The 72,089-nt window shown below is 46.3% G+C and overlaps 1 protein-coding gene and 1 long non-coding RNA gene across 2 annotated transcripts in view; one reads left to right on the top strand and one right to left on the bottom strand.

Moving 5' to 3' along the window:
• The window catches only part of LOC125521213 (lactoylglutathione lyase-like), a 3,726-nt gene extending 298 nt beyond the window's left edge, over nt 1-3,428 (bottom strand). Inside the window, exons 1-8 of the mRNA XM_048686273.1 lie at nt 3,276-3,428; nt 2,423-2,553; nt 2,202-2,326; nt 1,793-1,857; nt 1,497-1,712; nt 1,335-1,382; nt 1,147-1,254; nt 915-1,067 (exon numbers count right to left, since the gene is read on the bottom strand). Of these exons, the coding sequence (XP_048542230.1) occupies nt 915-1,067; nt 1,147-1,254; nt 1,335-1,382; nt 1,497-1,712; nt 1,793-1,857; nt 2,202-2,326; nt 2,423-2,541 (834 nt within the window). The 5' untranslated portion in view covers nt 2,542-2,553; nt 3,276-3,428. The remainder of the gene's footprint in view (nt 1-914; nt 1,068-1,146; nt 1,255-1,334; nt 1,383-1,496; nt 1,713-1,792; nt 1,858-2,201; nt 2,327-2,422; nt 2,554-3,275) is intronic.
• A 10,097-nt stretch (nt 3,429-13,525) lies between these two features.
• LOC125522712 lies at nt 13,526-59,895 on the top strand. The gene is made up of 3 exons (XR_007289938.1): nt 13,526-13,657; nt 13,775-14,349; nt 59,759-59,895. It is a non-coding gene; the product is annotated as an uncharacterized LOC125522712 (long non-coding RNA).
• The last annotated feature ends 12,194 nt before the right edge of the window (nt 59,896-72,089 follow it).

Here is a 72,089-nt window from a genome sequence, read left to right as displayed (position 1 = left end):
GGTTAGCAATCACTACATCAGTTTGTAATCAATCATGCGTGCAAGCCAGTTCACATACTACCTTTAAGGAATCATGTTCAGTATTGACAACCATGCTGCAGCGAATTTTAAGGTGAAGTTCCATCTCACTTTATTAATTTGCTTTGTGACGCTTAGGATGCTTTCTGCTAATTAAGTGGGTGACGCCTCAAATCTACTACTACCTCCGTCCCCTAATATAAGAGGGTTCTTCACACTAGTGTAGTTAGTGTCAAGAACGCTCTTATATTATGGGATGGAGGGAGTAAAGTTTATCTTCCATTATCTAGACAATGGATGACGGTGAGAGACACAACTAGAGGAAATACAGCTCGGACTATCAATATAAACCAACTTAAGATGATGCTGTTTTCCAAGTTTCTATTTTACAGAGTAACAGCTTGGCCTTGAAGGTGCCAATAAATTAGTAGACTTTGAAACTATGTACTCCCTCCGTCTCTGAAAAGAAGGCCTATAAATTTTTTTCCCTGAAGTCAAGCGGTGCAAAGTCTGACCAAGTTCGTAGTTAAAACTATGAAGAACCACAGTCCACAGTACCAAGTTAATACTCAGTATATTTATTAGATACACAGTAAAATGTATTTGCATAGTATATATTTATTAAGAATCGTAGTTGTTGATAGTTTTTCTTAGAAACATGGTCAGACAATGTACGTTTTGGCTTCAGACGAAATTTCAAATTTATAGGCCTTCTTCTCAGAGACGGGCGGAATATGTACTAACTGGCAATAATTACGTTGACTACAGTACGCTCTTCAGATTTTATAAACCAAGCATTGACTACAGCAAGCTCATCTTGCATTCATCATTAACTGTTAATGACCCCTTCGATTCAAATAAAGCAGTGTTATGCATAAGACATCCAGAAAACATACCACTTTCCAGCCATCTGGGTCAAGGAAAGAGGTGATTTTGGTGTTCAGCCCTGGCAGTGGCCCTGGCTGCCTTAGAATCTTCCCACCTAGTTCTTTGGTAACCAGCTCAACTGCTTCGGCGCTCTTGTACACATCGTCAGTGCCAATAGCAACCTGCAGTTAGGCAACACAAGCATTAAGAAATGCCAAAACTTAAAAGAGGAAATAAGCGCAGAAGAAAACTTGTCAATACCTGAGCATATGCATTGCCCTTGTTATATTCCGTGACACCATAGTTGTATGTCAACTCCAGAACAGTGGTCTTGTCCTCCTCAGCATAGCCCATCATGGCAATAGTGTACTGCACAAATCATAAACATGCTCAGTATATCAAAATTTAGAGGACAAATGGCACGAAAAGACAATTGTCATGTGATGTACCTTATACTGAGGCACATCCTTCTTCCTCAGAAGCTTCATCCCAAGGGCCTGCATAAAAGTCAAATGTTAGAATATCCCACATATAACTATTGTTCTAGAGAATATACAGAAAGGATATTGTCTCCAACATTTCAAACAACCTCCCATTTTACAATACAATACCTTCTCGTAGAACATGATAGCCCGATCAAGGTCACCAACACGAAGCATAACTTGACAGAGAGGCTCAGGCGTCGGACCCCTCTGGATAAGCTCAAACATGTAACCATCTGGGTCTTGTGCAAAGGCAATCACAGTGGACCCTCCCTTGACAGGACCAGGTTCACGAGTGATCTTACAACAATCAGATGATTTAATTGTCTCAGACAGCTTGTACACCTGCATTGCATCCACGACATCAAACAAGCCCAAGGGTCTGTAACATGAAGGGTAAGATGTTGCAGGTAAACGATACATACATCCTCATTTGCGATGGCAAAATGTCCAAAGCCCGCTCCAATGTCATACTTGTCAACACCATAATCTATCAAACGAGAAAGAGCATATTAGCACAACAGAAGGTGGAAAAGAATGACACTATAGTCCCACAAAATAGTTTATCGGTTCATACTCCCTCCATCCCAAAATTCTTGTCTTAGATTTGTCTAAATACAGATGTATCAAGTCACATTTTAGTATTAGATACATCCATATCTAGACGAATCTAAGACAAGAATTTTGGGACGGAGGGAGTATTTAGAGAGAATAATATGACCCCATTAGTTTGCCAATCTTCCCACTGAGGTGTATACACACGTTGCCCAAACATTAACAAGAATATCAAACTGGTTGCATTAGAAACAATTGTGAGTGGACCGATGAACATACTGTAAGTCAGCTCAAGTGCAAAATTAGTATCCTCAGGTCCATATCCAAGAAACGCATTGGTGTACTTCTCTTCTGGGACATCTCTTTTCCTCAGCAGCTTCATCCCAAAGCATTCTGTGTAACACCTATGAGAATTAAATCACTGGCATTAGCACAAACATACTAGTAATCATGTTGCAAATATCACCATCTAACAAACTCCAAAAGTATGGCTAACATACTTAATTGTGCGGTCGAGATCTCCCACACGGTAAACAGCATGCAGCATCCTCTTTTTGTCCTGCTTAGGCCATTCCAACACTGCCTCAGCAGACTTTCCAGCTTCGCTACCGGTAGCCATCCCTGCTGTCACCTGTAAGAGTTGTTATGCATTCAATTATTAGAGCAAGGAAAGAGGTAAGAGCATCTCTGGCAGCTTGTGTGTATATCTATATAGACAATGGTCCAAAAAGATTCCCTTTCAAAATTTTCTAGTTTTCCTGCAGATTGCCTATATCCTATCTCCTAGATCATATAAAACCACAAAAAGATAAAATAGGAACAGCACTCCTCTATCTAAATTATCCTAACTATATAAATAAGTAACAGCAGCACCACTGGATAAATTAGTAGCAGCAACTAGCAGCAGCAGATAAGTAGCAGCTCCAGCCCCCAAATCCCTGCGCCACGGCGGCAGGATCCCAACCCCTCCATGAACACCTCCCCGCAGCCCAGTCGCTACCACGGCAGCGAGAGGTTCTGCTAAATCAAAGTAAAAAAAACTCCAACAAACCTCACACATAGTTGGATTGGATTGGGGGTGGTTCTAAAAAAAATTGGATCGGGGGATTTCCCCCCATGATTCTACTCTATTTGCCAAAAATCCTGCCCAGCCGCAGTGCTTGAAACAAATCAAATTATATACAGATACGAATCCCAAGAAGAAAAGAAGGAGGCCATCTAACTTGTACTACTCCAGAAACCTAAGAAATCTAAGCAGGCAGAAAAGAACGGGGAACCGGAAAACTGTGCACCGGCGCGTATAGGAAGCAAGCGGGGGGCGGGAATGAAGGAGATGGATTTGGGGATGCTCACCCTCGAAATACGATCGGGTAGAGATCCGTCCCACGCTGATGAGGAGCTCAGTCTAGAGGCTTCCCAGGAGAAGAGAGGGGGGCACCGACGGTAGTACTCACGAGTATGATGGAGTTTCTTTATATTTTATAGACAGAATTGTAATAATTGAGTTGATGGCGACGTGCTGCCTCACGGGCTGTAAAAGCGCGCCCCTCCCAAAGCTGGTCAGATTTTTTTAGTCTAAACACTCTTACTTTATTAATTAATAATGTTCATCGGAATACAAATCAAGTCTGGGGTCTAACAGTCACACATGGCGCTCCGGATCCAGACAAAAACGTGTTTAGCGAGGCTATGTGCCTTAACATTTGAATCTCTTCTTTCAAAGATGAAAGAACATTGCTGGAAACTTGACGCTCTTGCGTTAGTTTCCTTGATGACCGTAGCATATGAACCATCTGTCCGACGACTTTGAATATTTCGAACCATAGTTTGACAATCAGATACAACGAGAATCCTCTCCAGGTGCAAGTCCGTTGCTAGTGCCAGAGCCTCACGGCATGCGAGGGCCTCCAAAGTGGCTGGCTCAGCTATTCCACTATATTTCATGCAGGATGCCTCTAGGAAAACTCCATCTGACGACCTGCATATAGCACTGATGGATCCCTCGCCTTGATTCCTTGAGACCGCTCCATTTACCTGTATGTTGGCCACCCCCGGCTCCGGGGGGATCCAGCCAGTTCGAGGAACAAGCCCTTCTACCCGTGGCTTTTGCTTAGGTTTACAATCCTGCAACTCCCGAATGTACCGCATGATGAAGATATGGGTAGACATGGGACTCTGAAAGATACTTTCATGGATGGCCTGCCTTCTTGCAAACCAGATAGCCCATAGTGTCACCAACACTTGTGTGAATTCTGCAGACGAAAGCATCTCCATGATAGCAAAGATCCATCTCTTGGCATCCGGCTCCCTTGCATTGTTCAAGACTTCATAAATGTCAGGGTCTTGCAGGGCCCATACGCATCTTGCGACGCTGCAATGAAGAAGAGAATGTTGCCAAGAATCCTCAGCCCCACACAACTTGCAGTTTGTGGTCGTCGACATGTTCATGTTGTGTAAAATGTCCGCCGTGGGCATGGAGTTATGTGCTAGGCGCCATAAGAAGATCTTAACCTTTGATGGAACGTCCACCTTCCAAAGCTTTGACCACGCTCGCTGCTCACCCTCGGCATTGGAGGCGTCAGACCGGCCCTCAAGCCAGGCTTCCCTCCTCATTTTCGTACTGATGAGCATGCGGTAGGCTGACCTCACCGAGAAAACCCCATTCTTTTCATGGACCCAACTCCAGAAATCATCCATATGTAACGTGCACAGTGGAATCTCATATATAGCTCTAGCATCCGATGGCAGGAAGACCTCGTTGATCAATGGTCTGTTCCATTCTGCTCCCGGTAAAGTCAGCTCGGCTACCACCAAAGGTTGGTGTTGTGTTCTACAAACTATCGGCCTCATGTTATAGGGGCGCGGAAGCCAATTGTGTCTCCATACATAAGTCGAACTCCCATCACCAATCCTTCTGATAAGCCCTTGAACTAGCACATCCCGTCCTTCCAGAATAGATCTCCAAATTTGTGAGGGGGTTGTGCCCAACTCAGCTGATAGAAAATCGGTGTTGCTGAAATACTTAGCCTTCAAAACCCATGCACTCAGAGAGCTAGGTTCCGTGAGTACTCGCCAAGCCTGTCTAGCAAGTAAGGCAAGATTGAACAACTCAATGTCCCTGAAACCTAGACCTCCACAGAACTTGGGTTTTGTCATGGTGCTCCAGGAGACCCAGTTAGGTTTCCGTTGCCCTTCCTTACTACCCCACCAAAACTTCTGAATCAGTGTGTTAATATGTTCACATAGTCCTCTTGGAAGCTTGAAACAGGACATAGAATACACCGGTACCGCTTGGGCCACCGATTTAATAAGCACCTCCTTGCCTCCTGAAGATATGAGTTTTTCCAACCATCCTTTTATCTTGCTCCACACTCTATCCTTTAGGAACTTGAAGGCACCATTTTTGCTATTACCTACATCAGTGGGCATCCCCAGATATCTATCTGAGAGTGATTCATTTGCAATATTAAGAGAAATCATCACCTCTGCCCGCAAGGTATTAGGACACCCTTTGCTGAAAAACACTGATGATTTTGCCAAGTTAATTCTTTGGCCAGACGCTTGGCAGTAGGTCTCCATCAAGGAGGACAACTCATTCGCTCCATTTGAACTGGCTTTGACAAACAGCAGGCTATCATCTGCGAAGAGCAAGTGGCTGACTGGCGGAGCCGATGGAGCCACTCGTATTCCACTGAGGTGCGATGATTCATCTTGTGTTTTTAAGAGGCACGTAAGGCCCTCCGCTGCAAGCAAAAACAGATATGGAGAAATTGGGTGCCCCTGACGGATCCCTCTCGATAGTATAAACTCTTCTAACTTGGAACCACTAAAAAGAACAGAGAATGAAACTGTGCTCACCATCCTCATTACCAAGGCCACCCAAGACGGTGCAAAGCCAAGCTTGATCATAATAGCCTCAAGATAACTCCATTCAACGCGATCATAGGCTTTCATCATGTCAAGTTTCATGGCACAAAACCTATCCCTCTTTGCTTTATTTCTCTTCATGAAGTGCAGGCATTCATAGGCTGTTATGATATTGTCAGTGATCAAACGCCCCGGGACAAAGGCAGATTGCTCCTCTGAAATAATCTCTGGCAAGATCTGTTTCAGTCTGTTCGCTAAAACCTTCGAAGCAATTTTATATAGCACGTTGCATAGGCTTATAGGACAAAATTGTGACAGCTGATCCGGATCCTTGACCTTAGGGATAGGTACTAACAAGGTTTTGTTAATTACCTTCAAACTTTCCTCCCCTCTAAGGATTCGGAGGACCACATTAGTAACCTCTCCTCCACAAAGCTCCCAGTGCCGCTGAAAAAAATGTGTTGGATATCCATCAGGGCCCGGAGCTTTCGTCGGGTACATATGAAAGAGAGCCGTTTTAACTTCCTCTTGGGTAAAAGGTTTAGTTAAATCTCTATTCATCTCCGCTGTCACTTTAACCGGTACAACATCCAGTACAGTATCCATGCCAGTTGTACCTTCAGAATGGAATAGATCATTGTAAAACTCATGTGTGAGAGCCGCCATCTCAGCTGGATCTTGCGTCAATGAGCCGTCCTGCTTCTGGAGATTTTTGATCATGTTTTTCCTTCGGCGCATGCTAGCTCTACGCTGAAAAATTTTGTATTCTTATCGCCCTCCGTAAGCCATCCTACCCTCAACCTCTGTCGTTGCATTATCTCTTCCATATGATACGATTCCACTAGATGATCAATAATTTTTGTTTCTGCATGTGAAGGTGACAAGCGTTGAGGGTCGTTTTGCAAAACTGCTAGTTCTTTCTTCAACTTCTTTATCTTTCTCGATACACATCCGATGTTGGCCCCACTCCATTGTTGCAGTGACACCGACATGTCGTCGAGTTTCTTGGAGAGCTGCTCCGCAGACTGGCTCCCCGGGTTCCCGCTCCACATGTTCTCTAGCGATTCGCTGAACGTGCCATGTGGCATGTGTCGGCATGGCTGGGCCTGGCCAGGCACGGTTGGTTACAAATGGGTCATACCGGCACTCGGAAATGGCACATTTTTTTTGAGCAACAGAGAAACGACACGTTTTCCCATCCATTGGATCAGGGGCGGCATGTCTAACTTGTCGAACCCCATGGCACATTTTATATCCCACGCCATATGAAATTTGATCAATAAAGTTTGGTTTTAACCCCTCAAAAATCTATATATTACCTACTAATAAAAAGATTATTGCTTCTTACCATCGTAATTTTGTTTGTTTTTTGTCTGTCCGTGGTCCGTTTGTTGGGGAACGTAGCAGAATTTTAAAATTTTCTACGCATCACCAAGATCAATCTATGGAGTCATCTAGCAACGAGGGAGAGGGGAGTGCATCTACATACCCTTGTAGATCGCGCGCGGAAGCGTTCAAGAGAACGGGGTTGATGGAGTCGTACTCGTCGTGATCCAAATCACCGATGACCTAGTGCCGAACGGATGGCACCTCCGCGTTCAACGTACGTACGGTTGGGAAGACGTCTCCTCCAACTTGATCCAGCAAGGGGGAAGGAGAGGTTGATGGAGATCCAGCAGCACGACGGCGTGGTGGTGGAAACTACGGCGATCTCGGCAGGGCTTCGCCGATTACTGCGAGAAGGAGAGGTGTCACGGGAGGGAGAGGGAGGCACCAGGGGTTAGGGTGCGGCTGCCCTCCCTCCCCCCACTATTTATAGGACCCCTAGGGGGGGCGCCGGCCCTAGGAGATGCCATTTCCAAGGGGGCGGCGGCCAAGGGGGGTGGAGTGCCCCCCAAGCCAAGTGGGGCGCCCCCACCCCTAGGGTTTCCAACCCTAGGCGCAGGGGAGGCCCATGGGGGGGCGCACCAGACCATCTGGGGCTGGTTCCCCTCCCACCTCAGCCCATGGGGCCCTTCGGGATAGGTGGACCCACCCGGTGGACCCCCGGGACCCTTCCGGTGGTCCCGGTACAATACCGATTACCCCGAAAACCTTCCCGATGGCCAAAACTTGACTTCCTATATATAAATCTTCACCTCCGGACCATTCCGAAACTCCTCGTGACGTCCGGGATCTCATCCGAGACTCCGAACAACTTTCGGGTTACCGTATACTAATATCTTAACAACCCTAGCGTCACCGAACCTTAAGTGTGTAGACCCTACGGGTTCGGGAGACATGCAGACATGACCGAGACGACTCTCCGGTCAATAACCAACAGCGGGGTCTGGATACCCATGTTGGATCCCACATGCTCCTCGATGGTCTCATCGGATGAACCACGATGTCGAGGATTCGATCAATCCCGTATACAATTCTCTTTGTCAATCGGTACGTTACTTGCCCGAGACTCGATCGTCGGTATCCCAATACCTCGTTCAATCTCGTTACCGGCAAGTCACTTTACTCGTACCGTAATGCATGATCCCGTGAACAACCACTTGGTCACATTGAGCTCATTATGATGATGCATTACCGAGTGGGCCCAGAGATACCTCTCCGTCATACGGAGTGACAAATCCCACTCTCGATTCGTGCCAACATAACAGACACTTTCGGAGATACCCGTAGTGTACCTTTATAGTCACCCAGTTACGTTGTGACGTTTGGAACACCCAAAGCACTCCTACGGTATCCGGGAGTTGCACAATCTCATGGTCTAAGGAAATGATACTTGACATTAGGAAAAGCTATAGCAAACGAACTACACGATCTTTGAGCTATGCTTAGGATTGGGTCTTGTCCATCACATCATTCTCCTAATGATGTGATCCCGTTATCAATGACATCCAATGCCCATAGTCAGGAAACCATGACTATCTTTTGATCAACGAGCTAGTCAACTAGAGGATCACTAGGGACGTGTTGTGGTCTATGTATTCACACATGTATTATGATTTCCGGATAACACAATTATAGCATGAATAATAGACAATTATGATGAACAAAGAAATATAATAATAATCATTTTATTATTGCCTCTAGGGCATATTTCCAACACCGTCCACTTATTATTTGCTACATGTGAGGTGGTACTAATCTATACCTACGCGATACTAATCTACATGGTGTATCTGGTCGACACGGTCTTCCACTTGATCGAGGAAGCTGAACTATGACATGGGTTCGTGCCAGACTCCTGATACATGTAACAAATCAAAGGAACTGAGAGAGAGATCCTGATAGAATGGGTGGATGCATGGGATCATGCCACACTCCGAGTGAAGCTATTTTAAACCTTGAATTCATCCAGCTTGTCGAAATTGAACCCTAACCTCTCAATCCCTGAAGTCTATACCATGTACTCATCTATCCCGGTCAATCTCGACCTCACACCTGTTTGGCACACCAGGAAAAGATTGATCCGTCGGGAATCAAAGTCTTCTATCACTGGCTACACTGGCCCACGTGTCATATTCATCTTCATCCTCTGTTTCCAATCCCCTCCTCTCTCGTGAAATCTGCACTTGTCCGACGGCCTCTACCTTATGCACCTCCTTCTCAACTGCCTTGCAGCTCCCGTGCCTGTGCCTGGATGCCTTGACGCTCGAGCACATCACGTCGTTAGGGACGGGTGTGACCCGGCCAGTGTAGGGCGCAGTTCTTGCCGCACGCGACATCCAGTCCGGCCGAGGTCGCCGTCGCATCGGTACTTCTCTCCAAATTTCAGATCTTGAAGGCTCCCGCCCAGCTCCCAGCAGAGAGCGCGCTATAGTTTGTGCCTGTTCAGTTATAAGCATGCATCCGCGTCCGCGCAGCTCCTCCACTCCTAAGGACTAAAGCGCTACCGCAGATGATGGAGTATATCTCAGTGCTAGCACTACTGCACTAGCTTCCGAGTCCTCTACTCGGTGCACACCTCCTCCTCTACTAGCTCGCAAGCCATTGCTCAATTTATTTGTTGTAATTTTTTCCGGCGAGAACTGATCTGGCAGCCATGAGGGTGAGCAGTGCATGAGGGTGTAGGATGCTTCCTCAAAGGATAGGATGTCGGAGCTCACGGTTGGATGCGGAGGGTGTGTCCCCAGTGCTCATGTCCTCTGCTGGGAGTGACGCGACATGATGTGCGGGGGACCGCCGGCCGCCGCGCTTGTGGCCGCGCACACCACCTACTCCCGACTGCTCCTGCATGTGGCAGACACACGATGCTACCTCCCTGAAATTCGCGTGCTTGGGAGTTGGATGCGGCCTGGGCGAACTAGAGGCAGCAGGCGCTGACGACGGGATGAAGCCAAGAGAGAGATAGAGAGGATTATAGATAGATGAAGAAGATGAATATGACATGTGGGGTCGTGATGTCGGTGAGAGAAGCAGGCTATCCCGACGGGGATTCTACTTACAAACAAGTCTCGGGTCGATTACCGGGATTAAGGACTACAGGGTGTCAATTTCAGGGATTGGAAGGTCCATGTTTAATTCAGACATCCTTTATCTCTATTCCTAATGGAGCAGTTGGTAGTCTCCGCCGTTCAATTTTCGTTCCATCAGAGACGATTTTTTTCGTCCTCGATCCCACCTCCCGCATCCCATCGATTCCCCCCTCCGCCCTCGAACCAGGAAAGAAAAAACGGTATGCCCCCACGATGTCCAGTGCTAAACCCTTCGGTTGATAAAAAAACTCGTTCTAAAAATAATCTACAAAAATAAACCTACGAAAATTAGCCAGACACTCGCACCCGAATCCTCGTGCCCTCGATGCACTTGCCCACCGCCGCTCTCCTCTGCCCCAACCCCAACCCCGCCGCCGCCTCAATCCCACCGTTGCCAGCCTCCTCCTCCTCTAGCGCCGCCGCTCCAGCCCCTCACCTTCTCAACCTGGATCCACGCGACAAGGTGTGGGGCTATGGGAGAGAAGGCTCCATATCACACGACAAGGTGAGGGGGCGCCCAGATCCACAGCGGCACCACCGCACCCTCGTCCACCTGGCCCTCGAGGTCGGCCATGGAGGTTCGGCCTGACTAATGGATGGATGGGGATGAAACCCTAGCCCAACACCCACCCATGGATGGATGGGGATGGGGCGACGACGGCGGTGGTGGCGGCCTTCTCTCGGTGCTTGCTGATGTGGTGGATATCGACGTCGGTGACGGGTTGCAGCACGTAGACATCAAAGGTACCGACGCCCTCCATACTCCTCCCCTCGCCTCCCCTCCCCTCACCTCATCTTCTTCTTCTGGATTTTTTGATTTGATTCGTGCGGTTGGTTTCTGCAGGCTGCGGGTGTGACAGAGGAGCACCATGGCGGGTGTGCAGGCCATGGCTCGCTATGGAAGGCCCTTCCCTTCCCTCTCTCTGTTCGGGCCATGCTCAGGCAGTCTTTTATCTTCTCTTCCCGCAAAAAAGTCTTTTCTCTTCATGATCTGAACATGCTGGAGGCCATTATTTCTCCTCTGCCATAGTTTGCTACTGCTACCATGTTAACTGAGAGTTGGTAGCCAATATCAAGTGATTTGGATTTTTTGTTGATCTGAACCATAAATGTGATGATTTATCACAATTGTCATATGATCGCAATTTTGTTGATCACATTACATCTATGCTTTATTTGTTTGTTTGTTTGTTTAAATCCGTGCTTCCGCTTTGAGGTTGAACAACAGGTTAAGGGAGCATTCCTCATTTTTTGGGGGGTTCAACGGAACAGCAGGAGTGTGGAGAATTAAGGCACTCGAGGTCTCTGGAATATGGATGGAGAGAATGACTGTTGACGACATGGATATTGCTGTCCAAGCACATATAAAGGGATGGAAGTTTCTGTTATGGTTTATGACTTTTCTGTATGCTACACGAATTTCCATTCAGTGTCAGTGTGAATTGCTGGAGTCATACGAAGCATACAAAAAACAACAATATAGATGACATTCTGGTCCAGTGCAGTTGTTTAGACTCTGCTTTCGGGACATCATCAAATCAAAGGTATTAATGTAGGCATATTTTGATAGATGAATTTTATTTTTTGGGGAAAAAGATGAGTTGAAGTGCATTATATTGAGCACGACATTCCAGATTTAGTTCCATTGTAAGTATACTCGGTTTAAGTTTGTCATTTTCTTGGAGTTGACAAGATTTTACCTACACTCAATTGGATAATTAAGTACAGTTTGATTAGTATGACAAGTCATGTCAGCAGGATGAATATTTACAAGGTTGATTATCTCCCAGGAAGACAAGTAGGAAGTATGCTTGCAAGTTTTCATGACTAAATTATACAATTATATAAACTATGTTCTGCTTGAAGTTTGTCAGTTAAAATCATGTTGACTCGCCTACTGTTTAATGGTTCTATTTTGATCATATAATTAGGTTTACATCTTGACTTGCTTGATTTGATAAATTCCATTCTTACCAAGGGTCATCATTTGTATATTTCCTCTTCGGAGGGTGATCTCGTCGCCCACAGAGAAGCAATCCAAGGAGAAGAGAGTAGGTTCTGCGCCCAACCTCGGCTCCCTATCAAATGAGGGGAAGTGGCTGCGAGCATGCCATCAGCGTTGGGTCGATGGTGTTGTGCCTCGGCAGCTGGTATCATGCAAGGCAGATGGGAAGCAGCAGTGCCGCCTCTCCCCCCGAGCTCCAGATACATGATAGCAGCATCGAGGTGAGCAGTGGCAAAGGTTCCCACCTGAACATATCAAGCTGTGACACCAGTACGGCCACAACCTCCCATTCTACTACGACGGATGGCTATCCTCTAACTGTGAGTGTTATGCAAATTTGCGTAATTTAACTCCAGTGACGTGGATCTCATTATGTGGTAATTTTGTTTATGTAGAAATTGGTGCGCTGGAATTAGTAAATCTGTTATCTTGTTTACAAGTGTGGTGATGCCGATTGTAGAAATTGGGCAATGTGGGATCCCCTATCCTCGTGCTGGTTTGATTTCACTTTGTTCATCTGACTCAAGAATCATGAGGCTATTCATGTCCAACTGAACACAAGACTTTTTAAATACTTTTTTAATATATGCTACTTATGCTTATCTATGCTGAAACTGCATCTGCAAGGCACTGTTTGTCCTGCGTTCCAGATTGATGCCGCCTTATTCATGGGTTGGGTTGCCAGTTTCAAGCCACTTAATTTCTGGGTTGTGATTGTTGTCAGTGTTGTTGAGTAGTACAAATCAATGATTCTGCGTCTGTAGGTTCTGACCTGGTAGTATCATGTATGTACACAACAAAACGTGAATTGTCTGCCATGGTAGTATTATGATTCCTCGCTACCATGGTAGTATTATCTCTAGTGTTGGCCAGCATGTTTATTTCACAGTTTTACAAATATATATTTTCTTCGTTTTGTGTTGGGAAGTTAAGCATGAACCATTTAGAGAATATGACTCATTCACATCTCCAGGTCAATGCTAGGAGGAGAAAAACTGCATTCAGAGGTTATAGAATGGCAATGGGTGGGTTACCTCCCAGGAGCAGATGACTGGCATGGTTAGTGATCACTAGGCCATGAATCTCATGGATCCCATGATATAGGTACATCAAGGAAATTGTAATAAGTTCATGGCACAACATATAATTTAACGTTAGCTTTCTACATTAAATATCAGGAAAAATTTCTTGCAGTTCATTTACATGATGGTCGGGAAATTCCTGTTAAAGGAACCTTAACAATAAAGACACAGTCGTCTACATTTAGTTTGCTTTTCTATTGCTGGGTAATCTTCTTATGCCATCATTTTCTTAGTATTTTTATGGTGCAGGTATCTGGTCTAGATCCGACGGAGACAAGCAAAATTTTGCTGCTTCTTCTTCTTTCGATTGTAAGTGAATCCTTTGATGACAGTGCTATTTTTTGTTGTATTAATACTGCATCTGATTCACACACTTCATCTATCCTTGTTTGAGAAATTGTGCATGTTTTTGCTTCATTGGTCCAGGAAAATCCAGGTGAAAACTTTCAGGAACTCAGGACGACACACATTGATTATATTTCATTGTGATGGCCGTTGCCGACACAGCTACTATGGGTACAAGCAACTTCTATTTCGCTCGTCATAGGAAACCACCGCCCAGATCCATCTCTTCTCAACCATGCCGACGTGGTGGTTAGGGGCGCTTACAACTTGTGAGGGCCTGCGTTCTCGTTGTTGATCCGTGATGGCATGGCCTCCCCGCGCCCTAGCCGCGTTCTAGCTGATGGTTTGGGTCTGCCAGCAGAGGGAGAGGGGGACGACCTCTGTCGCTCCTTCTCTCTAGCCTCTTCATCTTGATGAAGCCGTAGGAGTAGAGGGGCACACGTGTGATGGATCTGCTCCAAGCACCTCAAGCGACGCATCTTCAAGGTGATCACTTCATCCACATTCAATCTCAGTTCCCGCGTTTACTCCGAGGAGAGTTCAAAAGCAGCAGGAGCATTTGTTCTACTGCTGGTCGGAGGGAGAGCTTGGCAAGGGAGATAGAGGGAGCTCTACAACCACGATCTTGGCATACAACCCGATGGCATCATGCCCACGTAAGCTTCTTCCATGTTCCAATTCTTTCACTTGATGGTCTTTTACTGTTAGAGCTTACGAAATCTTAGATGTTGCTGACAAAAGACCGAGATACACTATTTTGATTGCAGACTATATATTATTCAGCAAGTACGTTCGCAAATTTTTTTGGTCTCAGCAGGTTGGTGTTCATGTACATGTTGCCATATGAGAATATACTGCGTATTCGTCAAATCTCAGAACAAATGGCCCATTCCTATCATAACTATTCGAAAAGCATTGATAGGATTTTTAAGCATCAAGATATCTGAATATTGATCTCAGCAGTGTCCAAAATCCAAATGGTTATGTTTGTTCAGATTTTCCTCATTTTTATGTTCTTTGAATTAAAGTAGTGCTCGAGGTTAATAATAAATGATTGTTGGTAACTTAACCAGCTCCTGAGAATAATTTGTGATATAGCTTGCTCCTATATGTTGGAAATATGCCCTAGAGGCAATAATAAAATGGTTATTATTATATTTCTTTGTTTATGATAATTGTCTATTGTTCATGCTATAATTGTGTTATCTGGAAATCGTAATACATGTGTGAATACATAGACCACAACACGTCCCTAGTGAGCCTCTAGTTGACTAGCTCGTTGATCAAAAGATAGTCATGGTTTCCTGACTATGGACATTGGATGTCATTGATAATGGGATCACATCATTAGGAGAATGATGTGATGGACAAGACCCAATCCTAAGCTTAGCTCAAAGATCGTGTAGTTCGTTTGCTGTAGCTTTTCTGAATGTCAAGTATCATTTCCTTAGAACATGAGATTGTGCAACTCCCGGATACCATAGGAGTGCCTTGGGTGTGCCAAACGTCACAACGTAACTGGGTGACTATAAAGGTACATTACAGGTATCTCCAAAAGTGTCTGTTGGGTTGGCACGAATCGAGACTAGGATTTGTCACTCCGTATGACGGAGAGGTATCTCTGGGCCCGCTCGGTAATGCATCATCATAATGAGCTCAATGTGACCAAGTGGTTGATCACAGGATCATGCATTACGGCATGAGTAAAGTGACTTGCCGGTGACGAGATTGAACTAGGTATTGGGATACCGACGATCGAGTCTCAGGCAAGTAACGTACCGATTGACAAAGGGAATTGTATACAGATTGATTGAATCCTCGACATCGTGGTTCATCCGATGAGATCATCGTGGTGCATGTGGGAGCCAACATGGGTATCCAGATCCCACTGTTGGTTATTGACCGGAGAGGCGTCTCGGTCATGTCTGCATGTCTCCCGAACCTGTAGGGTCTACACACTTAAGGTTCGGTGACGCTAGGGTTGTAGAGATATTAGCATACGGTAACCCGAAAGTTATTCGGAGTCCCGGATGAGATCCCAGACGTCACGAGGAGTTCCGGAATGGTCTGGAGGTGAAGATTTATATATAGGAAGTCAAGTTTCGTCCATCGGGAAAGTTTCAGGGGTAATCGGTATTGTACCGGGACCACCGGAAGGGTCCCGGGGGTCCACCTATCCCGGAGGGCCCCATGGGCTGAAGTGGGAGGGGAACCAGCCCCTAATGGGCTGGTGTTGGGGAACGTTGCAGAAAACAAAAAATTTCCTATGTTTTCACCAAGATCCATCTATGAGTTCATCTAGCAACGAGTGATCGGATGCATCTACATACCTTTGTAGATCGCGAGCAGAAGCGTTCAAAGAACGGGGATGAGGGAGTCGTACTTGTCGTGATCCAAATCACCGGAGATCCTAGCGCCGAACGGACGGCACCTCCGCGTTCAACACACGTACGGTCGGCGTGACGTCTCCTCCTTCTTGATCCAGCAAGGGGGAAGGAGAGGTTGATGAAGATCCAGCAGCACGACGGCGTGGTGGTGGATGCAGCAGTCACCGCAGCAGGGCTTCGCCGAGCTTCTGCGAGAGGGAGAGGTGTAGCAGGGGAGAGGGAGGCGCCAAGGCTTGAGGTGGTGCTGCCCTCCCTCCCCCCTTCTTTATATAGGCCCCCTAGGGGGGTGCACCGGCCCTAGGAGATGGGATCTCCCAGGGGGGTGGCGGCCAAGGGGGTGGAGTAGCCCCCAAGGCAAGTGGGGGCGCCCCTCCCCTAGGGTTCGCAACCCTAGGCGCATGGGGGGCCCAAGGGGGGCGGGGCGCACCAACCCACTATGGGCTGGTTCCCCTCCCCACTTCAGCCCATGGGGCCCTCTGGGATGGGTGGCCCCACCCGGTGGACCCCCGGGACCCATCCGGTGGTCCCGGTACAATACCGGTGACCCCGAAACTTTCCCGATGGCCGAAACTGCACTTCCTATATATAATTATTCACCTCCGGACCATTCCGGAACTCCTCGTGACGTCCGGGATCTCATCCGGGACTCCGAACAACTTTCAGGTTACTGCATACTCATATCTCTACAACCCTAGCGTCACCGAACCTTAAGAGTGTAGACCCTACGGGTTCGGGAGACATGTAGACATGACCGAGACGACTCTCCGGTCAATAACCAACAGCGGGATCTGGATACCCATGTTGGCTCCCACATGCTCCTCGATGATCTCATCGGATGAACCACGATGTCGAGGATTCAAGCAACCCCGTATACAATTCCCTTTGTCAATCGGTGTGTTACTTGCCCGAGATTCGATCGTCGGTATCCCAATACCTCGTTCAATCTCGTTACCGGAAAGTCACTTTACTCGTACCGTAATGCATGATCACGTGACCAGACACTTGGTCCCTTTGAGCTCATTATGATGATGCATTACCGAGTGGGCCCAGAGATACCTCTCCGTCATATGGAGTGACAAATCCCAGTCTTGATCCGTGTCAACCCAACAGACACTTTCGGAGATACCCGTAGTATACCTTTATAGTCACCCGGTTACGTTGTGACGTTTGGTACACCCAAAGCACTCCTACGGTATCCGGGAGTTACACGATCTCATTGAAGGAAATATGCCCTAGAGGCAATAATAAAGTTATTATTTATTTCCTTATATTCATGATAAATGTTTATTATTCATGCTAGAATTGTATTAACCGGAAACATAATACATGTGTGAATACATAGACAAACAAAGTGTCACTAGTATGCCTCTACTTGACTAGCTCGTTAATCAAAGATGGTTATGTTTCCTGACCATGAACAAAGAGTTGTTATTTGATTAACGAGGTCACATCATTAGTTGAATGATCTGATTGACATGACCCATTCCATTAGCTTAGCACCCAATCGTTTAGTATGTTGCTATTGCTTTCTTCATGACTTATACATGTTCCTATGACTATGAGATTATGCAACTCCCGTTTTCCGGAGGAACACTTTGGGTGCTACCAAACGCCACAACGTAACTGGGTGATTATAAAGGAGCATTACAGGTGTCTCCAAAGGTAGATATTGGGTTGGCGTATTTTGAGATTAGGATTTGTCACTCCGATTGTCGGAGAGGTATCTCTGGGCCCTCTCGGTAATGCACATCACATAAGCCTTGCAAGCACTGCAACTAATATGTTAGTTGTGAGATGATGTATTACGGAACGAGTAAAGAGACTTGCCGGTAACGAGATTGAACTAGGTATTGGATACCGACGATCGAATCTCGGGCAAGTAACATACCGATGACAAAGGGAACAACGTATGTTGTTATGCGGTCTGACCGATAAAGATCTTCGTAGAATATGTAGGAGCCAATATGGGCATCCAGGTCCCGCTGTTGGTTATTGACCGGAGACGTGTCTCGGTCATGTCTACATTGTTCTCGAACCCGTAGGGTCCGCACGCTTAAGGTTACGATGACAGTTATATTATGAGTTTATGCATTTTGATGTACCGAAGGTTGTTCGGAGTCCCGGATGTGATCACGGACATGACGAGGAGTCTCGAAATGGTCGAGACGTAAAGATTGATATATTGGAAGCCTATGTTTGGACATCGGAAGTGTTCCGGGTGAAATCGGGATTTTACCGGGTTACCGGGAGGGTTACCGGAACCCCCCGGGAGCCATATGGGCCTTCATGGGCCTTAGTGGAAAGGAGAAAAGGGCAGCCCAAGGGGGCTGCGCACCTTCCCCCTCCCCTAGTCCTATTAGGACTAGGAGAGGTGGCCGGCCACCCTTCTCCCTCTTTCCCCCTTTGGGGAATCCTAGTTGGAATAGGATTGGAGGAGAGTCCTACTCCCGGAAGGAGTAGGACTCCTCCTGCGCCACCTCTCCCTGGCCGGCGCCCCCTCCCCCCTTGGCTCCTTTATATACTGAGGTAGAGGCACCCCAAAAGGCACAAGTTGATCCACGTGATCTATTCCTTAGCCGTGTGCAGTGCCCCCTGCCACCATATTCCTCGATAATACTGTAGCGGAGTTTAGGCGAAGCCCTGCTGCTGTAGTTCATCAAGATCATCACCACGCCGTCGTGCTGACGAAACTCTTCCCCGACACTTTGCTGGATCGGAGTCCGGGGAACGTCACCGAGCTGAACGTGTGCTCGAACTCGGAGGTGCCGTAGTTTCGGTGCTTGATCGGTTGGGTCGTGAAGACGTACGACTACTTCCTCTACGTCGTGTCAGCGCTTCCGCAGTCGGTCTGCGTTGGGTACGTAGACAACACTCTCCCCCTCGTTGCTATGCATCACATGATCTTGCGTGTGCGTAGGAAATTTTTTGAAATTACTACGTTCCCCAACAGTGGCATCCGAGCCTAGGTTATTTATGTTGATGTTATATGCACGAGTAGAACACAAGTGAGTTGTGGACGATACAAGTCATACTGCCTACCAGCATGTCATACTGTGGTTCGGCGGTATTGTTGGACGAGACGACCCGGACCAACATTACGCGTACGCTTACGCGAGACCGGTTCCCTCGACGTGCTTTGCACAGAGATGGCTTGCGGGCGACTGTCTCTCCAACTTTAGTTGAACCAAGTATGGCTACGCCCGGTCCTTGTGAAGGTTAAAACGGAGTCTATTTGACAAACTATCGTTGTGGTTTTGATGCGTAGGTGAGATTGGTTCTTACTTAAGCCCGTAGCAGCCATGTAAAACATGCAACAACAAAGTAGAGGACGTCTAACTTGTTTTTGCAGGGCATGTTGTGATGTGATATGGTCAAGGCATGATGCTGAATTTTATTGTATGAGATGATCATGTTTTGTAACCGAGTTATTGGCAACTGGCAGGAGCCATATGGTTGTCGTTTTATTGTATGCAATGCAATCGCGATGTAATATTACTAAACGGTAGTGATAGTCGTGGAAGCATAAGATTGGCGAGACGACAACGATGCTACGATGGAGATCAAGGTGTCGCGCCGGTGACGATGGTGATCATGACGGTGCTTCGGAGATGGAGATCACAAGCACGAGATGATGATGGCCATATCATATCACTAATATTGATTGCATGTGATGTTTATCTTTTTTATGCATCTTATCTTGCTTTGATTGACGGTAGCATTATAAGATGATCTCTCACTAAATTATCAAGAAGTGTTCTCCCTGAGTATGCACCGTTGCCAAAGTTCGTCGTGCCCAGACACCACGTGATGATCGGGTGTGATAAGTTCTACGTCCATCTACAACGGGTGCAAGCCAGTTTTGCACACGCGGAATACTCAGGTTAAACTTGACGAGCCTAGCATATGCAGATATGGCCTCGGAACACGGAGACCGAAAGGTCGAGCGTGAATCATATAGTAGATATGATCAACATAAACGATGTTCACCATTGAAAACTACTCCATCTCACGTGATGATCGGTCATGGTTTAGTTGATTTGGATCACGTGATCACTTAGAAGATTAGAGGGATGTCTATCTAAGTGGGAGTTCTTAAGTAATATGATTAATTGAACTTAAATTTATCATGAACTTAGTCCCTGATAGTATCTTGCTTGTTTATGTTGATTGTAGATAGATGGCTCGTGCTGTTGTTCCGTTGAATTTTAATGCGTTCCTTGAGAAAGCAAAGTTGAAAGATGATGGTAGCAATTACACGAACTGGGTCCGTAACTTGAGGATTATCCTCATTGCTACTCAGAAGAATTACGTCCTGGAAGCACCGCTGGGTGCCAGGCCTGCTGCTGGAGCAACACCAGATGTTATGAACGTCTAGCAGAGCAAAGCTGATGACTACTCGATAGTTCAGTGTGCCATGCTTTACGGCTTAGAATCGGGACTTCAACGACGTTTTGAACGTCATGGAGCATATGAGATGTTCCAAGAGTTGAAGTTAATATTTCAAGCAAATGCCCGGATTGAGAGATATGAAGTCTCCAATAAGTTCTATAGCTGCAAGATGGAGGAGAACAGTTCTGTCAGTGAGCATATACTCAAAATGTCTGGGTATAATAATCACTTGATTCAATTGGGAGTTAATCTTCCAGATGATTGCTTCATTGACAGAATTCTCCAATCACTGCCACCAAGCTACAAGAGCTTCATGATGAACTATAATATGCAAGGGATGAACAAGACTATTCCCGAGCTCTTCGCAATGCTGAAAGCTGCGGAGGTAGAAATCAAGAAGGAGCATCAAGTGTTGATGGTTAACAAGACCACTAGTTTCAAGAAAAAGGGCAAAGGGAAGAAGAAGGGGAACTTCAAGAAGAACGGCAAGCAAGTTGCTGCTCAGGAGAAGAAACCCAAGTCTGGACCTAAGCCTGAAACTGAGTGCTTCTACTGCAAGCAGACTGGTCACTGGAAGCGGAACTGCCCCAATTATTTGGCGGATAAGAAGGATGGCAAGGTGAACAAAGGTATATGTGATATACATGTTATTGATGTGTACCTTACTAGAGCTCGCAGTAGCACCTGGGTATTTGATACCGGTTCTGTTGCTAATATTTGCAACTCGAAACAGGGACTACAGAATAAGCGGGCACTGGCAAAGGACGAGGTGACGATGCGCGTGGGAAACGGTTCCAAAGTCGATGTGATCGCGGTCGGCACGCTACCTCTACATCTACCTTCGGGATTAATATTAGACCTAAATAATTGTTATTTGGTGCCAGCGTTGAGCATGAACATTATATCTGGATCTTGTTTAATGCGAGACGGTTATTCATTTAAATCAGAGAATAATGGTTGTTCTATTTATATGAGTAATATCTTTTATGGTCATGCACCCTTGAAGAGTGGTCTATTTTTATTGAATCTTGATAGTAGTAATACACATATTCATAATGTTGAAGCCAAAAGATGCAGAGTTGATAATGAAAGTGCAACTTATTTGTGGCACTGTCGTTTAGGTCATATCGGTGTAAAGCGCATGAAGAAACTCCATACTGATGGACTTTTGGAACCACTTGATTATGAATCACTTGGTACTTGCGAACCGTGCCTCATGGGCAAGATGACTAAAACACCGTTCTCCGGTACTATGGAGAGAGCAACAGATTTGTTGGAAATCATACATACCGATGTATGTGGTCCGATGAATATTGAGGCTCGTGGCGGATATCGTTATTTTCTCACCTTCACAGATGATTTAAGCAGATATGGATATATCTACTTAATGAAACATAAGTCTGAAACATTTGAAAAGTTCAAAGAATTTCAGAGTGAAGTTGAAAATCATCGTAACAAGAAAATAAAGTTTCTACGATCTGATCATGGAGGAGAATATTTGAGTTACGAGTTTGGTGTACATTTGAAAAATTGTGGAATTGTTTCACAGCTCACGCCACCCGGAACACCACAGCGTAATGGTGTGTCCGAATGTCGTAATCTTACTTTACTAGATATGGTGCGATCTATGATGTCTCTTACTAATTTACCGCTATCGTTTTGGGGTTATGCTCTAGAGACGGCTGCATTCACGTTAAATAGGGCACCATCAAAATCCGTTGAGACGACGCCTTATGAACTGTGGTTTGGCAAGAAACCAAAGTTATCGTTTCTTAAACTTTGGGGCTGCGATGCTTATGTGAAAAAGCTTCAACCTGATAAGCTCGAACCCAAATCGGAGAAATGTGTCTTCATAGGATACCCAAAGGAAACTGTTGGGTACACCTTCTATCACAGATCCGAAGGCAAGACATTCGTTGCTAAGAATGGATCCTTTCTAGAGAAGGAGTTTCTCTCGAAAGAAGTGAGTGGGAGGAAAGTAGAACTTGACGAGGTAACTGTACCTGCTCCCTTACTGGAAAGTAGTTCATCACAGAAAACTGTTTCAGTGACACCTACACCAGTTAGTGAGGAAGCCAATGATAATGATCATGAAACTTCAGATCAAGATACTACTGAACCTCGTAGATCAACCAGAGTAAGATCCGCACCAGAGTGGTACGGTAATCCTGTTCTGGAAGTCATGCTACTAGATCATGACGAACCTACGAACTATGAAGAAGCGATGGTGAGCCCAGATTCCGCAAAGTGGCTTGAAGCCATGAATTCTGAGATGGGATCCATGTATGAGAACAAAGTATGGACTTTGGTTGACTTGCCCGATGATCGGCAAGCAATTGAGAATAAATGGATCTTTAAGAAGAAGACTGACGCTGATGGTAATGTTACTGTCTACAAAGCTCGACTTGTCGCAAAAGGTTTTCGGCAAGTTCAAGGGATTGACTACGATGAGACCTTCTCACCCGTAGCGATGCTTAAGTCCGTCCGAATCATGTTAGCAATTGCCGCATTTTATGATTATGAAATTTTGCAAATGGATGTCAAAACTGCATTCCTGAATGGATTTCTGGAAGAAGAGTTGTATATGATGCAACCGGAAGGTTTTGTCGATCCAAAGGGAGCTAACAAAGTGTGCAAGCTCCAGCGATCCATTTATGGACTGGTGCAAGCCTCTTGGAGTTGGAATAAACGTTTTGATAGTGTGATCAAAGCATTTGGTTTTATACAGACTTTTGGAGAAGCCTGTATTTACAAGAAAGTGAGTGGGAGCTCTGTAGCATTTCTGATATTATATGTGGATGACATATTGCTGATTGGAAATGATATAGAATTTCTGGATAGCATAAAGGGATACTTGAATAAAAGTTTTTCAATGAAAGACCTCGGTGAAGCTGCTTACATATTAGGCATTAAGATCTATAGAGATAGATCAACACGCTTAATTGGACTTTCACAAAGCACATACCTTGACAAAATTTTGAAGAAGTTCAAAATGGATCAAGCAAAGAAAGGGTTCTTGCCTGTGTTACAAGGTGTGAAGTTGAGTAAGACTCAATGCCCGACCACTACAGAAGGTAGAGAGAATATGAAAGATGTTCCCTATGCATCAGCCATAGGATCTATCATGTATGCAATGCTGTGTACCAGACCTGATGTGTGCCTTGCTATAAGTTTAGCAGGGAGGTACCAAAGTAATCCAGGAGTGGATCACTGGACAGCGGTCAAGAACATCCTGAAATACCTGAAAAGGACTAAGGATATGTTTCTCATATATGGAGGTGACAAAGAGCTCACCGTAAAAGGTTATGTTGATGCAAGCTTTGACACTGATCCGGACGATTCTAAATCGCAAACCGGATACGTGTTTACATTAAACGGTGGAGCTGTCAGTTGGTGCAGTTCTAAACAAAGCGTCGTAGCAGGATCTACATGTGAAGCAGAGTACATAGCTGCTTCAGAAGCAGCGAACGAAGGAGTCTGGATGAAGGAGTTCATATCCGATCTAGGTGTCATACCTAGTGCATCGGGTCCAATGAAAATCTTTTGTGACAATACTGGTGCAATTGCCTTGGCAAAGGAATCCAGATTTTACAAAAGGACCAAACACATCAAGAGACGCTTCAACTCCATCCGGGATCTAGTCCAGGTGGGAGACATAGAGATTTGCAAGATACATACGGATCTGAATGTTGCAGACCCGTTGACTAAGCCTCTTCCACGAGCAAAACATGATCAGCACCAAAGCTCCATGGGTGTTAGAATCATTACAGTGTAATCTAGATTATTGACTCTAGTGCAAGTGGGAGACTGAAGGAAATATGCCCTAGAGGCAATAATAAAGTTATTATTTATTTCCTTATATTCATGATAAATGTTTATTATTCATGCTAGAATTGTATTAACCGGAAACATAATACATGTGTGAATACATAGACAAACAAAGTGTCACTAGTATGCCTCTACTTGACTAGATCGTTAATCAAAGATGGTTATGTTTCCTGACCATGAACAAAGAGTTGTTATTTGATTAACGAGGTCACATCATTAGTTGAATGATCTGATTGACAAAATAGTTGTCACTAGTATTTGATTAATGGGAGGTCACATCATTAGTTGAATGATCTGATTGACATGACCCATTCCATTAGCTTAGCACCCGATCGTTTAGTATGTTGCTATTGCTTTCTTCATGACTTATACATGTTCCTATGACTATGAGATTATGCAACTCCCGTTTTCCGGAGGAACACTTTGGGTGCTACCAAACGTCACAACGTAACTGGGTGATTATAAAGGAGCATTACAGGTGTCTCCAAAGGTAGATGTTGGGTTGGCGTATTTTCGAGATTAGGATTTGTCACTCCGATTGTCGGAGAGGGTATCTCTGGGCCCTCTCGGTAATGCACATCACATAAGCCTTGCAAGCACTGCAACTAATATGTTAGTTGTGAGATGATGTATTACGGAACGAGTAAAGAGACTTGCCGGTAACGAGATTGAACTAGGTATTGGATACCGACGATCGAATCTCGGGCAAGTAACATACCGATGACAAAGGGAACAACGTATGTTGTTATGCGGTCTGACCGATAAAGATCTTCGTAGAATATGTAGGAGCCAATATGGGCATCCAGGTCCCGCTGTTGGTTATTGACCGGAGACGTGTCTCGGTCATGTCTACATTGTTCTCGAACCCGTAGGGTCCGCACGCTTAAGGTTACGATGACAGTTATATTATGAGTTTATGCATTTTGATGTACCGAAGGTTGTTCGGAGTCCCGGATGTGATCACGGACATGACGAGGAGTCTCGAAATGGTCGAGACGTAAAGATTGATATATTGGAAGCCTATGTTTGGACATCGGAAGTGTTCCGGGTGAAATCGGGATTTTACCGGGTTACCGGGAGGGTTACCGGAACCCCCCGGGAGCCATATGGGCCTTCATGGGCCTTAGTTGGAAAGGAGAAAAGGGCAGCCCAAGGGGGCTGCGCACCTTCCCCCTCCCCTAGTCCTATTAGGACTAGGAGAGGTGGCCGGCCACCCTTCTCCCTCTTTCCCCCTTTGGGGAATCCTAGTTGGAATAGGATTGGAGGAGAGTCCTACTCCCGGAAGGAGTAGGACTCCTCCTGCGCCACCTCTCCCTGGCCGGCGCACCCTCCCCCCTTGGCTCCTTTATATACTGAGGTAGAGGCACCCCAAAAGGCACAAGTTGATCCACGTGATCTATTCCTTAGCCGTGTGCGGTGCCCCCTGCCACCATATTCCTCGATAATACTGTAGCGGAGTTTAGGCGAAGCCCTGCTGCTGTAGTTCATCAAGATCGTCACCACGCCGTCGTGCTGACGAAACTCTTCCCCGACACTTTGCTGGATCGGAGTCCGGGGAACGTCATCGAGCTGAACGTGTGCTCGAACTCGGAGGTGCCGTAGTTTCGGTGCTTGATCGGTTGGATCGTGAAGACGTACGACTACTTCCTCTACGTCGTGTCAGCGCTTCCGCAGTCGGTCTGCGTTGGGTACGTAGACAACACTCTCCCCCTCGTTGCTATGCATCACATGATCTTGTGTGTGCGTAGGAAATTTTTTGAAATTACTACGTTCCCCAACACTCATGGTCTAAGGAAAAGATACTTGACATTGGAAAAACTCTAGCAAACGAACTATACGATCTTGTGCTATGTTTAGGATTGGGTCTTGTCCATCACATCATTCTCCTAATGATGTGATCTCGTCATCAATGACATCCAATGTCCATAGTCAGGAAACCATGACTATCTGTTGATCAACGAGCTAGTCAACTAGAGGCTTACTAGGGACATGTTGGTGTCTATGTATTCACACATGTATTACGATTTCCGGATAACACAATTATAGCATGAATAAAAGACAATCATCATGAACAAGGAAATATAATAATAATCCTTTTATTATTGCCTCTAGGGCATATTTCCAACAGTCTCCCACTTGCACTAGAGTCAATAATCTAGTTACATTGTGATGAATCGAACACCCATAGAGTTCTGGTGTTGATCATGTTTTGCCCTAGGGAGAGGTTTAGTCAACGGATTTGCGACATTCAGATCCGTATGTACTTTACAAATATCTATGTCTCCATATTGAACATTTTCACGAATGGAGTTGAAGCGACGCTTGATGTGCCTGGTCTTCTTGTGAAATCTGGGCTCCTTGGCCAGTGCAATAGCTCCAGTGCTGTCACAGAAGAGTTTGATCGGCCCTGACGCATTGGGTATGACTCCTAGGTCGGTGATGAACTCCTTCACCCAAATTGCTTCATGCGCTGCCTCCGAGGCTGCCATGTACTCCGCTTCACATGTAGCTCCCGCCATGACGCTCTGCTTGCAGCTGCACCAGCTTACTGCTCCACCATTCAACATATACACATATCCAGTTTGTGACTTAGAGTCATCCAAATCTGTGTCGAAGCTAGCGTCGATGTAACCCTTTACGACGAGCTCTTCGTCACCTCCATAAACGAGAAACATGTCCTTAGTCCTTTTCAGGTACTTCAGGATATTCTTGACCGCTGTCCAGTGTTCCTTGCCGGGATTACTTTGGTACCTTCCTACCAAACTTACGGCAAGGTTTACATCAGGTCTGGTACACAGCATGGCATACATAATAGACCCTATGGCTGAGGCATAGGGGATGACACTCATCTCTTCTATATCTTCTGCCGTGGTTGGACATTGAGCTGAGCTCAATTTCACACCTTGCAACACAGGCAAGAACCCCTTCTTAGACTGATCCATATTGAACTTCTTCAATATCTTATCAAGGTATGTGCTTTGTGAAAGACCTATGAGGCGTCTTGATCTATCTCTTTAGATCTTGATGCCTAATATATAAGCAGCTTCTCCAAGGTCCTTCATTGAAAAACTCTTATTCAAGTAGGCCTTAATGATGTCCAAAAGTTCTATATCATTTCCCATCAAAAGTATGTCACCTACATATAATATGAGAAATGCTACAAAGCTCCCACTCACTTTCTTGTAAACGCAAGCTTCTCCATAAGTCTGCATAAACCCAAACGCTTTGATCATCTCATCAAAGCGAATGTTCCAACTCCGAGATGCTTGCACCAGCCCATAAATCGAGCGTTGGAGCTTGCACACCTTGTCAGCATTCTTAGGATCGACAAAACCTTCCGGCTGCATCATATACAATTCTTCCTTAAGGAAACCATTAAGGAATGCCGTTTTGACGTCCATTTGCCATATCTCATAATCATAGAATGCGGCAATTGCTAACATGATTCGGACGGACTTCAGCTTCGCTACGGGTGAGAAAGTCTCATCGTAGTCAACCCCTTGAACTTGTCGATAACCCTTAGCGACAAGCCTAGCTTTATAGATGGTCACATTACCATCCGCGTCTGTCTTCTTCTTAAAGATCCATTTATTTTCTATGGCTCACCGATCATCGGGCAAGTCAGTCAAAGTCCATACTTCGTTTTCATACATGGATCCTATCTCGGATTTCATGGCTTCCAGCCATTTGTCGGAATCCGGGCCCGCCATCGCTTCTTCATAGTTCGAAGGTTCACCGTTGTCTAACAACATGATTTCCAAGATAGGGTTGCCGTACCACTCTGGTGCGGAGCGTGTCCTTGTGGACCTACGAAGTTCAGTAGCAACTTGATCTGAAGTTTCATGATCATCATCATTAACTTCCTCTCTAGTCGGTGCAGGCACCTCAGGAACATTCTCTTGAGTTGCGCCACTTTCCGGTTCAAGAGGTAATACTTCATCAAGTTCTACTTTCCTCCCACTTACTTCTTTCAAGAGAAACTCTTTCTCTAGAAAGGATCCATTCTTGGCAACAAAGATCTTGCCTTCGGATCTGAGGTAGAAGGTATACCCAATAGTTTCTTTAGGGTATCCTATGAAGACGCATTTTTCCGACTTGGGTTCGAGCTTTTCAGGTTGTAGTTTCTTGACATAAGCATCGCATCCCCAAACTTTTAGAAACGGCAGCTTAGGTTTCTTCCCAAACAATAATTCATACGGTGTTGTCTCAACGGATTTCGACGGAGCCCTATTTAAAGTGAATGCGGCAGTCTCTAAGCATAGCCCCAAAATTATAGCGGTAAATCGGTAAGAGACATCATAGATCGCACCATATCTAATAGAGTGCGATTACGACGTTCGGACACACCATTACGCTGAGGTGTTCCAGGCGGCATGAGTTGTGAAACTATTCCACATTTTCTTAAGTGTGTGCCAAATTCGTGACTCAAGTATTCTCCCCCACGATCTGATCGCAAGAACTTGATTTTTCTGTCACGTTGATTCTCAACCTCACTCTGAAATTCCTTGAACTTTTCAAAGGTCTCAGACTTATGTTTCATTAAGTAGACATACCCATATCTACTCAAGTCATCAGTGAGGGTGAGAACATAACGATAGCCACCGCGAGCCTCAACGCTCATTGGACCGAACACATCAATATGTATGATTTCCAATAAGTTGGTTGCTCGCTCCTTTGTTCCTGAGAACGAAGTCTTGGTCATTTTACCCATGAGGCATGGTTCGCACGTGTCAAATGATTCATAATCAAGAGACTCTAAAAGTCCATCTGCATGGAGCTTCTTCATGCATTTGGCACCTATGTGACCAAGGCGGCAGTGCCACAAGTATGTGGGACTATCATTATCAACCTTACATCTTTTGGTATTCACACTATGAACATGTGTAGCATTACGCTCGAGATTCATTAAGAATAAACCATTCACCATCGGAGCATGACCATAAAACATATCTCTCATATAAATAGAACAACCATTATTCTCGGATTTAAATGAGTAGCCATCTCGTATTAAACGAGATCCTGATACAATGTTCATGCTCAAAGCTGGCACTAAATAACAATTATTGAGGTTTAAAACTAATCCCGTAGGTAAATGTAGAGGTAGCGTGCCGACGGCGATCACATCGACCTTGGAACCATTCCTGACGCGCATCGTCACCTCGTCCTTCGCCAGTCTCCGCTTATTCCGCAGCTCCTGCTTTGAGTTACAAATGTGAGCAACCGCACCGGTATCAAATACCCAGGAGCTACTACGAGTACTGGTAAGGTACACATCAATTATATGTATATCACATATACCTTTCGTGATGCCGTCCTTCTTGTCCGCTAAGTATTTGGGGCAGTTCCGCTTCCAGTGACCACTTCCCTTGCAATAAAAACACTCAGTCTCAGGCTTGGGTCCATTCTTTGGCTTCTTCCCAGCAGCTTGCTTACCGGGCGCGGCAACTCCCTTATCGTCCTTCTTGAAGTTCTTCTTACCCTTGCCTTTCTTTAACTTAGTGGTTTTATTCACCATCAACACTTGATGTTCCTTTTTGACTTCTACCTCTGCTGATTTCAGCATTGCAAATACTTCAGGAATGGTCTTTTCCATCCCCTGCATATTGAAGTTCATCACAAAGCTCTTGTAGCTTGGTGGAAGCGACTGGAGGATTCTGTCAATGACCGCGTCATCCGGGAGATTAACTCCCAGCTGAGTCAAGCGGTTATGTAACCCAGACATTGTGAGTATGTGCTCACTGACAAAACTATTTTCCTCCATCTTACAGCTGAAGAACTTGTCGGAGACTTCATATCTCTCGACCCGGGCATGAGCTTGAAAAACCATTTTCAGCTCTTCGAACATCTCATATGCTCCGTGTCTCTCAAAACGCTTTTGGAGCCCCGGTTCTAAGCTGTAAAGCATGCCACACTGAACGAGGGAGTAATCATCAACACGTGTCTTCCAAGCGTTCATAACGTCTTGTTCTGCAGGGAGAGCAGGTGCTTCACCTAGTGGTGCTTGTAGGACATAATCTTTCTTGGCAGCTATGAGGATGATCCTCAGGTTCCGGACCCAGTCCGTATAGTTGCTGCCATCGTCTTCCAGCTTGGTTTTCTCTAGGAACGCGTTGAAGTTGAGGACAACGTTGGCCATTTGATCTACAAGACATGTTGTAAAGATTTTAGACTAAGTTCATGATAATTAAGTTCATCTAATCAAATTATTCACTGAACTCCCACTCAGATAGACATCCCTCCAGTCATCTAAGTATAACATGATCCGAGTTAACTAGGCCGTGTCCGATCATCACGTGAGATGGACTAGTCAACATCGGTGAACATCTTCATGTTGATCGTATCTTCTATACGACTCATGCTCGACCTTCCGGTCTTCTGTGTTCCGAGGCCATGTTTGTACATGCTAGGCTCGTCAAGTCAACCTAAGTGTTTGCATGTGTAAATCTGTCTTACACCCATTGTATGTGAACGTTGGAATCTATCACACCCGATCATCACGTGGTGCTTCAAAACAACGAACTGTCGCAACGGCGCACAGTTAGGGGAAACACTTTCTTGAAGTTATTATGAGGGATCATCTTATTTACTACCGTCATTCTAAGTAAACAAGATGCAAAAACATGATAAACATCTCATGCAATCAAATAATAGTGACATGATATGGCCAATATCATATAGCTCCTGTGATCTCCATCTTGGGGCTCCATGATCATCTTGTCACCGGCATGACACCATGATCTCCATCATCATGATCTCCATCATCGTGTCTCCATGAAGTTGCTCGCCAACTATTACTTCTACTACTATGGCTAACACGTTTAGCAATAAAGTAAAGTAATTTACATGGCGTTTCTCAATGACACGCAGGTCATACAAAAATAAAGACAACTCCTATGGCTCCTGCCGGTTGTCATACTCATCGACATGCAAGTCGTGATTCCTATTACAAGAACATGATCTCATACATCACATATATCATTCATCATTCATCACAACTTTGGCCATATCACATCACAAAACACTTGCTGCAAAAACAAGTTAGACGTCCTCTAATTGTTGTTGCAAGTTTTACGTGGCTGCAAGAGGGTTCTAGCAAGAACGTTTTCTTACCTACGTTAAAGCCACAACGTGATTTGTCAACTTCTATTTACCCTTCATAAGGACCCTTTTCGTCGAATCCGCTCCAACTAAAGTGGGAGAGACAGACACCCGCCAGCCACCTTATGCAACTAGTGCATGTCAGTCGGTGGAACCAGTCTCACATAAGCGTACGTGTAAGGTTGGTCCGGGCCGCTTCATCCCACAATACCGCTGAAGCAAAATAAGACTGTGACGCCCGGGTAATCAAGCTATAGTAACCTCTGCTAATGATGCCACGTCACCTCGATTACTGTTGCTAATCTCGCGTTAGTTCGAAAACGGTTCGATTTCAAATTCAAAATCAAGCAAATATTAAAAGTTATCAAATATTAAAACTAAAATGTTCGGGGTGATTCAAATAATCCATATGAAATATTGGTGAAGAAACCCCACTGTTATAAAATCTTTAAATACTCTAAAGCGAATAAAACAGTAGCAAAACAATTATTGAAATGCCTTTTATAATTAATAAAATGTTAAGCTATCCTATTTAGGGACAAAACTTTATATGGTAGTGGGTTTAGTGGTAGTACTAATTTAGGGGTCATTTTGTACTTTACAAAGCTAAAATTAAGGAGGAACAAAGTAAAACAGAAAAGAAACAAAATACATAAAAGAAAATTAAACAAAAAAAAACAAAAAAAGGGCCTCGTGGCGAACTGGACCTCGGCCCAGCCAGTGACCCAGCTGGTCCCAGCCGCCCGAATGGGCCGGGCCACCCCGCGCCCTAGCCTACTAATCCCCCCCACGACCGAAACCCTAACCTACCCCCACCCCCGCTCTCCCCACGACGCCCCCTCCTCTCTCCCGATCTGGATCGGGATCCAGAGGAGGCCGACGCCGCTCGACGCCGCCCCGCGCCCGGAGCTCGCCGCCCCCCCACGCCAGGACGCCGCCACCTCGCCGTCCTCCTCCACTCCGTCGCGCGTCCCCGTCCCCCTTCACAACGGCCCTCCCCGGCCTCCACCGACCCCCGCTGCCCCGCTCCCTACAACGCACCGTGAGCCGCCCCCTCCTCCTTTCCCCGCGGTCACCGCCGCTCACGCGCCCGCCGCCCGCGCCCGCTGCCGCTCGGCCATGCCCTTGGCCGCGGCTTCCACCCCGCGCGCGCTCCGGCCCCGCGCTCACCGCTGCCGCGCCGCGCCCTGGCCGCGCGCCGCTCCGCTTGGCTGCGCCCGTCGCCCCGCCCCGACGCGCCTCGCCTGCGCCGCTCGCTCGCCGTGGCCGGCATCCACGCCCGCACGCGCCCGCCTGGGCCGTCCCGTGCCACCGCAGCCCCTCCCGCTCCTGCCTTTTGCCTTGGCCGCGCGCGCCTGCGCTGCGCGCCCCCTTGTCGTGCTGCTCCGGCGCCCTGCCGTGGCCAGTGCCCCGCCGTGGCCAGCACCCCCTGGTAACGTGGGCGTGCGCCCAAACGGGCAGCGCCCAGCGCCCGCATCCGCACCTGTGCGCCGGCGCCCGCTAAGGCCCCCTGACCCAATGACATGTGGGGCCTAGCCCCTGGAACGTTTATAAAAAAGATTAAAAGGAAATAAAAAAATATATTAATTAATTAATTGGTTAATTAAATTAATTAACTTAACTAATCCTGATTAGATTAACCTAATAACTAATTAAACTAATTAACTACTGTTAATTAACATAACTAATCTGTTAACTAAACTAATTAACCTGGTTAATTAGTTAACAGACAATGACATGTGGGTCCCACTGGACCCACCTGTCTGTTTGACTGGTCAACCGACCAGTTGACCTGCTGACATCACTCTGATGTCATGCCTACGTCATCACACACTGTTTTGGATAATGTTGGAATTAAATATATAATTAAAATCATAAAATGATTTAAATCTTTAGAAAATCATATATTTTAATCCGTAATTCGGATGAAAATACTTTGTACATGAAAGTTGCTCAGAACGACGGAGACGAATTCCGAATACACAGGCCCGTTTCATCCGCCAACGCATCCATAGCATAGCAAACACGCAACTTTCCCCCACTCCGGCTCCTTTGCCCAAAAATGCGAAACACCGGGAATAATTTCCCGGATGGTCCCCCCCTTCACGGTACCACCTCGTACCGCGTTAGGGCGCACCTAGCATCACGCTTTGTCATGTCATGCATCGTCATGCATTTGTTTGCATTATATTTATTGTTTCTTCCCCCTCTTCTCTCGCTAGACACCGAGACCGACGCCGCTGCTACCCAGTACGACTACGGTGTTGACGACCCCTCTCTCTTGCCAGAGCAACCAGGCAAGCCCCCCCTTTGATCACCAGATATCGCCTACTCTTTTCTCTATACTGCTTGCATTAGAGTAGTGTAGCATGTTACTGCTTTCCGTTATTCCTATCCTGATGCATAGCCTGTCCTTGCTACTACTGTTGTTACCATTACCTGCTATCCTACTGCTTAGTATAGGATGCTAGTGTTCCATCAGTGGCCCTACACTCTTTTCCATCTGCCAATGCTATACCAGTGGGCCGTGATCCACTTCGGGAGGTGATCACGGGCATATACGATATACTTTACACAGTTACATTACCTGTGATACTGTTCGGAGATGGGGGCTGAAGGGGCAGGTGGCTTCATCCTGGTAGAGGTGGGCCTGGGTTCCGACGCCCCCGACGGTACTTGGAGGCGGAGCGACAGGGCAGGTTGAGACCACCTAGGAGAGAGTGGGCTGGCCCTGGTTATCTCAGAATAACACGTTAACGAGATCTTGGTATTTGATCTGAGTCTGGCTACTGGCCTATACGCACTAACCATCTACGCGGGGACAGTTATGGGCACTCGACGTCGTGGTATCAGCCGAAGCACTTCGTGACGCCAGCGACTGAGCGGCGCGCGCCGGGTTGGACCGCGTAACGTGACTTCCTTTGTAATGGAGGTTGCTAGGTCTGCTCTCCGGCCGCGTACGCAACGTGCAGGTGTGCTATGGGCGATGGGCCCAGACCCCTGTGCGCTTAGGTTTAGACCGGCGTGCTGGCCTCTCTGTTGTGCCTAGGTAGGGGCTGCGACGTGTTGATCTTCCGAGGCCGGGCATGACCCAGAAAGTGTGTCCGGCCAAATGGGATCGAGCGTGTTGGGTTATGTGGTGCACCCCTGCAGGGAAGTTAATCTATTCGAATAGCCGTGATCTTCGGTAACAGGACGACTTGGAGTTGTACCTTGACCTTATGACAACTAGAACCGGATACTTAATAAAACACACCCTTCCAAGTGCCAGATACAACCGGTGGTCGCTCTCTCACAGGGCGACGAGGGGAGGATCATCGGTTAGGATTATGCTATGCGATGCTACTTGGAGGACTTCAGTCTACTCTCTTCTACATGCTGCAAGATGGAGGCTGCCAGAAGCGTAGTCTTCGACAGGATTAGCTATCCCCCTCTTATTCTGGCTTTCTGCAGTTCAGTCCACCGATATGGCCCTTTACACATTTACCCATGCATATGTAGTGTAGCTCCTTGCTTGCGAGTACTTTGGATGAGTACTCACGGTTGCTTTCTCCTCTTTTCCCCCCTATCCCTTCTACCTGGTTGTCGCAACCAGATGTTGGAGCCCAGGAGCCAGACGCCACCTTCGACGACGACTCCTACTACACCGGAGGTGCCTACTACTACGTGATGCCCGCTGACGACGACCAGGAGTAGTTAGTAGGATCCCAGGTAGGAGGCCTGCGCCTCTTTCGATCTGTATCCCAGTTTGTGCTAGCCTTCTTAAGGCAAACTTGTTTAACTTATGTCTGTACTCAGATATTGTTGCTTCCGCTGACTCGTCTATGATCGAGCTCTTGTATTCGAGCCCTCGAGGCCCCTGGCTTGTAATATGATGCTTGTATGACTTATTTTATTTGTAGAGTTGTGTTGTGATATCTTCCCGTGAGTCCCTGATCTTGATCGTACATGTTTGCGTGTATGATTAGTGTACGATTAAATTGGGGGCGTCACAAGTTGGTATCAGAGCTGACTGCCTATAGGAATCCCCCTTCCCAACTCCTTGGCCGAAGTTGAGTCTAGACATTACAAAACTTTTACTAATATGGTTGTGTGTCTTACGGGCCCACGTCGCCATCTGGGTGGTATTAGGATCTTTTACTCCTCAATCCTTACTCTGGGACTCTGAACTCTCTTCTATTCGGGTTAAATGATTTTACTAATTCTAACTCTAGGATCTCGTAACTACTCCCTCCCGGAGAGCTCCTTATCACATTGGATCGTCGGCTGCACCAGAAGATTTCGAAGTTATTCTCCGATATTCTTATAAGACTTGTGCCCGTTGCTTTTGCAATTCCCTACCACCAAATATCCTTTTGGATAAATACATACACTTTTCATTTATACAATCATTCCCCGTTGGTCTTGTTATTACAATATACCCCGAAATTCTCTCCTTTGTCCTGAGAATACTTTGTGCCTACTGCCTTGAGTCCCTTGCTACATAAATACCCCTACGGATAATTGCTCGCACTTACCGAGTATCCGCCCATCCCTAGCTGTTCATGTGTTTCACAATGGTCTTCGAAATACTATTCGATCCTCCAAAAAAAAATCCTTAGTAGCTTATTGCTCTGCAATACTTGTCTGCTTGCATTATGGATGCTTTCCATATGTCTGGTGGTATTCGTTAGTATCCTTAGACATCGTCATTTTGATCCTATTGATTCAACATGAATGCGAATGCACGCAATCATCAGTTGATCCTTTTAAATTATCATTCAGGCTCAGCCGTCATTTTTGAACATGAGCTTGTTCTCGACCAATCTGTTTACCGTCAATTGTACCCTTAGGTCTACAGAACTAATCCACCCTTGATCAGAGCATCTGCTTCTGATCCTTCTATTTGGAAAACATAATTCCTTTGATATCTAAGCATCGAATCATTCAGGTGTTCTATAATCTGATGCCTTGCATCCTTTCTTCAACTGATTGTGTGCCGATGCTCACATCAGCTCCGCTATGGACCGTCAGATCTTTATTGGATTATTATTCAACAGTGCCCTCCTTATTCAATAATCTTGTGAGCCTTTCCTCGGATACATAATGCTTTTGGTAAATTGTATCCTCTGTTTTCTCAACCATGCTCTATTTTCGAGCTGGTGGTATTTAAGATTGAAGCTTGTGGTATATGTTTCCATGATACCCTGACGGGTTGAACCTATGCCTTCCCCAAACTGTATGAACCAAAAGGTTTTCTCGGGTCATACTTATCTGGTACTACAGCAGGTAAAGACTTTCAACAACTAATGTCATTTTCAAAATACGAGAGGTGAATGAAAGGTTATATGTTGAACAAGTGGGAGTCGACCTTGAACCCTGTGTTCATGCCCATGGGCCCGATGTATACCTTTATCATGGAAGCTTCTCATAAAGTAATTATCCCCTTGATATAAGTTCATCTTGTAACTATGGACGTGGTTCTGGCCATGTTTCTCCTTGATTCCATTTCTTGTGCAAGTTTGAGCACTTGTCTTCTGCAGAGCATTACCCTAGTCCAACCTCTACTTTGATCTGTCATCGAGTGTTATCCCCCTGGTATCTCGAGATTATCATGGAACCACATAACTTCTTATGAGTTCTTCAACAAGTGCTACATTCTCACTGACTCCAAAATTTTCACGGGCTCTGAGTTATTAAACACTCAAAGACACCGATAATTGACTGAAGTCTGCACCGCGATTAAACAAATCGTGGTAACCTTCATGACTTACGAATTTGAACTCGATCACGTCATTCCTAGCCTACTTGGCTATATCCTTGTCATGCCGATTTTAACTGTGCTACCTGGTCCTTCCTAGAACAAAAATTTCGAGGAGAGCTAATCTTACGTCGATCTTCCTCGTCATAACAATTGTCCTTGAATGACAAGCTTGATTTCAAGTTTGTGTCGTACCTATGGTTTCAATAACTTCTCGCTTCATCATTCTGTGGACTTGATGTCATCGCCGATCGGTTACATCTTCTTGAAACCTCTCGACAAATGTGTCGTGATCATCATCAACATTTTGACCCCTTCTAGGATATCAATTGAATTCATGATGAGAAGTACCATCCTCGCCCCTCAATGGTTTGTGTTATCACCGACCACTTTATTGCCTTCCGTTCAACACAAACTTATTGTGTTTTGTGTTATACCTTGAGATCCTTGCTATCCAGCATTTGTTCTTCTTTACCTTGGATTGTTACCACCTTCTATGTCAAGAATGTCGTGGTAATTTTACCACCTCTTGATAATTCTTGATATAGTAATATCTCTCGCCTTTTGCGTTCATTTCTTGGTCTCCGTGTTGTTTCTAACCGTAATACTGACAAATGGTCTGTGATGTGTAAAATCTAAACTTCTAGCAACCCTATTGCTTTGAAGTTATTGGTCTACAGTTTCATTCTAAGTCTATTGCTTATTGAATCATCATTCGAACATTGATCATGCTACCTAGTCCAGATTCCTGGGTGCACCCTTCTATCATTGTTCAGTTGTGTATGTTTCCCTCGAGCATACATCATTATATCATTTGATCCGACAAATGATATTTCCTTGTTCACATAATTGTGGAAATCAATCCTTTGGAAATCTCGATGATTTGTTGCTGAGCCTATCAGCCACCTCCTCATCCTCTCATTGGTTTACTGATGAACTCTTGTTTCAGAGCTCACTTCCATAGATCATTTCTGAGAATCTCACAATGTCATCTCGTCAAATTGTGTTGCACCTTTTCTTCTCAGGCATCCTGAGTCTGAGGCATCCTGGCACCAATCAGATCTGAATCTCGATCAGATATGATGGTTGGAACATATTTCCAAAGACTTATAAAATTGGTCCTTATATGACCCAGTAAGGTGATGTCATTCCTAGGACACCTGGCCGGAGGACATATTGTTATCAGTTTCCTATTTGGTAAGTTTAACCATTCTTCCATGAGGAAATTGTAAGACTTATTCTATAAGTTGTTCCTGATGGATCCTTTGTGTATCGATAGCCTGACCTTTACCTGTTGGCCATGTCAAAGCTATCTCGAAGCATGTCTATGGTACTCCGATTTTCAACAAGAACTTTTGAAGCCCAATGTTAAATGTTTCCTGCTCAATTATCCAAACACCACTGTATGGGTAATGTCATGAAATTTCTCTCCCCTCACCTAAAGAGTCTTCTACATTATATCCTGTCATGGATATCATGATCTACTTATCCTTGGGGAGGATATATCCTTGAATATGTGTTTAAACACATTTTCCTTTCCATTGTTCTATTTAAACTAATGATCATGTTTTTTTCTTTCCATTGTTTGGTTTAACCTTTTTTTGTGAGCTATATGATCTAGGCAGTAGTATTCTCCTGCTTATGTAAACACCTCGGTGTACAATTCTGTCAGCAAGACCCTGTTTCTACTGTTGATGACTTCTGGTAACTGTCGATGGACGAGAACTTTGCCTATTGGTTCGCCTCGTTCAACGAGCAGGAAAATGGTTCTCTTCATCCCTCGCCCTTCGTACCGATGTTGTTGCCAACATAACTGACATGCTACTCTCTGACATGCCTTGCTATCATGATCGTGCAAGATGTCACCGCTCCTATTTTTAAACCACATGGTGGGCCCATAACCCACAGTTCCACAGGATCGAAACCCGACTCTCCTGTACAACCCTGTTTCTAATGGTTATTCTCCATGCTTGGCTTCGTATTTAATTCATGGGCCACCTTTCTAGTGCTCTATTCTGGTATCAGATGCAATGCGTATTCCCATTGCTCTAAAGCCCTTTCACACTTCGTTTCAGGCAACAAACGATTTCCCATGCGATTGAAAGTTCTACTTTGCATCTTCTTACTTTGCTCTCGATAATTTCTTAAGTTTCAATTCGAGAGTTACTTTTCGCCACCTTCCCTAATGTTATCTACCGGATAAGCAACCGTGTAGAGTTCCCTTCCTTCGAGTTATCCCTTATCATTTTACGTAAGTAAGATGGAGTTCCCAAAGAAAGGATGCCTACTTCATCATGATGACCGAAGCAGAGAAATGAAGACATCAATGTAGTGGATCGACCGCTTCGAGAAGAGCAACCAAGATCAAGAAAACTCGATAGAATTTCGTAACCAAATTCCTTCCCCCTCACTTCCCCTCTTAAATCTCGGGACGAGATTTCTTGTAGTGGAGGAGAATTGTGACGCCCGGGTAATCAAGCTACAGTAACCTCTGCTAATGATGCCACGTCACCTTGATTACTATTGCTAATCTCGCGTTAGTTCGAAAACGGTTCGATTTCAAATTCAAAATCAAGCAAACATTAAAAGTTATCAAATATTAAAACTAAAATGTTCGGGGTGATTCAAATAATCCATATTAAATATTGGTGAAGAAACCCCACTGTTATAAAATCTTTAAATACTCTAAAGCAAATAAAATAGTAGCAAAACAATTATTGAAATGCCTTTTATAATTAATAAAATGTTAAGCTATCCTATTTAGGGACTAAACTTTATATGGTAGTGGGTTTAGTGGTAGACTAATTTAGGGGTCATTTTGTACTTTACAAAGCTAAAATTAAGGAGGAACAAAGTAAAACAGAAAAGAAACAAAATACATAAAAGAAAATTAAACAAAAAAAACAAAAAAAGGGCCTCGTGGCCAACTGGACCTCGGCCCAGCCAGTGACACAGCTGGTCCCAGCCGCCCAAATGGGCCGGCCCACCCCGCGCCCTAGCCTACTAATCCCCCCCATGACCGAAACCCTAACCTACCCCCACCCCCGCTCTCCCCACGACGCCCCCCTCCTCTCTCCCGATCTGGATCGGGATCCAGAGGAGGCCGACGCCGCTCGACGCCGCCCCGCGCCCGGAGCTCGCCGCCCCCCATGCCAGGACGCCGCCACCTCGCCGTCCTCCTCCACTCCGTCGCGCGTCCCCGCCCCCCTCCACAACGGCCCTCCCCAGCCTCCACTGACCCCCGCTGCCCCGCTCCCTACAACGCACCGTGAGCCGCCCCTCCTCCTTTCCCCGCGGTCACCGCCGCTCACGCGCCCGCCGCCCGCGCCCGCTGCCGCTCGGCCATGCCCTTGGCCGCGGCTTCCACCCCGCGCGCGCTCCGGCCCCGCGCTCACCGCTGCCGCGCCACGCCCTGGCCGCGCGCCGCTCCGCTTGGCTGCGCCCATCGCCCCGCCCCGACGCGCCTTGCCTGCGCCGCTCGCTCGCCGTGGCCGGCATCCACGCCCGCACGCGCCCGCCTGGGCCGTCCCGTGCCACCGCAGCCCCTCCCGCTCCTGCCTTTTGCCTTGGCCGCGCGCGCCTGCGCTGCGCGCCCCCTTGTCGTGCTGCTCCGGCGCCCTGCCGTGGCCAGTGCCCCGCCGTGGCCAGCACCCCCTGGTAACATGGGCGTGCGCCCAAACGGGCAGCGCCCAGCGCCCGCATCCGCACCTGTGCGCCGGCGCCCGCTAAGGCCCCCTGACCCAATGACATGTGGGGCCTAGCCCCTGGAACGTTTATAAAAAAAGATTAAAAGGAAATAATAAAAAATATATTAATTAATTAATTGGTTAATTAAATTAATTAACTTAACTAATCCTGATTAGATTAACCTAATAACTAATTAAACTAATTAACTACTGTTAATTAACATAACTAATCTGTTAACTAAACTAATTAACCTGGTTAATTAGTTAATAGACAATGACATGTGGGTCCCACTGGACCCACCTGTCTGTTTGACTGGTCAACCGACCAGTTGACCTGCTGACATCACTCTGATGTCATGCCTACGTCATCACACACTGTTTTGGATAATGTTGGAATTAAATATATAATTAAAATCATAAAATGATTTAAATCTTTAGAAAATCATATATTTTAATCCGTAATTCGGATGAAAATACTTTGTACATGAAAGTTGCTCAGAACGACGAGACGAATTCGAATACACAGCCCGTTCATCCGCCACGCATCCATAGCATAGCAAACACGCAACTTTCCCCCACTCCGGCTCCTTTGCCCAAAAATGCGAAACACCGGGAATAATTTCCCGGATGTCCCCCCCTTCACCGGTACCACCTCGTACCGCGTTAGGGCGCACCTAGCATCACGCTTTGTCATGTCATGCATCGTCATGCATTTGTTTGCATTATATTTATTGTTTCTTCCCCCTCTTCTCTCGCTAGACATTGAGACCGACACCGCTGCTACCCAGTACGACTACGGTGTTGACGACCCCTCTCTCTTGCCAGAGCAACCAGGCAAGCCCCCCCTTTGATCACCAGATATCGCCTACTCTTTTCTCTATACTGCTTGCATTAGAGTAGTGTAGCATGTTACTGCTTTCCGTTATTCCTATCCTGATGCATAGCCTGTCCTTGCTACTACTGTTGTTACCATTACCGGCTATCCTACTGCTTAGTATAGGATGCTAGTGTTCCATCAGTGGCCCTACACTCTTGTCCGTCTGCCATGCTATACCAGTGGGCCGTGATCACTTCGGGAGGTGATCACGGGCATATACGATATACTTTACACAGTTACATTACCTGTGATAATGTTCGGAGATGGGGGCTGAAGGGGCAGGTGGCTCCATCCCGGTAGAGGTGGGCCTGGGTTCCCGACGGCCCCCGACGGTTACTTGGAGGCAGAGCGACAGGGCAGGTTGAGACCACCTAGGAGAGAGGTGGGCCTGGCCCTGGTCGATGTTCGCGGATACTTAACACGTTTAACGAGATCTTGGTATTTGATCTGAGTCTGGCTACTGGCCTATACGCACTAACCATCTACGCGGGGACAGTTATGGGCACTCGACGTCGTGGTATCAGCCGAAGCACTTCGTGACGCCAGCGACTGAGCGGCGCGCGCCGGGTTGGACCGCGTAACGTGACTTCCTTTGTAATGGAGGTTGCTAGGTCTGCTCTCCGGCCGCGTACGCAACGTGCAGGTGTGCTATGGGCGATGGGCCCAGACCCCTGTGCGCTTAGGTTTAGACCGGCGTGCTGGCCTCTCTGTTGTGCCTAGGTAGGGCTGCGACGTGTTGATCCTCCGAGGCCGGGCATGACCCAGAAAAGTGTGTCCGGCCAAATGGGATCGAGCGTGTTGGGTTATGTGGTGCACCCCTGCAGGGAAGTTAATCCATTCGAATAGCCGTGATCTTCGGTAACAGGACGACTTGGAGTTGTACCTTGACCTTATGACAACTAGAACTGGATACTTAATAAAACACACCCTTCCAAGTGCCAGATACAACCGGTGGTCGCTCTCTCACAGGGCGACGAGGGGAGGATCATCGGTTAGGGTTATGCTATGTGATGCTACTTGGAGGACTTCAGTCTACTCTCTTCTACATGCTGCAAGATGGAGGTGGCCAGAAGCGATGTCTTCGACAGGATTAGCTTTCCCCCTCTTATTCTGGCTTTCTGCAGTTCAGTCCACCGATATGGCCCTTTACACATTTACCCATGCATATGTAGTGTAGCTCCTTTCTTGCGAGTACTTTGGATGAGTACTCACGGTTGCTTTATTCCTCTTTTCCCCCTATCCCTTCTACCTGGTTGTCGCAACCAGATGTTGGAGCCCAGGAGCCAGACGCCACCTTCGACGACGACTCCTACTACACCGGAGGTGCCTACTACTACGTGATGCCCGCTGACGACGACCAGGAGTAGTTAGTAGGATCCCAGGTAGGAGGCCTGCGCCTCTTTCGATCTGTATCCCAGTTTGTGCTAGCCTTCTTAAGGCAAACTTGTTTAACTTATGTCTGTACTCAGATATTGTTGCTTCCGCTGACTCGTCTATGATCGAGCTCTTGTATTCGAGCCCTCGAGGCCCCTGGCTTGTAATATGATGCTTGTATGACTTATTTTATTTGTAGAGTTGTGTTGTGATATCTTCCCGTGAGTCCCTGATCTTGATCGTACACGTTTGCGTGTATGATTAGTGTACGATTAAATCGTGGGCGTCACAAAGACTAGTAGCGGCAAGAAAGTTGACAACATCTACGCCCACAACAAATTGTGTTCTACTCGTGCAAAGAGAACTACGCATAGACCAAGCTCATGATGCCACTGTTGGGGAACGTTGCAGAAAACAAAAATTTTCCTACGTTGTAGGATCGAAAATATGTCTAGAGGGGGGGTGATTAGACTACTTGACCAAATAAAAACTTAACCTTTTCCCAATTTTAGTTCTTGGCAGATTTTAGCTAATTTAGGACAAGTCAAGCAATCATCACATAATTCAAGCAAGCATGCAAAGAGTGTATAGGCAGCAGAAACTAAAGCATGCAACTTGCGAGAATGTAAAGGGAAGGGTTTGGAGAATTCAAACGCTATTGGAGACACGGATGTTTTTCCCGTGGTTCGGATAGGTGGTGCTATCCTACATCCACGTTGATGGAGACTTCAACCCACGAAGGGTAACGGTTGCGCGAGTCCACACAGGGCTCCACCCAAGGGCAACAGTTGCGCGAGTCCACATAGGGATCCACCCACGAAGGGTCCACGAAGAAGCAACCACCCACAAAGGGTCCACGAAGAAGCAACCTTGTCTATCCCACCATGGCCATCGCCCACACAGGACTTGCCTCACTAGCGGTAGATCTTCACGAAGTAGGAGATCTCCTTGCCCTTACAAACTCCTTGGTTCAACTCCACAATCTTGTCGGAGGCTCCCAAGTGACACCTAGCCAATCTAGGAGACACCACTCGCCAAGAAGTAACAAATGGTGTGTAGGTAATGAACTCCTTGCTCTTGTGCTTCAAATGATAGTCTCCCCAACACTCAACTCTCTCTCATGGATTTGGATTTGGTGGAAAGAGGGTTTGAGTGGAAAGCAACTTGGGAAGGCTAGAGATCAAGTTTCATATGGTAGGAATGGAATGTCTTGATCTCAACACATGAGTAGGTGGTTCTCTGTCAGAACATATGAGTTGGAATGGTGTGTGTGTTCTGATGGCTCTCTCATTGAATGAGAAGAAGGTGGAGGGGTATATATAGCCTCCACACAAAATCCAACCGTTACATAGTTTTCCAATCTCGGTGGGACCGAATCAATAAACTCGGTCGGACCGAAAATGTAAACCTAGTGACCGTTAGTGATTTTCGGTGGGACTGACATGCAACTCGGTAGGACCGATATGGTTAGGGTTTGGGCATAACGTAATCTCGGTGAGACCGATTACACAAACTCGGTGAGACCGAATTTGGTAATTAGCTAACCAGAGAGTTGGTCAGGCAAACTCGGTGGGACCGATTTGCTCTCGGTGAGACCGAGTGGAACTCGGTGAGACCGAAAAGTTACAAAGGGGAAACACTGAGTTTACATTGCAATCTCGGTGGGACCGATTCGCTCTTTCGGTGGGACCGAAAAGTTACGAAAGGGAAACAGAGAGTTTGCAACCCCATCTCGGTGAGACCGAGATCCCTATCGGTAGGACCGAATTGCTAGGGTTTGGCAGTGGCTAATGACAAGTGAAACTCGGTGGCGCCGGATAGGAAGAATCGGTAGGACCGAGTTTGGATTAGGGTTTAGGTCATATGTGGATATGGGAAAATGGTTGAGGGTTTTGGAGCATATCACTAAGCACATGAAGCAAGAGGCTCATTAAGCAACACCTCATCCCTCCTTAATAGTATTGGCTTTTCCTAAAGACTCAATGTGATCTTGGATCACTAAAATATGAAATGAAGAGTCTTGAGCTTTTGAGCTTGAGCCAATCCTTTGTCCTTAGCATTTTGAGGGTTCCACTTTCACATCCATGCCATGCCAATCATTGAGCTTTCCTGAAATAATCATCTTGGAATAGTATTAGCTCAATGAGCTATATGTTGTTATGAATTACCAAAACCACCTAGGGATAGGTTGCACTTTCAATCTCCCCCTTTTTGGTAATTGATGACGAACATATAGATCAAAGCTTCGACAAATGATAATAAGCATGAAATATATCGTCGCTTTGAGAAGTATGTGAATAAGTAAGAGCTCCCCCTAAATTTGTGCATATTTAAAATTTGCTTTGGACTGCAAATGCACAAAGAGTTAGAGTCATGGGTTACTCTTCCATGTCACATACATCTTGGTGGAGCGCTCAAAATGATAAGAATGAAATACATGCACTCATCACCAAGAATAATGAATGATCACATAGATAGATAAGATAATAGCATTAAGCAAGCATTAAGTGTAGCTTATGATCAAACACATGATCATCAATGTCTCACAAATAATGACGTAGTATCTCAAGCACTCAAAAGCAAACAAAGTTCGAAAAACCACCAAATAAAGCAAGAGAGAAAAGCAACACTCTCTCTCTCTCTCTCGAAGCCTATGATCTATACATTTTCCCCCTTTGGCAACAAGTTACCAAAAAGTTCCTAGAAAGATGCATAGTGCTAGATCGACTACTCAGGCTTGATCTTCAGGTGGTGGTGGAGTCTGGATCACTCCAAGGACGAAGGCTTCGTATAGACGTGGATTGGCTGAAGTAGTCGCTGGTGAGTTGAGCTGAAGTAGATGCTGAGCTGGTGGAACTGAGGCTGTAGCTGGTGCTGAAGTGGTGGCTCTGGTGTCAGCAACTGGCACGGCAGATGACCTCGGGCCTCGTGGCACTCTGGCAAAGGCATGAGTGGGTCCTGCCTCTCCTCTCTGCATGTCCTCCTGGAGCTGCTCCACTGCAGACTGAACTTCTGTTACCTTGACATCCAAGTCATAGAACTTCTGTTCCATGATTCTCTCTAGGCTCTGCTGATTCTGAGTGAGGGTGGCCAGACTTTGCTCAATCCTCAGCGTGGATGCAATCAAGTAACCAAGCTGCTCTTGTTTGGTCTTCAAGAAGTATTCAGATGCCTCCTCTTGAGTAGGCATCTTGGCAGCTTTCTCCTTCCTCGCCTTCTCCTTCTTTGCAATGCTTGGGCAGATGATGGCTCGTTCTCAGTCATGACAACTTGATTGTCCTCGAAATCTGGACGGATGGGCAGGTGTTCCTTGTCCAATAGATATATGCCCGTGCCCATCTTGGAGTTGATGAGCTCTGAATTTGAGGGGCATATCCGCAGCTCCTCTTCTGATCTGCTGCAGTCCTCTTGATATGTTTCCACTATGAGGCTCATCACCTTGAACTTCTGAGGCACATCAAACACATGTAGCAAGTTGATAGCATGGCCTCTGATCATCTTGTGATCTCCAGACTTAGGGCAATAAGGTGTGCCTTAGTATCCAATTGATCGTCGGGAGCCCTGACAGAAGGTAATGCACAGACCCAAACTTGAAGGTGTCAAGAGCTTCATTGGGAATTTCCTTGTACATATTGGACATGGAGTTATGGTCCATCTTCTTCTTGGCATAGATATCCAAGTCATCATCTTGCTCCTCTGCGGGCATTAATGATCTGTGCCCACTCAGCCACTGTAGATTGGTACCTTGTACCCTCAGACATCCATGTGATCCTCCCATCTGGATAAAAGTGAGCCTGTGGAGTAGAACTGCATGATGAGTTCCTCGTTCCACTTTGTGAGCTTCTGCCCAACAAAGTCAGCTACTCCACAAGCTATGAAAGCTGTCTATCACTCCTGGTAGTTGCTCCTCACTGTCCTTGATGTATGTCCAATCAACCCATCGCATATCACAGACAATGGGCTTCTTATCTAGCAGCACTGTCTCATAAGAAATCCTGCTGCTCCTTGGTGTGAAACCTGTAGTCCACGGCAGTCCTTCTCCTTGAAGCATACGGGTCTGCTTCTCTCCATTTCCTTAGCCCTGAATCTCTCCTGAGCTTCATGTCCTCAGCCACAGGATGAGCATCGTTGTGGTCTGGGATCTTGGGCTTTAGCTTCCTAGGACATTCTCTTCCTCTTCTTCAGCAACAGTCTCAGGCACTGGGGCCTTGTTCTTTTCAGCTGCAGGAATGCTCCTTGTATTCCTCTTTGGTTTTGGTCTTGGAGGCAGCTTTGGGCTTAGATGCAGTAGCCCCTGACCTTATGGCATCACCCATTAGCTTGGGTGCCTTGGGCGCTGGTGCAGCCTCTTTCTTCCTCTTCCATGATGGAAGCTTTGCCAAGCACTCTAGCCACAGTCTTCTTCACCCTTTCCTTCCTTTTCTTGCCCTCAGCTGCAACTGGCTCTATGGGCTTCTCAGTTGACTCTGCCTTTGACATTGGCTGCCTGCCTGCTGGCCTTTTGATTTTCAGACCTGGCTTAGTGCCTTGAGCTGGCTCATTCTCTTGGAAGTGGCCTCTTCCTCTGCCACATAGTCCTCATCTTCGGAATCTGAAGTCCTCTTCTTCCTTTGTCTCGTGGCAGCCTTTGGCAAATTGCTAGGAGTGCTCCTGCTGCCTTCATCAGATGAACTGGAGGGACTAGTGCCCTCACTCATCACACTTGCTGCTCTGACATATTTTGGCTATCACTTTGATCAGACATGCTGCAAACTGACTGCTGACCCTGTGAATAGATTATAGAAGAGATAGAAAATAGAGTGGATGAGCATCACAAAATGCAGAGATTTTTGCAAAAAGAATGATCCAAAAACTTAGTTTTAGTTTCCCACTGAAATCATCTCGGATCTACCGATTTTCAAACTCGGTGATACCGAAGCAGTTTTGGAACCTAAACTAGTGAACTCGGTAGGACCGAGTCACAGTTCGGTGGCACCGAGACTGCTAGGGTTTCACTGAGTTCAAAAATCGGTCACACCGATAAGTAATTCTCGGTCAGACCGAGTCTCACTTGTGCAATGGCATAAGCCAAATCGGTGGGACCGAGTTTTTCAACTCGGTGGGTCCGAGATGGTTTCGGCGGAAACCTAAACCTAGAATTTTCGAATCAAACCTAATCTACGGGCGTTTTGACTGGATAGAAGTTTATCAATACGTGGCATAGAATCAATATGATCACAATGTGCTAGGAATCAGATTGAGGATAGCACAAAGATCAAGTCCATACCCTAGTTCGGCGGGGACTTGCTACGGCGGCAACGGCGGGGCAGAATTCCCGTTGACGGCGACGGAGACCAGCGACTGGAGGCGGCTGGCGGCGAGAAGACGATCCGGAGACCACGAGGGCAGAGCAGGCTATCGCGCGGGCGAAGGGGTTCGGAGAAATTTCCAAATTTTGCCCGTGACTATATATAGCCCGACCCTGTCGGTGTGACCGAGTGGAACAACTCGGTGGCACCGAGATTCATAACTGCGGCAGTTACTGAAACTCGGTGTGACCGAAAGTTCAAATCGGTTGCACCGAGATCGAAAACCTAGATCAACTTAATGATCTCGGTAGGACCGAAAGTAGGGTATCGGTCAGACCGAGAATCATAAAGAGGTTTTGGAAGTTTAAGTCTATGACGAATCGGGGACTCCGAGCGCTCCTCACACAGAGTGGTTCGAATCTGACTTGATCAAATTTTGTGATGCAGCATGAATAGAGTTTGAGACGAGAAAAGCATAGATAGCTAGAGGAGGTTCTTAGGCATTCTTGTCCATCCACTTGGCAAAAGAATAAAACCAAACAATCAAAACAACAAGTGGATGTCCTCGAATGAGTAAAATATGCAACCAGCATGCTCACACAATAAGATGGCAAATGAAATATGTGACAAGGCATGCACAACCAATTCTAGCATCTATCAAGCAATTTGCGATGACTAGGTCATCTATATATGAGTATATTGACTTAGGAGTCAAGTGAGAACACTTGATCATAGGTCATACTCATCGTTTAAGCTCAAGTGGGGTTACCACTTTTACATAAAGCATTGTTGTGTTCACATCTTTAGAGTTGCTTTAGCTCAAGTCTTAGAGTAAAGCTCCCCCTAGATGTGATATCCCCCCTAAGGGGATGAACTAACCTTGGGTTTTGTCTATCGCCACCATGGCCATCGCCCACGAGAGGACTTGCCTCACTAGCGGTAGATCTTCACGAAGTAGGCGATCTCCTTGCCCTTACAAACTCCTTGGTTCAACTCCACAATCTTGTCGGAGGCTCCCAAGTGACACGTAGCCAATCTAGGAGACACCACTTCCAAGAAGTAACAAATGGTGTGTAGGTAATGAACTCCTTGCTCTTGTGCTTCAAATGATAGTCTCCCCAACACTCAACTCTCTCTCATAGGATTTGGATTTGGAAAAGAGGGTTTGAGTGGAAAGCAACTTGGGAAGGCTAGAGATCAAGATTCATATGGTAGGAATGGAATGTCTTGGTCTCAACACATGAGTAGGTGGTTCTCTCTCAGAACATATGAGTTGGAATGGTGTGTGTGTTCTGATGGCTCTCTCATCTGAATGAGAAGAAGGTGGAGGGGTATATATAGCCTCCACACAAAATCCAACCGTTACACAGTTTTCCAATCTCGGTGGGACCGAATCAATAAGCTCGGTCGGACCGAAAATGTAAACCTAGTGACCGTTAGTGATTTTCGGTGGGACTGATGATGCAACTCGGTAGGACCGATATGGTTAGGGTTTGGGCATAACGTAATCTCGGTGAGACCGATTACACAAACTCGGTGAGACCGAATTTGGTAATTAGCTAACCAGAGAGTTGGTCAGGCAAACTCGGTGGGACCGATTTCTCGTTTTACTCGGTGAGACCGAAAAGTTACAAAGGGGAAACACTGAGTTTACATTGCAATCTCGATGGGACCGATTCGCTCTTTCGGTGGGACCGAAAAGTTACGAAAGGGAAACAGAGAGTTTGCAACCCCATCTCGGTGAGACCGAGATCCCTATCGGTAGAACCGAATTGCTAGGGTTTGGCAGTGGCTAATGACAAGTGAAACTCGGTGGCGCCGGATAGGAAGAATCGGTAGGACCGAGTTTGGCTTAGGGTTTAGGTCATATGTGGATATGGGAAAGTAGTTGAGGGTTTTGGAGCATATCACTAAGCACATGAAGCAAGAGGCTCATTAAGCAACACCTCATCCCTCCTTGATAGTATTGGCTTTTCCTAAAGACTCAATGTGATCTTGGATCACTAAAATATGAAAATGAAGAGTCTTGAGCTTTTGAGCTTGAGCCAATCCTTTGTCCTTAGCATTTTGAGGGTTCCACTTTCACATCCATGCCATGCCAATCATTGAGCTTTCCTGAAATAATCATCTTGGAATAGCATTAGCTCAATGAGCTATATGTTGTTATGAATTACCAAAACCACCTAGGGATAGTTGCGTTTCTCAATGACACGCAGGTCATACAAAAAATAAAGACAACTCCCTATGGCTCCTGCCGGTTGTCATACTCATCGACATGCAAGTCGTGATTCCTATTACAAGAACATGATCTCATACATCACATATATCATTCATCATTCATCACAACTTTGGCCATATCACATCACAAAACACTTGCTGCAAAAACAAGTTAGACGTCCTCTAACTGTTGTTGCAAGTTTTACGTGGCTGCAAGAGGGTTCTAGCAAGAACGTTTTCTTACCTACGTTAAAGCCACAACGTGATTTGTCAACTTCTATTTACCCTTCATAAGGACCCTTTTCGTCGAATCCGCTCCAACTAAAGTGGGAGAGACAGACACCCGCCAGCCACCTTATGCAACTAGTGCATGTCAGTCGGTGGAACCGGTCTCACGTAAGCGTACGTGTAAGGTTGGTCCGGGCCGCTTCATCCCACAATACCGCTGAAGCAAAATAAGGTGGGCAAGGCACCCCCTTGGCCGCCGCCCCCCCCTGGGGGTGGGGGGCGCCACCCTTGCCTTGGGGGGCAAGGCACCCCCTTGGCCGCCGCCCCCCCTGGGAGATTGGATCTCCTAGGGCCGGCGCCCCCCCTAGGCACTCTATATATAGTGGGGGGGAGGGAGGGCAGCCGTGCCCAAGCCTCTGGCCTCTCCCTCTCCCTCCCATGACACTCCTCCGTCTCCCTGCGCTTGGCGAAGCCCTGCCGAGATCACCGTTGCTTCCACCAACACGGAGGTGCCGTCCGTTCGGCACTTGGTCATCGGTGATTTGGATCACGTCGAGTACGAATCCATCAACCCCGTTCTCTTCAACGCTTCCGCCCGCGATCTACAAGGGTATGTAGATGCACTCCTATCTCCCTCGTTGCTAGATGACTCCATAGATTGATCTTGGTGATGCGTAGAAAATTTTAAAATTCTGCTACATTCCCCAACAGTGGCATCATGAGCCAGGTTTATGTGTAGTTACTATGCACGAGTAGAACACAAAGCAGTTGTGGGCGTCGATATTGTCAATTTGCTTGCCGGTACTAGTCTTATCTTGATTCGGCGGCATCATGGGATGAAGCGGCCCGGACCAACCTTACACGTACGCTTACGTGAGACCGGTTCCACCGACTGACATGCACTAGTTGCATAAGGTGGCTGGCGGGTGTCTGTCTCTCCCACTTTAGTCGGATCGGATTCGATGAACAGGGTCCTTATGAAGGGTAAATAGAAATTGGCAATTCACGTTGTGGTTTTGGCGTAGGTAAGAATCGTTCTTGCTAGAAACCTATAGCAGCCACGTAAAAACTTGCAACAACAATTAGAGGACGTCTAACTTGTTTTTGCAGCAAGTGTTTTGTGATGTGATATGGCCAAAGGATGTGATGAATGATATATGTGATGTATGAGATGATCATGTTCTTGTAATAGGAATCACGACTTGCATGTCGATGAGTATGACAACTGGCAGGAGCCATAGGAGTTGTCTTTATTTATTTATGACCTGCGTGTCAACATAAACGTCATGTAATTACTTTAATTTATTGCTAAAGCGTTATTCATAGTAGTAGAAGTAATAGATGACGAGACAACTTCAAGAAGACACGATGATGGAGATAATGGTGTCATGGCGGTGACAATGATGATCATGGAGCCCCGAAGATGGAGATCAAAAGGAGCAAATGATATTGGCCATATCATGTCACTATTTGATTGCATGTGATGTTTATCATATTTTACATCTTATTTGCTTAGAACGACGGTAGCTTAAATAAGATGATCCCTCGTAATAATTTCAAGAAAGTGTACCCCCTAACTGTGCACCGTTGCGAAGGTTCGTTGTTTCGAAGCACCACGTGATGATCAGGTGTGATAGATTCTAACGTTCGAATACAACGGGTGTAAGCCAGATTTACACATGCAATACACTTAGGTTGACTTGACGAGCCTAGCATGTACAGACATGGCCTCGGAACACGGAAGACTGAAAGGTCGAGCATGAGTCGTATAGAAGATACGATCAACATGAAGATGTTCACCGATGTCGGCTAGTCCGTCTCACGTGATGATCGGACACGGCCTAGTTAACTCGGATCATGTTGCACTTAGATGACTGGAGGGATGTCTATCTGAGTGGGAGTTCATTGAATAATTTGATTAGATGAACTTAATTATCATGAACTTAGTCTAAAATCTTTACAATATGTCTTGCAGATCAAATGGCCCACGTTGTCCTCAACTTCAACGCGTTCCTAGAGAAAACCAAGCTGAAAGACGATGGCATCAACTATACAGACTGGGTCCGGAACCTGAGGATCATCCTCATAGCTGCCAAGAAAGATTATGTCCTAGAAGCACCGCTAGGTGACGCACCTGTCCCACAGAACCAAGACGTTATGAACTCTTGGCAGTCACGTGCTGATGATTACTCCCTCGTTCAGTGCGGCATGCTTTACAGCTTAGAACTGGGGCTCCAAAAGCGTTTTGAGAGACACGGAGCATATGAGATGTTTGAAGAGCTGAAAATGGTTTTTCAAGCTCATGCCCGGGTCGAGAGATATGAAGTCTCCGACAATTTCTTCAGCTGTAAGATGGAGGAAAATAGTTCTGTCAGTGAGCACATACTCACAATGTCTGGGTTACATAACCGCTTGACTCAGCTGGGAGTTAATCTCCCGGATGACGCGGTCATTGACATAATCCTTCAGTCGCTTCCACCGAGCTACAAGAGCTTTGTGATGAACTTCAATATGCAGGGGATGGAAAAGACCATTCCTGAGGTGTATTCAATGCTGAAATCAGCAGAGGTGGAAATCAAAAAGGAACATCAAGTGTTGATGGTGAATAAAACCACTAAGTTCAAGAAAGGAAAGGGTAAGAAGAACTTCAAGAAGGACGGCAAGGGAGTTGCCGCGCCCGGTAAGCAAGCTGCCGGGAAGAAGCCAAAGAATGGACCCAAGCCCGAGACTGAGTGTTTTTATTGCAAGGGAAGTGGTCACTGGAAGCGGAAATGCCCCAAATACTTAGCGGACAAGAAGGCCGGCAACACTAAAGGTATATGTGATATACATGTAAGTGATGTGTACCTTACCAGTACTCGTAGTAGCTCCTGGGTATTTGATACCGGTGCGGTTGCTCACATTTGTAACTCAAAGCAGGAGCTGCGGAATACGCGGAGACTGGCGAAGGACCAGGTGACGATGCGCGTCGGGAATGGTTCCAATGTCGATGTGATCGCCGTCGGCACACTGCCTCTACATTTACCTACGGGATTAGTTTTAAACCTCAATAATTGTTATTTAGTGCCAGCTTTGAGCATGAACATTGTATCAGGATCTCGTTTAATTCGAGATGGCTACTCATTTAAATCCGAGAATAATGGTTGTTCTATTTATATGAGAGATATGTTTTATGGTCATGCTCCGATGGTGAATGGTTTATTCTTAATGAATCTCGAACGTAATGCTACACATATTCATAGTGTGAATACCAAAATATGTAAGGTTGATAATGATAGTCCCACATACTTGTGGCACTGCTGCCTTGGTCACATAGGTGTCAAACGCATGAAGAAGCTCCATGCAGATGGACTTTTAGAGTCTCTTGATTACGAATCATTTGACATGTGCGAACCATGCCTCATGGGTAAAATGACCAAGACTCCGTTCTCAGGAACAATGGAGCGAGCAACCAACTTATTGGAAATCATACATACTGATGTGTGCGGTCCAATGAGTGTTGAGGCTCGCGGTGGCTATCGTTATGTTCTCACCCTCACTGATGACTTGAGTAGATATGGGTATGTCTACTTAATGAAACACAAGTCTGAGACCTTTGAAAAGTTCAAGGAATTTCAGAGTGAGGTTGAGAATCAATGTGACAGAAAAATCAAGTTCTTGCGATCAGATCGTGGGGGAGAATACTTGAGTCACGAATTTGGCACACACTTAAGAAAATGTGGAATAGTTTCACAACTCATGCCGCCTGGAACACCTCAGCGTAATGGTGTGTCCGAATGTCGTAATCGCACTCTATTGGATATGGTGCGATCTATGATGTCTCTTACCGATTTACCGCTGTCATTTTGGGGCTATGCTTTAGAGACTGCCGCATTCACTTTAAATAGGGCTCCGTCGAAATCCGTTGAGACGACACCGTATGAATTATGGTTTGGAAAGAAACCTAAGCTGTCGTTTCTAAAAGTTTGGGGATGCGATGCTTATGTCAACAAACTTCAACCTGAAAAGCTCGAACCCAAGTCGGAAAAATGCGCCTTCACAGGATACCCTAAAGAAACTGTTGGGTATACCTTCTACCACAGATCTGAAGGCAAGATCTTTGTTGCCAATAATGGGTCCTTCTAGAGAAAGAGTTTCTCTCGAAAGAAATAAGTGGGAGGAAAGTAGAACTTGATGAAGTATTACCTCTTGAACCGGTAAGTGGCGCAGCTCAAGAAAATGTTCCTGAGGTGCCTACACCGAGTAGAGAGGAAGTTAATGATGATGATCATGAAACTTCTGATCAAGTTACTACTGAACTTCGTAGGTCCACGAGGACACGTTCCGCACCAGAGTGGTACGGCAACCCTGTCTTGGAAATCATGTTGTTAGACAATGGTGAACCTTTGAACCATGAAGAAGCAATGGTGGGACCGGATTCCGACAAATGGCTGGAAGCCATGAAATCCGAGATAGGATCCATGTATGAAAACGAAGTATGGACTTTGACTGACTTGCCCGCTGATCGGCGAGCCATAGAAAATAAATGAATCTTTAAGAAGAAGACATACGCGGATGGTAATGTGACCATCTATAAAGCTCGGCTTGTCGCTAAGGGTTATCGACAAGTTCAAGGGGTTGGCTACGATGAGACTTTCTCATCCGTAGCGAAGCTGAAGTCCGTCCGAATCATGTTAGCAATTGCCGCATTCTATGATTATGAGATATGGCAAATGGACGTCAAAACGTCATTCCTTAATGGTTTCCTTAAGGAAGAATTGTATATGATGCAGCCGGAAGGTTTTGTCGATCCTAAGAATGCTGACAAGGTGTGCAAGCTCCAACGCTCGATTTATGGGCTGGTGCAAGCATCTCGGAGTTGGAACATTCGTTTTGATGAGATGATCAAAGCGTTTGGGTTTACGCAGACTTATGGAGAAGCCTGCATTTACAAGAAAGTGAGTGGGAGCTCTGTAGCATTTCTCATATTGTATGTGGATGACATATTGTTGATGGGAAATGATATAGAATTCTTGGAAAGCATAAAGGCCTACTTGAACAAGTGTTTTTCAATGAAGGACCTTGGAGAACCTGCTTATATATTAGGCATCAAGATCTATAGAGATAGATCGAGACGCCTCATTGGTCTTTCACAGAGTACGTACCTTGACAAGATATTGAAGAAGTTCAAAATGGATCAGTCAAAGAAGGGGTTCTTGCCTGTATTGCAAGGTATGAGATTGAGCACGGCTCAATGCCCGACCACGGCAGAAGATAGAGAAAAGATGAGTGTCGTCCCTTATGCCTTGGCCATAGGGTCTATCATGTATGCTATGCTATGTACCAGACCTGATGTAAACCTTGCCGTAAGTTTGGTAGGAAGGTACCAAAGTAATCCCGGCATGGAACACCGGACAGCGGTCAAGAATATCCTAAAGTACCTGAAAAGGACTAGGGACATGTTTCTCATGTATGGAGGTGACGAAGAGCTCGTCGTAAAGGGTTATGTCGATGCTAGCTTCGACACAGATCTGGATGACTCTAAGTCACAAACCGGATACGTGTATATTTTGAATGGTGGGGCAGTAAGCTGGTGCAGTTGCAAGCAAAGCGTTGTGGCGGGATCTACATGTGAAGCGGAGTACATGGCAGCCTCGGAGGCAACACAAGAAGCAGTCTGGGTGAAGGAGTTCATTACCGACCTAGGAGTCATACCCAATGCGTCGGGCCCGATGACTCTCTTCTGTGACAACACTGGAGCTATTGCCCTTGCCAAGGAGCCCAGGTTTCACAGGAAGACCAGGCATATCAAGCGTCACTTCAACTCCATTCGTGAAAGTGTTCAAAATGGAGACATAGAGATTTGTAAAGTACATACAGACCTGAATGTGGCAGATCCGTTGACTAAACCTCTCCCTAGAGCAAAACATGATCAACACCAGAACTGCATGGGTGTTCGATTCATCACAATGTAACTAGAATATTGACTCTAGTGCAAGTGGGAGACTGTTGGAAATATGCCCTAGAGGCAATAATAAAATGGTTATTATTATATTTCTTTGTTTATGATAATTGTCTATTGGTCATGCTATAATTGTGTTATCTGGAAATCGTAATACATGTGTGAATACATAGAGCACAACACGTCCCTAGTAAGCCTCTAGTTGACTAGCTCGTTGATTAAAAGATAGTCATGGTTTCCTGACTATGGACATTGGATGTCATTGATAACGGGATCACATCATTAGGAGAATGATGTGATGGACAAGACCCAATCCTAAGCTTAGCTCAAAGATCGTGTAGTTCGTTTGCTGTAGCTTTTCTAAATGTCAAGTATCATTTCCTTAGACCATGAGATTGTGCAACTCCCGAATACCGTAGGAGTGCCTTGGGTGTGCCAAACGTCACAACGTAACTGGGTGACTATAAAGGTACATTACAGGTATCTCCGAAAGTGTCTGTTGGGTTGGCACGAATCGAGACTGGGATTTGTCACTCCGAATGACGGAGAGGTATCTCTGGGCCCGCTCGGTAATGCATCATCATAATGAGCTCAATGTGACCAAGTGGTTGATCACGGGATCATGCATTACGGCACGAGTAAAGTGGCTTGCCGGTAACGAGATTGAACTAGGTATTGGGATACCGACGATCGAGTCTCGGGCAAGTAACATACCGATTGACAAAGGGAATTGTATACGGATTGATTGAATCCTCGACATCGTGGTTCATCCGATGAGATCATCGTGGAGCATGTGGGAGCCAACATGGGTATGCAGATATCGCTGTTGGTTATTGACCGGAGAGGCGTCTCGGTCATGTCTGCATGTCTCCCGAACCCGTAGGGTCTACACACTTAAGGTTTGGTGACGCTAGGGTTGTAGAGATATTAGCATACGGTAACCCGAAAGTTGTTCGGAGTCCCGTATGAGATCCCGGACGTCACGAGGAGTTCCGGAATGGTCCGGAGGTGAAGATTTATATATAGGAAGTCAAGTTTCGGCCATCGGGAAAGTTTCGGGGGTAATCAGTATTGTACCGGGACCACCGGAAGGGTCCCGGGGGTCCACCGGGTGGGGCCAGCTATCCCAGAGGGCTCCATGGGCTGAAGTGGTAGGGGAACCAGCCCCTAGTGGGCTGGTGCGCCCCCCTTGGGCCTCCCCCTGCGCCTAGGGTTGGAAACCCTAGGGGTGGGGGGCGCCACCCTTGCCTTGGGGGGCAAGGCACCCCCTTGGCTGCCGCCCCCCTAGGAGATTGGATCTCCTAGGGCCGGCGCCCCCCTAGGCACCCTATATATAGTGGGGGGGGGAGGGAGGGTAGCCGCGCCCAAGCCCCTGGCCTCTCCCTCTCCCTCCCGTGACACTCCTCCATCTCCTTGCGCTTGGCGAAGCCCTGCCGAGATCACCGTTGCTTCCACCACCACGCCGTCGTGCTGCTGGATCTTCATCAACCTCTCCTTCCCCCTTGCTGGATCAAGTTGGAGGAGACGTCTTCCCAACCGTACGTGTGTTGAATGCGGAGGTGCCGTCCGTTCGGCACTTGGTCATCGGTGATTTGGATCACGTCGAGTACGACTCCATCAACCCCGTTCTCTTGAACGCTTCCGCGCGCGATCTACAAGGGTATGTAGATACACTCCTATCTCCCTCGTTGCTATATGACTCCATAGATTGATCTTGGTGATGCGTAGAAAATATTAAAATTCTGCTACGTTCCCCATCACTATATGTGTCATTGACAACGTTGCTTGTGGAGAGTAATAAGGATTTATCTAGCTCATGTATGTCTGAGCCTGAGACGGAGAGGACAACGGTCGTGGCTCCATTGATGATAGTGGTTGCGACACAGAGCCGTATGAATGGACAGCAGGCAAGCCAAGCACTCCCTGGGAATCGCCGTGATTCCGGAATCGGTGGCGGGTCCCTGCCCCTACCACCCATGAAGCTGACAACGATCACGTGGGCTCGTGCGGCGGCTGTGGAGGAGAGGGAGGCAGGCAGGGGGAGACTTGTAAGCGTGAACTCACATGGAGGAGGAAGGAGACGTGATGAGGATGGCCATGCCTCCATCGCTGGCGGCGGACATGACGTGCAGCTGCAGGACTAGACATCAGACAGGCGGAGTCGTTTCTGGGAGTTGCTTGCTTTGGTGGTGCTCTTGGGTTTACGATTTCAATATAATCCTATGGCGGAGTGAAAGGTTAATGTTATTTCTCTGATATCACATTGTATCTTCTTGGCTCAAGTATTGAGAAAGTAGCATTGTCGCAGATGTATTTACTTAGTTTGATAAGATGGTGAAAATATCTGTAATTCAGACATGACAGAGAGTCAAATTTAAAAGTAGCTTTTATAGTCATAGCTAGCTTACTTTGGTTTACTTGGTCCATGTAGAGCTGGAATCTCGGAGCTACACTTTCAACTGGCTTGCTTTAAAAATCAAGTAAAACGAAAAGAATAGAGGTTTCAATTGTAGCAAGAGTTTAGTAGTGCTACGGATCCGTGGAGCAGGCAAGAATTATTGGTCAACATTATAGCTTCTATTTGTCATCTAGATGTTGTACATCAGGTACAGATCTGTTTAAGAAGGATTGTTGTACATCAGGTACAACCTCTTATAGCTTCTATTTGTCATCCAGATGTTTAAGATGTTTGGTCTGATGATCTCCCTTCACATTTGCTTGTTTAAACAAACAGGAATTAAAGTTTACGGAATGCGAGAAAAATAAATGCATAACTGGATCTGTGATTCGGTGATTTTTTGAATGTGAAGGTGCATTCTTACAAATTTTTTGCTCATGTTAGTTTAGCCCTTGGCTACATTATACAGACAACATATTTAGATACTTTTGATTATAAAGATCTCTGACATGATCATATTGTTAATTTCAGCTTTTGGATTTGCATATAATGCTGACACCACATGGACTCTGAAGGAAGTTGTGCTAAGTTCTAAGCTTTCCCTACTTTTCTAGCTTGTGTGTTTCATTGATGGAGGAGGTATAAATCTGTTCCTTAAAGCGAGCAAATCAAAACAAAAGCGCAGGAGGTATCCGACAACACTGACGACTGCTACGCCATTCCACTTAGACCTGAAGGCAACATCAAAGGGTGCCACCAACAGCAGAGGTCGAATGTTTCACCATCAAGTGCAGACTTATCGTTCAGCTACAGTCACTTGATCATCGTCACAGACACCGCCACACTAAGAATTGTGAAGCTGCTCTACTTTCAGGTACAAAATTGGACATCATGTGAGGTGTTATGCTCAACCCCAACCAGTTCAAAGGCAACACTGGTGGTGGTCCTCTGAGTATGCAAATGACATCGAGTGGGCACTGCAATAATACATGCTAATAGGTGCAGTTTCATCTCAAGCAGACGAGCACTGCAATAGTAGATGCTACTCTCAGCGATTACTAACGTGAAGTTTCACTCAAGATCTCGCATATACTAAAGAGGTACTGTCGATAAGTATCACCATTTAGTTTTTTTACAGTCTGTAGATTCATTTATATGAACAATATTGATCTCAAGGATAACACTATAGATTCCTCTATTCCTTCTGCTAATGTGACTGTAGCAACAGTCGCTCCCATTCAAACTTTTTTTAGGGAAACTAAAACATGCATTTTGCTCACCTGAACATTAAGTTAAGGAAAGCAGAAGGTTCGGGGCCTGTGCAAATTATTCAAATTTTATATTTGTTCGAATGGACAAATGCCTAAATTAGGCGGTAGAGTAGAATTTACGCTCGTTGTTGCAGTGCGGCTTTTGGACATCCTTAGCACGATAAGCCTAAACACGAAGATTAGACGCCACCTTGGATTTGTCTGCACTACAAAGAAAAGACACATCCGTGACATTTTGGGCCGAACGAATTTTTTTTTCTGTCATACATATGACACTTCTATGATGATAATTGTGACAAAACCCGGTATCATCATAGATGTGGTGGGCTCCTACTTCTATGACAAAAAATCATGACAGAAAATGGGCTTTTCATCCTGGGCGGGCCGGAGACGCAGCTGCATGACATTCTTTGGGCCGTCCATGACGAAAAAACCGTGGTAGAAGCGAGGGCGAGGAAAATTTCGGGGAGTTCCCAGTTATGGTGGGAGGTCGGGGGCCGAGCGATGCGCGTTTCTCTCGTACACGTACGCGCGTGTGTGCGAGGCGTTGGCTCTAACTGAACCCGAGCGAGGCGTTGGGCTCTAACTGAATCCGAGCGATTGCACCGCAGGCTACGCGTTACTGAACCTGAGCGATCGATTGATGGCTGTTAACTGAACCCGATCGAGCGATTCCTTCGCTACTGCTACTAACTGAAGCCGATCGATGCTGCCTCTGGGATGAACTGTGAGCGTTGCGGGAGGGGGGGGTTGGATGAACAGTGAGCGGTGGCGTTGCCTCTGGATGAACAGGACCCTGTGGTGTGGTGGAGGGCTGGATGAATAGTAGACGGTGGAGGGGTGCCCGTGGAGGGGTGGTTGAACGTAGCTGGTGGAGTAGAGCGCGGTGGAGGCTGGATGAACAGGAGCCCGTGGAGGCTGGAGGAGGTCGATGGTGGAGATGAACAGTATCCCATGGAGTCCCGTTTTGCGGTACGCCACACCCCTCCCGATGAACAGGACCCCTATTTCGACCGTAGGAGGTCCGTTTCGTCCGTCTTGCGGTATGCCACACCCCTCCCGATCAACAGGACCCCCATTTCGACCGTAGGAGGTCCGTTTCGTCCGTTTTGCGGTACGCCACACCCCTCCCGATCAACAGGACCCCTGTTTCGACCGTAGGAGGTCCGTTTCCTCCGTTTTGCGGTACGCCACACCCTCCCGATCAACAGGACCCCGTTCCGAACGTAGGAGGTCCGTTTCCTCCGTTGTGTGGTACGCCAGGCCTCGTTTCCATTGCCTGTTCCGTCCAAGCCCTGCTGATGAACACGACCACGCATTCCATTCCGACCCAGCCGGTTGGCTCCCACGTGTTCCGTTGCCTCCCGATGAACACGACGCATTCTGTTGCCTCCCCATGAACACGACGCATTCCGTTGCCTCCCCATGAACACGATGACGACGCTGTTTCTCCGTTCCGACCCAGCCATGTACACGAGCCCTGGCCGTACGTATGCGCGAGTAGGCGTTCGAGACCCCGCCCGTATGTACACATACGTGGCCGTATTTTCTTTCTTGCACCCTGGCCGCTGTACGTACGTGTACATGCTACGTGCGCGCCTCTACTACGACACGTGCGCGCCTCTACATCCACCAGTATATATGTACGTACGTGTTCGCGACCAGAATGACAACGCTACGTACGCTTCGACCAGGTGGGTCCCGACTGTCAGGCACTTCCTTGCCTGCGAAGATGTAGCTGGTGGGTCCCAGCAGTCAGGGGGGCTAATCATTCTTTTTGCCCGGACGCACTTCCTTGCGTGCGAAGATGTAGCTGGTGGGTCCCAGCAGTCAGGGGCAAATGTTTTTTTCGTGAAATACGGTGGCCCGTCCGGTGGGTCCCGGCTGTCAGGTGGAGGAATAATTATTTTGCACGTAATAAGGAGGCATTTCCTTGTTGCGGCCGTGGACCCAGCTGTCAGCCTCTCCACGTACAGTCCATGTCCGATGGAAGCCGTTCCTTGACCACGTTGACCACGCCGCACCGAGAGCACCAGGGCGGTGGACGACGGCGAGGCCTAGGAAGGGGATGATGCGGAGCCGGGGAAGACGCGACAGTGGATGCCCACGCGTAGAGGAGTACGAGGGTTCACTGGTTCGCTGCGGTGTGAGGCTGCCGTCACCGCAAAATAACAAGGGGTGTGGGTGAGTAGAGGGATGGCCTGGCCAGCGGTGGGAGTAGTAGGGGGCGGTGAGGCCTCTGCCACATCGCAGCCGGCCACGGGAGGCAGGAGCACGAGGCACGACCGACGCTGGTTTGGGCGGCTGGAGCAAGAAGACCAGAGGTTGAAGAAGCACTACGGCCGTTGGATGGACATTGTACGGCCACTGGAGCTAGAATCATGCATATTGACTAAGTTGACAAAGCCCTCCATCCCCGTCAACTTAGTAGGCCCACAAGTCAGCCTGCCACTATACTGGGTCCCAGCTAACAGGGGGAGTATTCATTTTTTGTGCGTAATAAGGAGGCACTTCCTTGCGTGCGAAGATATAGCTGGTGGGTCCGAGCTGTCAGCGGCGGTAACGCTTTTTTCGCGAAATACAGAGGCCCTTTCAGTGGGTCCCTGATGTCAGGTGGAGGAATCATTACTTTGCGCGTAATAAGGAGGCATTTCCTTGCGTGTGGCCGTGGACCCAGCTGTCGGCCTCTCCACGTACAATCCACTTCAGATGCATGTCGGTCGTTGACCACGTTGACCAGGCCGTGCCGAGAGCACCAGGGCGGTGGACGACGGCGAGGCCTAGGAAGGGAACGACACAGAGGCAGGGAAGACTCGGCAGTTGTTTCCCACACGGAGGGGAGTACGACTGTATGGGGGTTTACTGGTTCGTCTGCCGTCGCCGGAGAATAACAGCAGGTGTGGGTGAGTAGAGGAATGGCTAGGCCAACGATGGGAGTACGGTGGGGCGGTGAGGCCTGTGCGGCAGCAGAGCCGGCCGCGGGGAGGAGGGAGCAGGCAGTCCCGCCGGCGCTTGTTTGAGCGGCTGGAGCAGGAAGAGCAGAGATTGAAGAAGCACAACGGCCGTTGGATGGCCATCCAACAGTCACTGCTTGTGCGTCAACCTTTTTTTAGGAAAGCCTCAAATCTCTGAAAAACAACATACAACCCATCTGCCATTATTTCTAATAATTTACGGCCCATTTGCTAATTATTAAGGTTTTTTTGGAGTCCATATTCTTTTTGTTAGCATTACAGCCCATATTGTGGCCACGGTTAAAAAATTATACAAAATTTTGCATATTTCGGTGCGGTCCGAACTGTTTTTAATCCCGAAATTTTGACTCACATTCAAACTGATTTTAAAAATAAATGTATATCAATATAAAATCCAACAAATTCTCCACGCATAAAAATTAATGTAATTTAAAATCTCTAAATGAAAAAAAGATATTTGAAACTAATTGCCGGTTTGATGTGTTTTAAAAATGTACATCCCATTTCTCATTACTGATGGGCCATTTTCTCGGCCAGCCGAACGAAAGCTCTCCTCGTCTTGAAAGATTTGCAGCCCAACAGGCCTGACAAAGCGACTTACTTGGCAAATCACAAAAAAACTGGGCTGTGGCCGTGGACCCAGCTGTCAGCCTCTCCACGTATAGTAATCTTCCGATGGAAGTCGTTCCTTGACCACGTTGACCACGCCGCGCGGAGAGCACCATAGCGGTGGACGACGACGAGGCCTAGGAAGGGGACGACGCAGAGCCGGGGAAGACGCGGCAGTGGAAGCCCGCGCGGAGAGGAGTACAAGGGTTCACTGATTCGGCTGCGGTGTGAGGCTGCCGTCGCCGCAGGGCCTGGCCAGCGGTGGGAATAGTAGGGGCGGTGTGGCATCCGCGGCAGCACAACCGGCCACGGGAGGCAGGAGCATGCATCACGACCGACGCTGCTTTGGGCGGCTGGAGCAAGAAGACCAGAGGTTGAAGAAGCACTACGGCCGTTGGATGGATATCGTACGGTCACTAGAGCTAGAATCGTTCATATTAACTAAGTTGACAAAGCCCTTCGTCCCCGTCAACTTAGTAGGCCTACAAGTCAGCCTCCCACCAAGGTGGGTCCCAACTAGCCGGGGGAGTATTCATTTTTTTGTGCATAATAAGGAGGCACTTCCGGTGGGTCCAAGCTGACAGCGGGGGGAACGTTTTTTCACGAAATACGGTGGCCCATCAGGTGGTTCCCAGCAGTCAGGGGGCAAACGTTTTTTTTTTGCAAAATACGGTGGCCCGTCCAGTGGGTCCCTGCTGTCAGTTGGAGGAATCATTATTTTCCGCGTAATAAGGAGGCACTTACTTACTGCGGCTGTGGACCCAGCTGAGACTCTCCACGTGCAGTATACTTCCGATGGAAGTCGTTCCTTGACCACGTTGACCTCGCCGCGTTCTGTTGCATGCATGCGTCCATGGGCGTGGTGCGTCCCCACTGTCAGCCTCTCACGTACAGTCATCTTCGGATGACTCTCGGTTGTTGACCATGTTGACCACACCGTGCCGAGCGCACCTAGACTGGAACGACCCGGAGATGGGGAAGACGGGGCAGTGGAGTCGCAGATGGAGAGGAGTGGGAAACTTCACTGGTTCGGGTGCGCGGCAGCACAGCTGCGGTGCCACCCACGGGAGACAGGAGCAGGAACAGAGGTTGAAGAAGGAGCACGGCTGTTGGATTAACATTCAATGGTCCAGCTGCTAGAATCATTTGTTGATTAAGTTGACAAAGCCGTGCGTACACGTCCGCTTAGTAGGCCCACAAGTCAGTCACCAAATCTGACGGGTCCCATCTGTCAACGGGATGAATATTTTTTTTTGCAAAACAAGGAGGCACTTCCTTCCGTGCGAAGATACAACCGGTGGGTCCCAGCTGTTAGGTGGAGGAAACATTTTTTTTCAGCTTAATAAGGAGGAACTTTCCTTGCGTGCGACCATGGACCTCGTGGGTCCCAGCCGTCAGGCCCTCCACGTACAGTCCTCTTCCGATGACTCTCGTTTGTTGACCACGCTGCACTGAACGCAGCGAGGCGGCGGACGACAGCGAGGCCCCGGACAGGAACGACTCGGAGATAGGAAATCGTGGCAGTGGAGTCGTAGATTGAGAGGAGGAGAAGGGTTATAACTGGTTCTGTTGCGGCGTGGGGTTGTAGTCTGTGGAGAATAACAGGAGGTGTCGAGGGGTGGAGGGATAGCCTGGCCGGTGGTGGGGTAGCGCTTCGCAGCGATGCGTGCTAAGCAGAGCCGCTAGCCGCCGGAGGCCGGACCAGGCGGTCCCGGCGATGCTGGAGGAAGAAGACGAGAGATCGAAGGTGCACGCCGGCCATTGGATATAAATCCAATGGCTGTGGATGACACAATCATTTGTTGACCAAGTTGACAACGCCCTGCGTAGGCTTCGACCTATTGGCCCACATGTCAGCCTACAAAAATGTGGCATATATTTAACCCATGTTTTCTAGAATGTACAGTCCATTTGCTGGGCTGGGTGAATAAATAATTTCGCGTCAATCAGGCCCATTTATATTTTCTAAGAAATCCCAGCCCATTTGCACTTCCTTGAAATACACGTATTAGGTGGGCTCGTTATATATATATAATGTTATGTTAGAAGGAGCAATTAATATCAAAGAATAAACCGGAGAGGCACATTATATATATATACAATTAATAAATTAGCGAGTTATTGCTCAAAATAAAAATGAGCGTGTTATTATTAAATTGGTCCTTAAAATCTTCGCAAGCTTTTGTACTCAATCACCAGGATTTTCCTTGCCTGTGAGTCAAAACAACCAGGATTTTCCTTGCCAACTTCCGTTAAACATTTACTTTTATAAGTTAATAACACGTGGGATGTTTTTTATAATGTATATATAAGTCTCTATAAAATATATGATAATAGTAATAATATAAATATATATAATGTGGTTAGAAGGGAAAACATAAATTGGACACAACATTACTTTTATAAGAGACCTGCGTTTTATACCCCACAGTAGGCATACTAACAAGTTCACACACAAATACAACAGAAAAGGTAAACATTCATATCAAACTCAGGTTCACAGGACACGTTCATGTTCATAGCCAACATTTACTATCAACAACTCAAAAGATTCATATATACACAAGCTCAGCATATCTATGCATCCAAATGATTGATAGATCACACGACAATATTCATACATAATTCACAGAAAGATCCAGATATACACATGTTCAGTATGTTTATGCATCCAAATGATTGAGATCATAGCCAATATGATCCATGGACAAACTTTAATTACCTAGGGTACAGACTGGTAAATGGTGTTCAATCGGAGGTACTTCTTGCTAAAATTAGTTCTTGTATGAGTAAACTTTCGAGTACATAAGAGGCAGCACAGACAATCTGAACTTTGCTTGTAGGTTTATCCTCAAATAGTGGCCTCGTGCCGAGGGAGGTTTGAGCAACTTGGCCACTACTTTCATCCAACTAGTTTACTGGCTCATCTTGGTCCTGTATCTCGCCAAAATTCTACATTGCAGACGAGAAAGGAGGCGGTTGAGAAAATGAACCAACCAAATTTTTTGTGCAGTTCAACTGAAATGGAGCATCCTTGGCGTGCAGACTGATTAAGTGCCAGATGAATATACGCGTCAACCAACTTGTCTGGAATCTTTAGACTCCATGCCATATAGTTCGCTACCATATGTGCCGATAACCAAAAGGCACAAGTTGGGACGAAAGACTGGACTATGTTTTTCTGGGCTATGCGCCAAGCAATATTTTTGGCGTTCACTCTACTAATACTTGGAGTTTGACAATTGGTTGACGCCGGTTGATACTCGAATGAATGTAGGCACTTCTTGTCAACATCGATGCTTGTCTGAGTGAACTTTGGAGTACATAGCAGCAGCATAAGTACCTGTCCATCTGATCATTTTGTGCAGTTCTATTGAAATCACCCGATGTAATGATTTGCCTGCGAGTTCAGGCTCCAAATTACTCCTTTATGAAATCGGCAAACAGTAGCACAATACCAAATTACCAATACATATGACAGGCACAATAATCAGGATAAAGACCTGTACCAACCTGTGTGAGGTAGCATATCAATTACTATTTCCTTTGACTGGAAGCCGAGATAAGCCAAGCGACTGACAGCAAAGGAAGAAAGCAAGCGGAGATTAGCAACTGACAAGAAAGGACGGAAGGTGTCGAGGCAATGAAGCACCCAAAGTTTTTGTGCAGTTCCACCAAAATCGAGCATCCCTGTTGGCACATATATTGAGGGAGTGAGATTACTGTAATAGTGGGACTAGTTGATGAAACACACACTAACAAATAGAAGCACTCTCATTATCTTAATGGGTAAAGTTAGCAACATAGTAGTCTTGCTTAAAGAGAGGTATTAGTTTATTTAATTAGTGCTAATTAGCTCAACTCAACACTCAAAGCATTGCCATTTATCATAGGTTGCAAAACTTTAACATGCAAAGATAAAGGAGTTTCTCATGACAGTAGCACGATACAAATAGAGATGACAGCAAACTAATATGGATGAAGGCCTTAGGCCCGTACCAACCTGAGAAAAAAGCTTATTCATGTAGTCCCATAAGAGATGATAAAGCACTCACTGGAATCACACAATAGTATATATTTTTTTGCACTTCAAATGTATGGTTGAAATCACTCTTGTTTACCAGTTCTGAGATTATATTGAAAGATTATCAAGAACTTCCAGCAGAGTTAAAGCACTGGCTGGGATACAGTTCATTGTATTGTCTTGTGTAGTTCCACTAAAATGTATGATTGGCACAACATGATCCCTGTTTGCACAAGTAGGAACAAGGTGAAACCTTCATTAGCTTAGTGAGAAAGGATAGGAAGACATTAGCATATTACTCAAACAGTAGCATCAAATTCATGATGGACAATACGCAAAACATTGCCTCATTGAACCAATGGCAATAAATTGACATGCAAAACAATAGCACTATTATGTCATGACACTAATAATATTCCCTCCCTGCTCCACCACATGATTCACCTCCATAGACAAACATACACACGTACATGATTCAGCATAGGGTCCTACTAAAGATTTGTTTAACTCCAATAGGAAAATTAGGCAGTAATAAATTAGTGGTACTTAAGTACTCCTAATTAATTAAGTGAGACAGCAGAAGTGGAAGGGCTCCCTGGAGGATCGTCTCACATGTAAGGTAGTCATTGCCGGAGCCCTTGAATGGCCTTGACTGAGGCCTCTGGCTTCAGCAAGATCGCCTTCGCACTGTTTATTCTTCTTCTTCTTCCTCTTCATTCTCTGTTTCTCTTTCTTCTCACTAGTTGGTGAAACCAAGTACATGGTTGGCCTTCTAATTCAGAATTGGTTTTGTCAGTGAGGGAGTACAAGTGTACTAGTAAAAAACAACATTATTTTCTCATGGCAGTCAGAAAATAGAGATGAACACATGCATTAAATATCATTCTTACCTAAAGGAAGGTTATGGCGCCAATATGGATGATGAGGATTGGAACACAGATCTCCTTTTGTGCAGTTCCACCAAAATGAACCAACTGTTCCATTTTGACATTCCAGTTAAACAACACAAAAGTCACTTCTTTTAAGAAGAGTTTTGTGCAGTGCACCAAAAGGTCACAACAGCAACCAGGTGAATTGGATATCCATGTTTGCACAAAAAGGCACAGAGGAAACAGTCAGAGTCTCAAACAATTACATGCAAAAACATTTGGCTAAACTTGTCATGGCTTATAACATTGGCATGGCTTCATTTTTACGAGGGACATTAGATTAAGAACAACTAAGGCTGCGTTCGGTTCACAGGTTTGGTGTAGGATTTTCGTAGGAACACAATTCCTACAGTATTCTTTCCCTTCCAACCGTTCGGAACATGGGAAAGGTGAGTAGTGTTTCATAGGAAAGCTGGCCTGGTAGTACGGATTCCATAGGATTAGAAACATCCACGCGCTGCTCATTTTTTGGGTGGAAGCCCGAGGCAGGCGCTCGCTGCCATGCATTAGACAGGTTGCTATGCTGTGTTGCCGGAATAAAAAAATCAACCTATGTGTGGTACGTGAGGTGAGGACAAGATTAGTCACTGTGCAGCTGAATAAACAAATAGCATCTCATACTGCCAAGCATGCTACTCTAAAAAAACAAATCTATACATTTCGTAGTCCATCTGAACACATTCTCTTGAGAGTTTCCTCCGGTTCGCTGTTCCATAGTTTTATACCTACATTCCTTTCCTATTCCTCTATTTTCATCAAGACCTATGTTTTCTGCCCCTTTATTCCAAACGGAGCCTAGATATTTGGTATAAGGGCATGGGACAGTGGGTGCACCAGCAGTCCAGCACCATGTACGTAAACATGGGCATAAAGTGGTGATTCATAGTTTGTTGCCCGAGAAACAAACATCCAAGAAACACATCTGGGTTGGTCCCATTTTTGTTCACTATAGCCACCTACTCCTATGTGTGGATAGCAAATCTAGTCCAGGTCATACCACTGTGTACATCGTTACCCCTATATTTCCCTTTTTGACCAAGAGACCGGTTGGATGACCAGTCTGTACTACTTTCACCCCCTTTCCTTCTTGTTTGTACCAAGTCCGATGTACATACTAAATTCCCCCACCCCCACTTTATTTCTTGTTTGAACCAAGTACTCCCTCCGTCCGGAATTACTTGTCATCAAAATGGATGTGTCTAGAACTAAAATACATCTAGATACATCCATTTCAATGACAAGTATTTTCGGACGGAGGGAGTATAAGATTCGACTCCATGAAGTAGCTTTACCTCTAACAATAGAAGAAAAAATATGTGACGTTGGACCATTCGATCGAGAGGGGATGAGAGGTAGAAAATGATGCACATGCAGCGATGTAGCGAGCTGGGGAAGTATAGCTAAGGCGGTTTCGAACGAAGATATACCTGAAGGTCGTCGGGATGTGGATAGGTGGGCGGCGGGAGGCCGGATCCGCCCACAGGCAACGACGAAGGGATCGGAGGACCTCTCGCGCCGGCGCTCGGCCAGAGATAACGGTGCGGCCGGCAGTGGGTCTCCTCCCTCACTGTCGACGACGGCCTAAATGCTGCCCCTCCTCCCCTTCACCGGCGGAGGGGGATACGTCCGGATCTGTAACCAACGGTGAGGATAGAAAGCCAGTGTTTTTTGAAGGGAGAAAGACAGTGTTACTACCCCTATCTTGTTTAGATCTGGAGAGGATGAGAGTGTGTGAATAGAGCAACCCTAGCAATCAAGCGCGGAGGCTCCAGCCTATATATACGTAGTGGGGTAGTTTTCCTTTTTCACTCCATCAAAACAATCGTTTAAAATTGTGTACTACTACATGCCAGTTCGCGGTTTTTTTAGTTGTTGATTGTTTTTTGAGATAGCTACCCGCTTGTTCCAAGTGGTGTTACGGTGTGCCAGGTCGCACTTTGTATCATTCAAGTCTGGTACTACAAGTCCCTCCATTAAATGAACAACCACCCCCTCCTAAAAATTGTGAACAAGCCCACAGCTAAAATTAGCAGAAATGTGGGTTGCCCCAACATGCATTATTATTTATATTTTCTACTCCATCCGTTCTTAAATATAAGTCTTTTTTATTAGCCACACCTAAGACAAGAATTTTTTTATTAGCAGTGAACCCCACATGTCATAGACACAAAAATTGTGGCAAGATTCCCTTAGGCAAGCCAAAGTGTGTCTAACAATTTGAGCAACTCTGGTTAGGCAAGTGTGGGAAAAATAATGTGGCAACATAAGACAAACATAGTCACAATCCAAACAGCCCCGTAATTTTTTGTGACATGCATGAAAATTTGGTTAGTTAAATTTATAGTCAAAATTTGGCAAGGTGCATCAAATCAACACATGCAAGTATCAAAAGGAAAGTCACGGCATGCATGCATGCGTTGTACTCCCTCTGTTTCCAAATATAAGTCTTTTTAGAGATTGCAACAAGTGACTACATACGAAGAAGAATATGTCTACTCCTACATACGAAGTAGCCCATTTGAAATGTGTAAAAAGACTTATATAGAGTGTAGTGCTTTGATGTGTCGCGTCAACTCGTACAAGACCGAGAAATTTGATTACTACAACGCCCTCTCCCTCGCGGACTGAGCTCCGGTGCCTTAACTGCACCTCCCTTTGGCTGCATGACAGGGGGCCAACCACCTGTTGGGCCCACCTGTCATAGACGCAAAGGCAGGAGCAGCAAGTAGAAGCTCGCTACACGCTATCCCTCCCGCACGAGGTGGAAAGACATGCAGCAGTGGATTCGATAATATAGAAGTAAGAGTAACATCATTGTTCGTCTTCTCGAAGAGGCGAAGAGCCAATCGCAACCCGAACGTGGTAGTTGCGAACGCTCGCGTGGTGCGGTTCCTTGGAGTACTAGCCAGGCTCTTGCATGAGACAAAATTGCTATTGTTTAACAATTAAACTCCATTATCCATTGGTTGATACTCATTCTGCATAGGTCCACGCGCTTAGCACCGTTTCCTCCTGGGGTCACCAATGTTTATTTGCTAATTAATAGCATTGCATGTAATGAACTAGCAATTGCAAGTCATTAAAAGCATGCACACCTCTCATCTCTTATTGGTTGATATGTCAAGAAACAAGAAACA

The sequence above is a fragment of the Triticum urartu genome, chromosome 7 (assembly GCF_003073215.2).
Source record: "Triticum urartu cultivar G1812 chromosome 7, Tu2.1, whole genome shotgun sequence".
NCBI classification, from domain to species: domain Eukaryota; kingdom Viridiplantae; phylum Streptophyta; class Magnoliopsida; order Poales; family Poaceae; genus Triticum; species Triticum urartu.
The sequence above is the reverse complement of the archived record's forward strand: the minus strand, read 5'-3'. Positions and strand labels throughout refer to the sequence as shown.